The sequence below is a fragment of the Dasypus novemcinctus genome, chromosome 12 (genome assembly GCF_030445035.2).
Source record: "Dasypus novemcinctus isolate mDasNov1 chromosome 12, mDasNov1.1.hap2, whole genome shotgun sequence".
NCBI classification, from domain to species: domain Eukaryota; kingdom Metazoa; phylum Chordata; class Mammalia; order Cingulata; family Dasypodidae; genus Dasypus; species Dasypus novemcinctus.
Window position 1 is genome coordinate 36,989,379 of NC_080684.1, and position 57,726 is coordinate 37,047,104.

Here is a 57,726-nt window from a genome sequence, read left to right on the forward strand (position 1 = left end):
TTAGCAAGGAAGGCTCATTTGCGTGTATATGTATTTGTTATTACACAGTCATTTATTCATTCATTCACAAAGTGTTTACTGAGTGCCAGGCGTAGTTCTAGGCCCTGGGCATAGAGCAATGTCCATTTAAACCATTTGCTTCGCAAAGGCCTCTCAATATACACCAATGTTCGTAGCAACATTATCCACGATAGCCCGAAGGCGGAAACAACCCAATTGTCCATCACCCGAGGAATGGGATGAACAAAATGTGGTATATACATACAATGGAATATTATTCGGCTTAAAAGGCATGAAATTCTGATACCTGCTACTACGTGGAGTCATTATTCCAACCACACCGATGATGTCACCAGGGAAAAGAGGGTCCGTTGGAATGTGATGTCTGACAGTTATGGGAGGAGCTGTGGCTGAGCGGCGGGTGCCCAGGGGCCACCTCGGCGGCTTCAGCAGCCAGCGCCATGCCCAGGCCGGGGTGCCAGAGATCCGGGACATCGCTGCGGCCGGCCGAGTCACCCAGGATGGAGAACCGCCCTCCACAGCTGGTGACCCCCACGGCCGTGAAAGCCATCATCTCGAGGATTGAGGCGGCCCAGCTAACTCGGGCTCAGGAGGTAGCCCCTGAGATGAGGGACACCCCCTTCTACTGGGGTCTGATGTAGAGACTGATCCCAGCTCTGGGCCCCCAGGGGTCCTGGGAGGCTGAGCGGCCTGGGTGGGCAGACAGAGTACCAGGACACATCCACCCCCTAGACTTGGCCGCTCCAGGGCTGAGCTGACTCAAACCCCCCTGAGGTAGGGCTGGGACTAGAAGGGAGCAGACCACAGGGAAGGAGGCAGAACTCCAGGATAGCCCTGAGACACCGAGCAGTGGTTCCTGAGAGAACCCAAGGGAGGAGCCCGAATTTCTGATTTGAGGTCTGCCCTTGGCGACCTGTCTGGAATCCCCAAGCTGAGCCCGAAAGCTCACAGGGCGCAGGGGAATGGCCACAGGCTCCAGACACCCCACACAGAGACACCCCATACTGCATTTGTGTGTGCGCAATAATAGGCCATTTTTTCTTTTATGCTTCTTTTGATTATTTTTTTTTTAAAGAAGCTTTAGATTACCTAAATATTACATAGAAAATAGAGGAGATTCTCATATTTTTTATTTGTGCCTCTGATCCTGAGGGTTTCTTGGGGCCTCGTTTTTCTCGTTCTCTGTTGCCTCTGGATCTCTGTGAGGAGAGATGTCCAGAAGTCCCTAGCAAGTCCTGAAATTCTGAATAAATACTTGCTGTGGATTTTTAGTATCTTCCTCCCTTGCTGACCTGATCGAATAATAAAAATGATAATATTAGCTAACGCTCATGCCTCAGGCACTGTTCTAAGCACTTTACAAGTATTAATTCGTTCAATCCTTATGAAAACCCTGTGACACAGGTACTACAATGATCTCTAATTTACAAGTAAGAAGACTGAGGCCCAAAGAGGTTAGGTGATTGCTAAGGTCACACCACTAGCCCATGGCATCTGGCTCCAGAGTTCATACCCCTAAACGCTATACTCTGCTACCTCCCATATAGGCTATTTCTACCCAGCTCTCAGACATCTTGGACAATGTCAACTGTGTCATCAACCGTTTCCAGGAAGAACTGGGATATGACTTAAAAGAAAGGGCAAAATCTTACCAGACGGAGCAGAAGGGCAAGAACAGGTTCGTCTTGCTGGAAAAAATCGCAACATTCTCCAAAGATGCTAAGACCAAAGAGAAGCAACTGTATGAAATTCTCCGCTGGCTGGGTGACTGGGGTGAGTTTGCAGGGTGGGTGCCTTCCTCCCCAAATGCTGGTCCCAGCTCACTCAGTCTCCTCCTTTTCCTACCCTAGGTCAGCATTGGCTAGGTAGGGGGTTGGGGGAGCAGGGGACACATCATAACGCTCCTCCCCAGTGAAACATCCCACCACACATACCCCAAAACCTCATCCCCACTCCCCAGACAGGCAAACATACAATTGTCCAAAACATAATAGGTTGTGACTCTAGCGGCATATATGATGAAGTCTAAGTTACTGATCTGTTATGACATCTCATTTTTTTTAGCAAGATAGAAATTAAATTAAAACCCACACCAGCTTATCCCAGGAATACAGGGGTGGTTCAGCTTAAAATCAATCAATGTCCTACACTGCAGTAAGAGGACAGCGGAGAACAGACACACACACACACACAGACACAATCATCTCAACTGATGCAGGATGATGTTTGACAAAATCCATCACCTTTCCTTGATAAAAACACTTAGAAATTTAAGACTAGATGGGAACTTCCTCAGCATGTTCAAGGGCATATATGAAAACTCACAGCTAACTTAATACTCAACAGTGAAAGTAAGATCAAGAACAAGACAAGAAGCCCACTTTCACCACTGCCATTCCATATTGTACTGGAAGATCTAGCCAGAGCAACTAGGTAAGAATAAGAAATAAAAGGCATCCAAGTGGGAAAGGAAGAAGTAAAACTATCTCTGTTTGTGGATGGCATGATTCTATATATTTAAAAAATCTCCAAGAATGCACAAGAGAGCTACTAGAGCTAATAAATTCAGAATGTGGCAGGGTACAAGGTCAACATGCAAAATCAGTTATGTTTCTATACACCAGCAATGAACAATATAGAAATTAAAACAAGAAAACAATTCCATTTGCAATAGCATCTAAAATAAATTATCTAGTAATAAGTTTAACCAAGGATATAAAAAACTTGTTACACTGAAAATTACAAAACATTGCTGAAAGAAATCAAAGAAGTCCTAAAAAATGGAAAGACATATTCATGGATTGGAAAACTTAATTTTGTTAAGATGGCCAATTGATTTTCGATAAGGGTACCAAGCCCGTTGATGGGAAAAAAACAGTCTGTTCAACAAATGGTGATGGAAAAATTGGATATCCACAAACAAGAGTGAAATTGGACCCCCACTTCATACCATATGCAAAACTTAACTGAAAATGGATTAATGACTTAAATATAAGAGCTAAAACCATAAAATTCCTAGAAGAAAACATAGGGGAACATCGTCAGGACCATGTATTCGGCAATAGATTCTTAGACTTTACATAAAAAAAAAATAGCAACAAAAGAAAAAAATATATATATTTGATTTCATCAAAGTTAGAAACTTTTGTTCCTCAAAAGACATTATCAAGGGGAGTGAGTATGGCTGTGGTTGAGCACCTGCTTCCCATGTGTGAAGTCCTAGGTTCAATCCCCAGTACCTCCTAAAAAAAAAAAAAAAGACATTATCAAGAAAGTGAAAAGACAGCCTACAGAATGGGAGGCAGTACTTGGAAGCCATATACAGGCACACTTCATTTTATTGCACTTTGTTTATTGTGCTTCACAGATACTGCATTTTTTATGAGTCTGTTGGCATCATTTTTCCAACAACGTGCTCACTTCCTGTCTCTGTGTCACATTTTGGCAATTCTCATAATAATAATGAAAATGTCTAAAATATTGCATCTGTTACTACTGTAATTGTTTTGGGGAGCCATGAACCGTGCCCACATAAGATGGCAAACTTCATCGATAAATGTATGCCATTTCCCCATCTTCCTCCTTTTCCTTGGGGCCTCCCTATTCCCTGAGACACAATAATATTTTTAAATTAGGGCAATTAATAACCCTATAATGGCCTCTAAGTGTTCAAGTGAAAGGAAGAGTCGTACATCTCTTCACTTGAAGTAAAAAACTAGACGATTAAGCTTAGTGAGGAAGGCTCGTTGAAAGCTGAAATAGGCCCAAAGCTAGGCCTCTTGAGCCAGTTAGTCAAATTATGAATGAAAAGAAAAAGTTCTAGCCAGAAATTGAAAGTGCTACTCCACTGAATACATGGATGGTAAGAAAGCGAAACAGCCTTATTGCTGATATGGAGAAAGTTTTAGTGGTCTGGACAGAAGATCATGCCAGCCACAACATTACCTGAAGAAAAAAGCCTAATCCAAAGCAAAGTCCTAACGCTCTTCAATTCAATGAAGGCTGAGAGAGGTGAGGGCACAGAAGAAAAATTTGAGGTTAGCAGAGATTGGTTCATGAAGTTTAAGGGAAGACAACTTCTCCTTAACAGAAAAGTGGAAGGTGAAGCAGCTAGCGCTGATGTAGAAGTTGCAACAAGTTATCCACAAGATCTAGCTGGGGTAATGGATGAAGGTGGCTACACTAAACAAAAGATTTTCAATGCATACTAAACAGCCTTATATTGGAAGAAGATGCCATCTAGAACTTTCATAGCTAGAGAGAGAAAGCCATGCCTGGCTTCAGAGTTTCCAAGGGCAGGCTGACTCTTGTTAGGGGCTAATGCTTCTGGTGACTTAGAGTTGACGCCAGTGCTCATTTGCAATTCCAAAAAACTTAGGCCCCTTAAGAATCATGCCAAATCTACTCTGCCCATGCTCTACAAATGGAATAACAAAGCTCGGATGACAGCACATCAGTTTACAATACGGTTTACTGAATATTTTAAGCCCACTCTTGAGACCTACTGCTCAGAAGAAAACAATTCCTCTTAAAATATGACTGCTCATTGACAATGCACCTGGTAACCCAAGAGATGTACAATGATATGAATGTTGTTTTCATGCCTGCTAAAACAGCATCTAATCTGCAGCCCATGGATCAAGGAGTAATTTAAACTTTCAAGTCTTATTATTTAAGAAATACAATTTGTAAAGCTATAGCTGCCATAAACAGTGATTCCCCTGATGGATCTGGGTAAAGTCAGTTGAAAGCCTTCTGGAAAAGATTCACCATTTTAGATGCCATTAAGAACATTTGTGGTTCATGGGAAGAGGTCAAAATACATATATGAATAGGAGTTTGAAAGAAGCTGATTCCAAGATTCATGGATCATATTGAGGGGTTCAAGACTTCAGTGGAGGAAGTAAGTGCAGATGGACTCAAACTAGCAAGACAACTACAATTAGAAACAGAGCCTGAAGATGAGACTGAATTACCGTAATCTCATGATAAAACTTTAATGGATAAGGAGTTGCTTCTTACAGATGAGCAATGAAGTGGTTTCTTAAGGTGGAAACTACTCCTGGTGAAGATGCTGTTGAAATGACAACAAAAGATTTAGAATATTAGTTGATAAAACAGTGGCAGGGTTTGAGAGGATTGACTCCAATTTTTTTTTTTTAGGTACCAGGGGCTGGAGATTGAACCTGGGACCTCATATGTGGGAAGTCGGCACTCAACCACTGAGCCACATTGGCTTCCCTGAATTAGTTTTATTGTTTGTTTTGTTTTTTCAAGAGGCACCGGGAACCAAACCTGGGACTTCCAATGTGGGAGGCAGGAGCTCAACTGCTTGAGCCACATCTACTCCCTGACTCCAATTTTGAAAGAAGTTCTACTGAGGGTCAAATGCTATCATACAGCATCGCATTCTTTCATGAAAGGAAATCTTTTATGAAAGGAAGAGTCTATTATGCGGTAAACTTCACTGTTGCGTTATTTTAAGAAGTTTCCACAACCACTCCAATCTTCAGCAACCACCACCCTGATCGGTCAGCAGCCATCAGCACTGAGGCAAGACCCTCCACCAGCAAAAAGATCACAACTGCCTGAAGGTGCGGATGATGGTTAGCGTCTTTTAGCAATGCAGTATTTTAAAACTAAGGTATGAACACTGTTTGTTTCATACATAATGCCATTGCACACTTAATATACTAGATTATAGTGTAAACATAACTTTTATATGCACTGGGAAACAAAAAAAAAATTCGTTTTACTCTCTTTATTGTGATATTTGCTTTATGTGGTGATCTGGAACAGAACTCATGATATCTCTGAGGTGTGCCAGTATCTGAAAATGGTTTAATAGCCATAATATTTAAGGGATGCCAACAACTCAACCACAAAGAGACAATTCAATTTAAAAAGTGGATAAAGGTCTTGAATAGACAATTCTCTCAGGAAGATATATAAATGGCCAACAAGGGAAGCAGATGTGGCTCAAGCGTTTAGGCTCCCGTCTACCATGTAGGGTTCAATTCCCAGGGCTTCCTGGTGAAGGCAAGCTGGCCCGAGAGGAGAGCTGGCCCATGCAGAGTGCTTGCTTGAGCCGAGTGCTGGCCCGCACGGAGTGCCAGGCCGCACAAGAGCCGGTCCAGCAAGATGATACAGCAAAAAGAGACACAGAGGAGAGACATATAAGAGACACAGCAGACCAGGGAGCTGAGGTGGCACAGAAGTTTGAGCACCTCTCTTCCACTCTGGAAGGTCCCAGGGTTGGTTCCTGGTGCTGCCAAAAGAGAAGACAAGGAGACACAGAAGAACACACAGTGAATGGACAGAGAGCAGTGAGCACAAAAAAACGAGGGGGGGGAGGGTAAATAAGTAAATAAATCTTTAAAAAAAGAGAAACGCCAACAAGCACATGAAAAGCTGCTCAAAATCATTAGCTATTAGGGAAATCAAACAAAACCGTGAAGAAAGACCACTTCACAACCACTAGAATGAATATTATGAAAAAGAGGGGATAACAAGTGCTGGAAGGCTGCAGAGCACCAGGAACACTTGTACATTGTTGGTAGGAATGTGAAATGGTGCAGCTACCATCGAAGACACTTTGGTAGATCCTCTAGGTTAAAAAGTTAAACAAAGAATTACCATATGACCCAGAAATGCCAATCTAGGTATACATTCAAAAGAATAAAAGCAGGACTATTTATATACTGATGTTCATAACAGCATTGTTCGCAATTGCCAAAAGGTGGAAACAACCCAAGTGTTTATCCACAGATGAATGGATAAACAAAAGTGATAAAAACACTCAATGGCAGATTATTTAGTTACAAAAAGGAATGAAGTGGATGAATCTTGAAGACATCATGATAAGTGAAAGAATCCAGTCACACAACAAAAATTGTATGATTCTACTTTTGAATGAAATTTTTGTATGACTCCACCCATTGTATGAAATATCTAGAACAAACGAATACATAGGGACAGAGAGCAGATTGCCAGGGACCAGGAAGGGTTTGTGGTGAGGTGGGGACTTAGTGGTAATGGGTATGGGGTTTCTCTTTGATGAAAAGTTTTGGTAATGGATGGTGGTGAGGGTAGCACAGCATTGGGAATGTAATTACGACCACTGAATTGCATGCTTGGGAGGAGAAGCTGCAACAATGGGAAATTTTATGCTGCATAAATGTTACTACAATTAAAAAGGAGAAAAAGAGAATTGAGACAATGACAATTCAATGCAATACATGATCCTGGACTGGATCTAATAGTGGAGGAGAAAAATGCCCAAAAGGACATAAGAGCAAATGAAAAAATTGGAATATAGACTGTAAACTTATCAATATAGTTCCTAAACTTGATAGCTTTACTTAATGTATACTTAAAGATACCTAAGTAGCTTTGTTCTTAGGAAATATACATGGACGTATTAAGTGTTAAAGGAAGATGACATAGACAACCTATTCTCAAATGTTTAGAAAAGTTAAATAGCTATGTAGAAAGACAGACAGACAGATATAGAGAGAATGATAAGACAAATGCAGCAAAATGTTAAAAGCTGGTAAACCTGGTATCTTGGTAGGGGGTATACTGGAGTTCTCTTTATTGTCTTTATAGTATTTTTGCAAATTTCCTGTAAGATTGAAATTATCTCAGAAGAAAAAGTTAAAAGTTTTGGTAATGGATGATGGTGACAGTAGTACAATATTGTGAATGTAATACTATTGAATTGTACGCATGAAAGTGGCTAAGATGGAAAATTTTGTTTCGTCTGTTACCAGAAGGAATTTTTTTTTTTTTAAGATTTATTTATTTATTTAATTCCCCCCCCTCCCCTGGTTGTCTGTTCTTGGTGTCTATTTGCTGCGTCTTGTTTCTTTGTCCGCTTCTGTTGTAGTCAGCGGCCCGGGAAGTGTGGGCGGCGCCATTCCTGGGCAGGCTGCTCTTTCCTTTCACGCTGGGCGGCTTTCCTCACGGGCGCACTCCTTGCTTGTGGGGCTCCCCCACGCGGGGGACACCCTTGCGTGGCATGGCACTCCTTGCGCGCATCAGCACTGCGCATGGGCCAGCTCCACACGGGTCAAGGAGGCCCGGGGTTTGAACCGCGGACCTCCCATGTGGTAGACGGACGCCCTAACCACTGGGCCAAAGTCCGTTTCCCAGGAATTTTTTTTTTTTAATGCTAGCTATTTCACAGAGGAATCTACAGTATTCAAAATATTCAAAGCACCATATGTCCATTTCTGCGTGGATCCTGGGCCAAGCAGAACTCATGCCAGCTGTACACAACTGGACAGGCCTGTGGATGTGGGTCAGCCACGTGCAGCCCTGGAGCCAGGCTACCCACCACCTGTTCCTATGCGCCTCCTGCCGTCGCCGGCCCTCAGTCTGCTGGGAGCTGTGGGCGATGCTGCAGTGGTGGAGGAGGCGGTCTAGGGATGTGCTTCGTGCCGCTCCCTGCTCACTGCCCCTGGGGAGCTCAGTGGTCCCTCAGCGCTAATCCGTTCAATTGCCCAGATATTCTTTTAGGCCATGGGGAAAGAGCGATAACAAGACAGATGCACCCCTGCCCTTACGGAACAGCAACACTGCTGAATGTCTATTGCACGTTTTCTACCTGCAGGTATTATCTCAATTCATCCCCACCCAACCCTTTTATAGGCAAGGAAATTGAGCTCAGGGGAATAAGTGACTGGGCCAGCATCACGTGGCGTGTAAGAGGTGGAACCCCTTTGATCTCAAAGCCTGCTGGTGCAACCCGTGCTGCAGGGCCGCGTAGGGCTCCCTAGAGGACAGGTTATTCTGAGCCCGCGCCTCTGCCTCCTTCTCCAGGTGACAGTCTGACCTATGAGATCAGGAACAGGAAGAGTGAGAAGGAAGAGGACGCCTTGGATGAATGGATCGAGGTGATGGAGAAAGTGCTGCCTCTCTCTCTCGTTGCCACCAAGGGAGGCATCGAGTCTCTCATTTCCCTTTGCTCCACTCTCATTGACGAACAAAAGAAAAGGGTACTAAGTAGGTTCCAAGAGCATGTGGGAGCGGGCTGTGTGGGGGTGGGCTGGATGCTCCTCTCGGGGGAAGAAGTTGCCCGCTGGCACTCATGGGGGTCTTTCAGGTCCTCCTCCGTAGGGAAAGCTCTCTCTGCGAAGGCCGAGCAGTGGTGAGGGGGTGGTGGGTGGGTACCGAAGCCAGGCTGAGCACGGAGCAGTTTCATGCTCTCCCGCAGGGCTGGGGGTCGAGGTGATGTGGAGGGCCCCGCAGACCCTCCTGGAGCAGTGGCCATATGCAGGTTCTGGAGACGAGGTGAGCCCATCAGGGACGCTGGGGTTTATAGCTAGAGTCTGAAAAAAAAATCCTTTCTTCACTCCAAACCTGGCTGCAGCACGGAAGAGTCTGGCAAGGCTCAGCTAGATGCCGTTCCAGAACCTTGCAGGTGTGGCTGCTCCAGAACGCGTTAGTCCACAGGACTGAACCTTGGAACTTGACCCCTATGGGCCCTAGGAGGCACCTAGGATTACCAAATTCCTTCATTTTGCTGAGGAGAACGTCGAAGCTCTGAGAGGGGGAGGGACCACGAAGAAGCCAGACCCTGTGGTGTTCTGGCTTCTTACTCTTTTTCATGTTACTCGAGAGCACGCGCTTCAGAATCAGACAGACCTGAGTTTGAATCCCATCTCTGTCAGTGGCTGGCTCGGTGACTTTGGGCACGTTACTTCATCTCTCTGAGCCTCAGTTTCCTCATATGTAAAATGAGGAGAACACTGTCTAACTGCAGTATTCTGGGGAGGCTTTGGCACAGCGTGAAGCATCTGGCACCATGCCTGGAACACGGTCAGGGCTTAGAAAACAGTAGCTGCCATTAGTACTTTATCACTCTGGTTCTCAGTGGCAAGGTCAAGCAAGGTCGACTGGGAGGTAAGGGGAGAGGCAGGGAAAGGTGGCTGAGGAGACAATCTCTCCTACACATCTCTTACCATATTATGCCTTGAAATATAGTTATTTGTTTCCTTGACTTATTTCCTCGCTAGATTATTAACTCCTGTAGGGCAAGGGTTGTGTCCTACTCATTTATTTGAAGGGCTATTTATGGAGCACTTATAGGTACCTGGTGCTGGGCTTGCTCTAATTAAGTCCTATGAAGTAGATGCTAAGATGATCCCCATGCTTCAGATGAGGAAACTGAGACACTGAAAGGTCAGGAAACGTCCTCACGGCAAGTGGGAAGGACGGGACTCAAGCCCAAGTTATCTGATTGCAGAATCCGAGCTTTTAATTAAACACTAGGCCCTGTGACCTCTCTGACAATACTAGCTAGATGCTAGCTTGACTTCAGTGTCACTTAATTCCCTTATTTCGTTTCGCTACTCATCCAAAGTTAGCCCCTGTTTTCTCTGCCAGTGATGGTCACTGAATGGGCAAATGGATGGATGCTTCCAAATAAGCTTACTATCTACACATAGTAGGTCCAAGGGGATACAAATATGACCAAGGCTCCGAGCTAAAGCCTATGAATGGGTTTGAATACAGCATGCACATTTTGCACTTATGTGCATTTTCCTGGTGAAAGAGCCCACTGCTTTCGTCAGATTATGATCTCCCAAAATGGAAAAACAAACACTTGACTAAAAAAAAAACAACCATGAACAGTTACAGGGTTGTGTGATAAATTCTCTACATACACAGTGGAAAGGGAGGGAAACGGAAGCTTCCCAAGTGATTTGGAGTCTGTAGGCTTCTGGAGTTTGGATAGCTGGCAATAGGGAGCCAAACATAGATGTTGAGGTTGGGAGGTGATATGCTCAGAAAAATAATCTACTCTGGGGGAATATAGTGGATCAGGAGTATGCTGAATTGAGTTGAACTGGACTGACTAGTCCCTGGCGCCTCCAGGCCCTGCCGTGCTGTGCAGCTGGCGGAGTCTGAGGGGGATGCTTTGGGCATGCTCTGAGCCTGGCAGAGGTCTCTCCTGACCACCTCCCCTGACCTCACATACAGCCCCTGCCCCTCATTCTTGCCAAGTTCCTAAGAGGGCTAGATGGGAATTTGGGCCAAGCAGGGTCTGGAGAATCGGAATAATCCTTGAGACCCATGAAAGCTCGTTGCCTTTGTTCTTCCCACCTCTCCCAGCATCCAAGCGCACCTTCTGGCAGGGCTGGCAGGAAAAGAGCCCACGAAAGTCTCCACCCCACCCCCAGCCACTGAGCCCAGAGGAGATGCTCCAGGACAAGCACAGCACCTGCACGAGGGTTTCCGAGGTGAAGTCTATGCTGCAGGAGCTCCTGGACTCCACCATGTTCAACAAGGGGGAGGTCAGGGCCATCAGGTACATGTCTACTGTGTTGGAGAACCTCAGCAAGGCCTTCATCCTCCAGCACAAGGAGAACAGGATTCTTGAGACCAAATACAGGTACATGCAAATAGAAATGACCAAAGAGCTCGGCAGCCAGAGATTGTACTTCCAGAAGTCCCTCCAAGTCCTTGAGAGCAAAAGGGATGCCCTACTGAAGCAGGTGGAAATTCAAGGGAGAAAGTACCATGACCTCCTCCTAATAAAGCATGCCTTAGAGTTCCAGCTGAAGAAAGCTCAGAGTCCTAGAGGTCAAGACAAGGCTTCTGTTGACTTCTCAGCCTCCCCTGAGAAAGAGGAGAAAGAGACCCTTCCAAAGAAAGAAACAGTCATGGAGGAAACCCAACAGGAGCCCAAGAAGGAGGAGAAGTTGTTTTCCCCACATTCCCCAAGTCCCATGTCCACAGCCTGGGACAGTAGTGATACACAGTCAGCATATCAGTCACTTTCCACCATGGCCACACATTCAAGGATCGCAGATGTATACAGAAGCAAGGACCTTGAAAGCCTTAAAGCTGAGTCACCATCCTCAGTTGATGATGAGATTCCTAATAAATGGGAAAGACTGGTAGCAGAAAGTCCAGGCCACAAAGATGCAGACCAGGAGGACTTCTTTGAGGAAGAAGCCCGGGAGAAGGAAGGATTCCAAATTATTGTCCATTTAAGGAGGAAACAGTCGACCCCAGAGAGCTCCAGTAAGGAGTCGTTGGAAAGCACAGTGGAGCCCTGGGAGGAAGAGCTCAGCTGGCAAAAGCGGAAGCAACAGTGGTTGGGGGAGGAAGAGATGTGGCTGCAGCGGCAGAAGCAGTGGGTCCTGCTGGAGAAGGAGCACCAAGAGAAACTGCGGCAGTGGGAGATGGAGGAAGAGCTGAGGGGGCAGCAGCAGAGATTTGTCCAGCCAGAAAAGGAGCAAGGGACCCCAAGGAAGGAGCTGGAGCAGCCAAGTGAGGCTGCAGAGAGCATGATCTTCACGACCACCAGTCAACAGAGGGACTTGGAGAAATCAGAGCCACTGCTGGTGCCTCCTCCAACCCGGGTCCAGTCTGCTCGCCAAGTCAGGAGGTCATACTTGCCTAGGGCCTCTAGCACCCAGCAGCCCACCCTGGGACACCAGAGGACCATAAGTTCTCCCGAGTCTACTCTGAAAACCCGGGCCCTCCGGGTTCCCACAAAACCCAGGAAGTCAGCCTCCTTTCCTGCCAATGGAATACCCATCCGAAGGATGACCCGGTCCTCTTTGCAGACGTCCCCAGTAGCTCCTAAGGAGAAGGTATACCATATGGACCTGGAGGCACAGAGGAAGAACGTGCAGCTCCTGAGTGGGGAAGCTGAGTTGGGGCTGCCCCGCTACCTGCGCAGCAAGGCTTTGGAGCTCACCACCACCACCATGGAGCTGAGCATGCTCAGGCTGCAATACCTATGCCATAAGTACATCCTCTACAGACGCTTCCAGAGCCTCCGGTAAGGTTGGTCCTACTTAGCACCCAGCTGGCACTCACCCACACCAACTGCAATGTGTGGACAGACTGAAACCCAAAGGGAGAGGAGGAGCAAAGGGCAAAGGATATGGGGGGGAGGGGTTGGGGAGGAGAATCACCCCAGTCCTGGACAAGGGCTCCCTGAGGGAAGGGGACAGCAAAAGATGCCTGGCCTCAAAGTCTTGGCCAACCCTTGAGGGGTGGGGCACTAACATATTGTTCTTCCTATAGTGGGCTTGTCCTCTAAGCCCACTTCCCCATTTCTTCCCCTCTTCCTATTACCCTGTCCATAACCCACCTAATATGCTCCCCCCACTTGGTTTTACTTTTCTTTCCCTGTTCCCACCCTAGTGCTGAGGCTCCTCCCCTAATTCCACCTCTCACTTCTCTGCTTCCTATTTTCCCCAGCTCTCATCAACCTCCAATTCTCTTATTGCTCCCAGGAATTATTTGAAAACCAAGTCATCCCTGGTTAACTGACCTGGGGAGAGGAGAAGACCACTCCACTCACTAAATCACTTCTCCCTTCCCAGACAAGAAGTGATCCATAACATACAAACCATGCGAGAAACTGGGGCTACCTACAAGACCCAGAACCTCTATGTCTTCCTGGAAAACATCGACAGCCTGCAGAGCCTCAGGCTGCAGGCTTGGACGGGCAAGCAGAAGGACCTGGAGGAGAAGCGCCGAGAGTGTCTGAGCAGCATGGTGACCATGTTCCCCAAGGTGCCTCTCCTGCCCAGCCACCTCCTTGGGGTGTCAGCAAAAGAAGCATGGTCAGTTAGGATGGGGCCAGAAAATTATCCAGTGGGCGTGTGGGGTGTGACTGTGGGCGAGGGGCAGAGGAGAGAGGTTAAAGCCTCTGAACCCCCAGTGAAGGCAGGAGGTGACCTGAGTCTAAAGATGGATAACTCTCTAATCTATCTATATGGGAGAGCCTGATAGAGACACCCCTTAAAAAGGAGCTAAGGAAGGGAGCCTCTCCTGGAGGCATGGGACACGGCTGGCTGCAGCAGCCCTGGCTTTGTCCTGGGATTCCTCCTGCCCTGTACTTAGATTTGCCCTGCTCCTGTCAATTCTGGTTGTTCTCCAGGCTTGGTGGACAGCCATCATCTTGGAATCAACCTTCACCCTCATGCTAGGGACTCGCTTTGCTTCTCTCTTGGGTCAGCTCCCCTGCTTCCTGGATTCTAGGTCTTTCTTGGTTTACTTCCTTGTTTCAGTGGAATACCTCCTCTAGTCACTTTCTCACAAAGGGTGCATGGGAGGTACTGGCTGTCTGAAAATGTCTTTTTCTAATAGCTCCCTTCACTCATATAAAATTTTTTTTATCATGGTGACATATATATAACAAAATATTTCCCATTTTAATCACTTTTAAGTATACAATTCAGTGGTATCAATTACATCCTCAACGTGTGTGCTACCGTCACCTCCATTTGTTACCAAAACATTTTTATCACTCCAAACAGAAACTGTACCCATTAAGCACTAACTCCCCATTCCCTCCCCACACCCCCGGTTACCTGTTATCTACTTCCTCTCTCTATGAAATTGCACATTCTAATTTTTCATTTAAGTTTAAAATCATACCATATTTGCCCTTTTGTGTCTGCCTTATTTCATTCAACGTGATTCAAGGTTCATTCACGTGGTGGCATTGGGCAGTTGAAAGGACCTTAGCCTTGGTGGCTCCTCCTGACTCAGTTTCCCTCTACCTTACACAAGTCCTCATAATCTGCAGGCTTTTCAGATTGGTGTGGAGGTTGTGAATGACACCTTCCCATCCGCCTGACGCCTCTGTTCGTCCCTCTAGCTCCAGCTGGAGTGGAACGTCCACCTGCACACCCCTGTGGTCACCTCCCCAAAGCCAAGGAGAAGCAAGTCCCCCCCAGCCTTACGCCGGCACATCTGCTCCAGAGGTCCCTCTGGCAAGCAACCCCCAGAGCACCTTACATCCAAACGCCGGGAACAGGTGCCCCCGAGGATGGCCCGGTAGGTGCAGGGAAGCCGAGAGGGCAGCCCCTGGATGGGGGGGGATGCCAGAAGGCAGGGAGCAGGGGAGGCCCAACTGGGGAGGCTGGCAGCTCAGGGAGGGCACAGACACACAAAGCCCGCACGGCACCTAGAGGGGACTGTGGGTGCAGTGGGGTGTGGGCTTCAGGGCCCAGCCTGGCCAAGTGGGTTTCAAATGATGCACCTGAAAGACTCTGTGGACCCACAGCGGAGAATTTACAAACATTTCCACCCTGAGCACCCATCTGGCACCTGCCACTGGGCTGTCCATGTAAATCTGCCTGATCCTTCTCATGGCGTGACCCTCACACTAAAAAAGAGGCACGCGAGAGCTCTAGGCAGCCGAGGAGACTCCTATCCAAACGCGCCCTGGTGGGCCTGGTTCAGGGCTCCAGCCCGGGTGTGCCTGCAAGGCCAGCGGCTGGCCCAGGGGCCTCTCCCAGCAGCTCTTTAGCCAGAGGAGCCCTAGGGGAGTGGGTCTCAGAGTTGAGGGCAGGGGCCCGCGAGGAGGGTAGTGAGAACCGGCCTTTGAGTGGAAAAGAAAACAAGGCCCAGTGTCTTGGGCCTTGTGGCCCCGGAGAGCCTATGCTGTTTCTCAGTCTCTTTCTCTCTGAGTCTAACTCTTTTCTGGACTTTCTGGCACTCCCCAACCCCCAGCCAACAGGGAAACCAGATGGAGGCTGTCTGGAAGACCGATGTGGCCTCTTCCAGCCACGCAATAGAAAAGAAGACCCCTGTCAGTCTGTCCTGGGACGAGCAAGGGGGGTACCCAGATATTCCCCGCCTGTTGGTGTTGGATGTGCATTCTTCCTACCACAAAAGCTTGACGTCCCTCAAGGCCCGGTAAGGTACAAGGCTGGGTGGCTGGATGGTTCATCTGGACTTAGGGGACCTGTGCACCAAGGGCAGGGGCCAGAGTGAACGCTGTCCCTGCTCAAGGCCCAAGAGAGCTCTTTCCCAGTGTTAAGGATGACCTCATGTCTTGTGCCCCATCAACAGAGAGACGCTTCCACGCCTCATCCAATCATCAGACATCAGCATGGGCCCCCCGTGCCAGCGCCGTTTTTGTTCCCTCAAAGGACTTTAGAATCCCTGGGGAGTGCTCCAGAAGTTTTCCCTTCACGCTTGTTCCCTGGGCTGCAGGGGAATTGCTCTAAAGAACCGTAATTCACGCTAGGCCTGAGGTTGCTCTTGAGGAGAGCCAGGTGCAGGAATAGAGAAATGGGGACCAGGAAGGGGTGAGAAATTCCAGACCTGGGCCTGGGCTCTCTTGGGAAGCTTCCTTTCCTGATTGCCTTCAAGCTGTCCCTGAGAAGAGCAGCTCAGGAGAGGGAGGCAGGACTTAGTGAGCCAAGTATTTCTGGTTAGAAAAGTCTCCGCTCTCCTTTGTCTTTTTTGGCTTGAAGAGGCCACAATTGAGGACTCCAGGCTCTCTTGGTGAGAGAACCTTTCTAGATCACCGTCCCATCCTCCCACCCCAATAAAATTCTCTGGCAGGGAAAGGGCACTGATGTCTGCCAGGCTAGACCGACCGGAACCAAGAGCTGTAAGATGCTGGCGCTGCCCCCACCCTCCAGGCGGGCCTTCTGTAAGGCGCAGCGTCCAAGAAAGCCAGGCCCCGGCTGGGCCTCTGCTGTGAAGTGGGCTCAGGGCCCCAGCTGGACATTAGCATTAGCACCTAGCTGTGCCTAGATACCTGGTCTTCAGCGCCTGAAGAGCTTCCCAGGTGCGGGGTGTTTGTGTTTCGTTAGCGAGTTTGTTTTTAACTGGGGAATTTGGATATAGCCGATGGAATTGAAAATAACCCACACAACCTAGAAGTCAGCTGGGGCCCTGCCGCCCTGGGATGCGGCTAAAGCTGCCCGAGGCCCTCCCCACAGCCCAAGGCCCTCTCCTCTCTGCGTCCTCGTCAGCGCCGGGCTCGGCCCAGCAACCGACTGAACCTGAGGCCCAGCCCCTTTGTCCTTCTCGTACACAGAAAGTCTTTGCATGGGCCTTTGCACACACTCCTCTTGACCCCAAGTATTTCATGATTTTAGTAGCTTTCTGAAAATTTAAGGGGGTTGTGGAGAACAGGATTCACCTGAAACAGCTCTGAAGAGCAGCTCGCTTTCTTCCCCTCTCTCCCCGCCTCCCTCTCTGGTGTACGATGCAGAAATTCTAAAATTCCCTCCTGTCTCCAGCAGAGCTCTTCCACCCACACCCCGGCCTCCACTGGGATCTCAGCTTTTAGCCTAAGCACTTATCAAAACATTGTTCCTGGCAAAGACAGCTTCCCCTTTCTAAGGGAATTTAGGTGAATACAATTTTCTTCTTCACGTGGCAACTTTATACAAACGGCTCCATTGTTACCACACTAGCAGGGGCAGAGGCAAAGCCTTGCTCCCACCGACTTTCTCTGCGTCCCAGGCTGGCGCTACCTGCCCGGCCTCAAGCGGCCCTCGGTGTCTCTGCCCTGTCCTGTTACAGCACGAGCATTTCCCACGCCGCCCTGGGCCAGTGCTGGGGCTGGGGCGCTTTCTGTGAGCGTTCTGTGCTCGTGCCCTTCCAGAGACACCCCTGATTCCACTCCCCAAGTCACGTCTCTTTGGTCACCCGCCCCCCTCCCCATGAAGCCTCACGTGCACTGGCTCTGTGCCCCCAGCCCGCTCACCTCTCTTGGCCCTGCCAACCTGGCCAGCAGCCCTGGCCCTTCTGCCCAGTTCACAGCATCGTCGAGTTTCACTACGAGGCCTGACATCCCGCCGACTACACCGACGGCTGACCTTGTCAAGAGGCCCGCTGGGGAGACCGCTCAGCCCGTTCGTGACACTAAGAAGACTGTGTCCCTCAAAAACCAGCAGACGCTCTTCTCCAAAATCTTTCGCTGCTTTGTCTTGGAAGCATCTCCGCAGTTTTTATGGAAGACGTTTGTGTGCACACACCAGAAGCTCTCTGCAGCTGAAGGAAGATTTTAAACCCTACTTGCCCGGCCTCCTCGTTCAGGATCTATTCCTGTTCAGGCAGAGCCCCCATGGTACACACGGGTACCCCGAGATCACACAAGCCCAGGCTCACACAGATGCCCAGCACTCTGGAGACAGACAAGACGGCTTGTCCCTTGGTACCTGGGAAAGAGATTAGGTGGGAGCAGGAAGGAAGAAACAGAGGCGCGGGGAAGAATGAGGTAAGGGAAAAAGTACTCTGTGAAGTAAGCCCAGAGGCAGGATACCAGTAGCGAAGCAGGGCCCATGGGCTTTGGCAGAAATGCTGCACGAAGCAGGTCCACGTCCAGGTCGAGTCTGAGCCCAGCTCTGGGCTTGTCTCCCAGAGACAACCAGGGACACTCTGGGACAGGCTGGATGGGCTCGTACATTCCCAGGGCTGTGCCGCAGCTTCTCCTCCATCTGTAACTGTCTTAACTCTTTCAGTGCCTTGGTGACCCAAAGAAAGGGAAGCCAGAAATCCATAGAGGAGTCGGCTGACCTGGTTTGCAAAAAGTCCTGCGAGTCACTTCCCGGAACCCTGAAGAGCCAGGACAGAGACAGTATCAGTCCCTCCTCCATCCCTTAGACAGTGATTCTCAGACTTCAGAGCAACTAGAAACCTCACAAGAACTGGTTATAAATGCAGGTTCCTGTCTGATGCTTTCAAAGCAACACTGTGGGTGCTGTGGAGTGGCCCTAGAACTTTGAGCAACAACTTTCTTCCTTTAGTCCCCAAACTGTACATTTTTAATAAAATAGAGTTTTGCTTATTTTTTAAAAATTTTTGTCACATTTCTGAAACCCACACCCCTTCATCCCATTTTTGGATCCAGGTCCATGACCATCTAGACAGGAGTTCTTAACCAGGGGGCATGCCATGAGCTTGAATTGAAATAAAAAGAACAAAAATATTATTCTTGTGGGGACATGTTGGTGCGGGTGTGATATATTTATTAAATAATATATAGTATAGTGTACATTTAGTAAGAGGTCTGTGGTTTTCACCTGGCTGGCAAAGGGGTCCATGGAATAAAAAAGGTTAAGGACCCGTGTTTTAGACACTAAACTGGGCACCAGAGAGGTTTTCCCAGGTGTTGTCTCTGTCCTTTGGGGGCCAACAAGCTGGGACAGTCATGATTCATGCCTGGCACAAAGTGGATGTCAAGGCGAGCGGATTTGGCTCAACAGATAGAGCATTCGCCGAGTGCTGTGCCATACAGAGTTTTCCCCCGCATAGGGGAGCCCCACATGCAAGGAGTGCACCCCGTAAGGAGAGCCGCCCCACGCAAAAAAGTGCAGCCTGCCCAGGAGTGGCGCCGCACACACGGAGGGTTGATGCAGCAAGATGACACAACAAAAAGAGACACAGATTCCCAGTGCCGCTGACAAGAATACAAGTGGACACAGAAGAACACACAGCGAATGGACACAGAAAGCAGACAACTCGGGTTGGTGGGGGGAAGGGAAGAGAAATAAAAAGATAAAAAATAAAATTAAAAGTAGGTATAAACTCTTCATTTAATCAGAGACACGGACAAATAAGTAACTGACATAGATGATTAGCATGAAAGCTCAAAAGATAAGAACAAAAGGAGGGGAGCAGGGGTAGCCCAAGTGGTTGAGCACCTGCTTCTCATATGTAAGGTCCTAGGTTCAATCGCCGGTACCTCCTAAAAAACAAACAAACAAATGAACAAAAGGAGATCAAATGGGCAGGAGGCAAAGGTGACTGTGTCTCTGAGGAGGGAGGACAAAGGTGGAAGAAATGGACACACAGAGGTTCTAAATCTAGGTGGCACCAGCTCAGGAAGCCATCTCTGGCAATCATCTGATAAATTTGCTCATGACACTAGTTTCATTAGGTCACTCAGCAAACATTTACTGCGCACCTTCCACCTCACCCTTTCTTGCACACAGCTATCTGCCAAGTCTTCCTTCACCACTCGTCTGGCCAGACCTGGACTGGGACCAGGTATAATAAAAAGTCAAATAGGAAATGACCCCTGACCTCAGAGAATTTATAATCCAGTGATTGCTCCTCAGGAATGGCACCCCTCCTTGCTTAAGACTGAGACTCTAGAACAGGGGTTCTCAAGCTTTTTTGTTCCACGGAACCCTTGCCAGTCAGGTGAAAACCACGGACCCCTTACTAAGTCCACACTATGCTGTGTATTATTTAATAAATATATCACACCCGCACCAATACATCCCCGCAAGAATAATGTTTTTTTTAATCTTCAATTCAAGCTCACAGACCCTCTGAAATCTTTCCACACACCCTTGGGGACTCTGTGGACCCCTGGCTAAGAACCCCTGCTCTAGAAGGGTGAGGAGGATGGGGATGTAAGAGCTGGCTTTGTGAATGATGTCAGGAGTAGGGGGTGCTTTCTGGGCCATAGCTTAAGGTATCACAGGATGCCCGGTGGGGAGAGGAAGGTTTGGGGCACAGAGGACAGCTGTGGCAATAACAGGCCATGTCCAGCCACCCAGGCCCCTCTTATTTGGAGGCATCACCCCAATTGTATCCAACACATTAAAATGCCCTCACATTAAATGTATTGCTCTACATGTGAAAGGAGTTTTATAACTTTGCACTGGAAATTACCTGGCTATGGGTAAGTTATTTAATGTGTACTTGGCTGTGTCTTCTCAGCAATCATCATGCATTGAGACAAAACCTAATAAGGTTTATAAGTGTAATGAGGATATTTTGAATATTAAATTTGACAGCAAATTAAAGTGAATATTGACAATATTCTGTTTTGTAAACATTTAAAATTTTTTTTTTGCCTTTTTTTTTGGTATTTTGGCATCAATCGCATTTCTCAAGGTCTTATGCTTTCATAGGCTCCTGGCACTGTGCTTAAGATACCTATGGGCAAACCTGCTCTGGTGACGGAGGACCTTGACGGACATTCTCTATAAGGCCCCGTGGCAAGCGAACAGAGTATCTGACAGAATATCTGACAGGTTCTTTTCTGGCTTTGCCAACAATTTCATCTTCTTGAAGGCAAAGAAAGCCTGGATGGGCCTAGCTGTGAAGCCAAGAGGGTTGGAAACCAAGGCAATAAATACATGTTTTTTCTTATGATGAGGTCCTTTGATACAATACACAACCCCCATTTTCTGTAGAGCAAAGTTGACAGATCTGGTCAAACAAGGTATTGCCTCCTCCCCCCAAAAAGAGTCAGGGAAGCTGAGGCATGGGAAGGAGTATTTTGTGGAGTATTTCTCTAAGCTGGGTTTGTGGGTTGGCCACAGCTCTGCTTCCTTCAGGGGCTCCCAAGATAGAGACCAGCACTAAAGTGGAAGGACTGTGAGGGAAGAGTCCACTTTAGACCTCACTGTGACCTATAAGGAGGTGAGGTGGAAGGGACAGAAACTTTTGAAAATAACCCAGTCAAAGAGCCAGGGAGGGGAAAACCACGCAACGGCTCAGGTGTTCCTGTACTGAGGGAGGCTGACGTAGAAAAAGGCAGGCATAGGACGGCATGACTCTATGACGTGAGAGTCATCTTCTCAAAAAGAAAAGATGGGTATGGCCGAGTTGTAACTATTACCTGGGGACTTTGAAACAGCTATGTTGAACATGTTAAAGGATCTATTTTAATCTAGTGGAAAAGGTGGACAACATACATGAACAGATGGAGAAATTGAACAGAGAAAAATTATCTTTAAAAAAATGGAAATATTAGAAGTAAAAATCTTGATAAGAAAAATGAAGAATTCCTGTTAATGTGGGAAAGTATGTGTGTAGGGGGATGGGTTATATGGGAATCCCCTATATTTTTAATGTAAAATGTATACATTCTAAAGCTTCTTTTAAACCAACATAAATAATTTTTTAATGAAAAATTCCTTCAGGCTTATCAGCAAACTGAATAAAATCAGAGGAAAGAATCAGTGAACTTGAAGATAAGTCAATAGAAATTAGCCAAACTGCAACATAAAGAGAATAAAAACAAACAAACAAGAAAACCCAAAACTGAGCCCCCAAGAGGTATGGAACAGTATCAAATGGTCTAACATACATGTAATTGAAGTCCTAGAAGGAGAAGGGAGACAGAACAGAAGAAATAGTTACAGAGATAGTCACCAAGAATTTTCCAAAATTATTAAAAGACAACAAACCACAGATCCAATAAGCTCAGAGAACCCTAAGAAAGGTAAATACAAAGAAAAACATACCAAAGGCATCATAGTAAAACTGCTGAAACCCAGGGAGAAAATAGTTGAAAGCAGCCAGAAAGGGAAAAAAAATTACAGAGAAAAGGGTAAGAAATAAAGCAGTCTTCTCATCAGACACTTTGCCAGCCAGATGGTTCCTGAGACACAGCAGTATTCCTGCCTCAGGGGTCCACGAAACAACCCAATAGTCTTCTAGTCCATTCCCCCATTTGGGGGCTGATACTAGCTTAGGTGGCTTTCTTTTACCTGCCAGTACAACAATTGGCTGGAATTGAATAGTGGCTCAGCTAAGCAGTGTCCAGCCTTTCGACAGGGCATGGGCTTTAGTTCTCCACGTTCCTACCCCTTCCCTCTTGAGTCCTTGTTGCCTCACTTTCAAGAAGAAAAATCCTTTACTGCAGGATCCACAAGGAGGCAGCAAAGAGCTTGTTTAAGGGCCTCGGCTGGCCTGGACCAGAAGGGAGGCTTCTAGAATTAAAAGTACGGGAACTGCTGGAAAGATGAACACAACTGAAGCTGGGTGGGTTTTGTCTAAGGAGATGCTCAGTCGAGTGTGGAGAGCAAGGATGGCAAAGGGAGGGGAAAGAGATAAGGGATTCCTAATGCATCCTTGGGAAGTCTGGATCCTGCACACAATTGTGGCCGGAGTCTTCTCTCCCTCAGCCTAGGGCCACTTCCCCTTACTTGACCACCCACCCCAGCGGGTCCTCAGCCCTGCAGTCAGGGATCTGCCCCTGTGAATGATTTTTCAGGCAAACAGTTTTTTTTAGGAAATCTTCCAAAAAGCCCTTCCAGAAGAGTTCCCCAAATATATACCATGTCCTCATTCATTCATTCATTCAGGAAATATCTTTTGGGCGCCTAATACTAGACACCCATTCTGGGTGTAAGGAATACAGTAGTGAGTAACATAGATTGTTGTTATTTGTTTTTGTTTTTAAAATGTGCTTTCATGGAGCTTACATTCTATTGGGGTGGAGATACAGACAATAAGGAAGAATTAGTAAAATATACAGTATGTCAGATGGTAAAAGGTCTCATGGAGAAAAACATATTTCAGAAAAGGGAGAAGGTGCCAGAATGTAGGGGTTACAATTTAAAATAGGAAGGGCACAGAAGGCCTCACAGGAAAGTGACATTTGAGTTAAGACTTAAAGGAGGTGAGGAAGTGGGGAGAGCGTGCCAGGCAGAGGAGAGCCTGAGGCAGAGCACAACGGGAAAGCTCAGGGAATAGCAAAGTGGCTGGTGTAGGGTGAGTGAGGGGGGGATAGAAGGAATGATGCAGGGAGGCTGCTGTCTGTCTTAGTTTCCTAAGTGACAGATGACAACTGAAATTATTCCCTCACAGTTCTGGAGGTGAAGAACCCTTCCTGGCTTCTGGTGGACTCAGGCTTGCCTTGGCTGGTGGCAGAGTAACTCTAACCTCTGTCTCTATCTTCCCATAGCTGTCTTCCCTCTCTCTTTTCTTTTTTTTTTTTTTAAACTTTTTACTTTGAAATACTTAACAGGACAGTTACAAAATCAATACTAACCATGTACAGAACTCCAAAATACCCTCTGCCCCCACCCCAGGTACCTAGAACCATCACTTTTAACATTTTACTTTATTTTCCATAACATTCTAATTTTCTATACCTCTCTCTATCAATCCATTGTCTGAACACTTAAATGTAGTTTGTATACATCCTGACCCTTAAACACTAAATACTGTCATGTACATTTCCTACAAACAAAGATATTCACTTATGTAGCTACCTTAAGTGCAGCTACCAAGTTCAAGAAATTTAACCTTGATATAAAGCTCATAGTCTATATTCCAATTTTTTCATATGACCAAATAATGTCCCTTTGTATCTTTTCTCCTCCCTTGCTGGATTCCATCCAGGATCATATATTGCATTTAACTGTCATGTTTCTTTTTTTTAATTTAATATTTATTTATTTCCCCCTTTGCAGCTGGTTTTTGCTTGTCTGTTCTCTGTGTCCACTTGCTGCATGCTTTTCTGCATCTGCTTGTCTCCTTTTTCGTTGTCATCTTGCTGTGTCAGCTCTCCGCGGCACATGGGCCAGCTTTGCCTTCACAAGGAGGCCCCAGGACGCGAACCCAGGGCCTCCCATACGGTAGACGGGAGCCCAGCTGATTGAGCCACAGCTGCTTCCCTGTTGCTTTTTTTTAAATTACCACATAAACGTTCCCATCATAACCACTCCCAAGCATAGCATTTAATGAGATTAACCACATTTACAAGATTGCAGTACCCTCGCCACCTTCCATTTCTAAAACTCACCCATTTCTCCAGACAGAAACCCTACACCCATTATGCATTAACTGCACATTCCCCCTGCCCCCCACCCCTTATGAGAACACCAGTCATGGGGAACAGATGCGGCTCAAGCTGTTGAGTGCCCGCCTCCCACATGGGAGGTCCTGGGTTTGGTTCCTGGTGCCTCCTGAAAAAACAAGCAACTAGCAAAACAAATATTAAAACCAACTCAGGGAAGCTGATGTGGCTCACTGGTTCAGCGCTGCTTTCCCACATATGAGGTCCCGGGTTCAATCCCCGGTCCCAGTACCTCAAAAAAAGAAAAAAAGAAAAAGAACACCTCCCATATTGGCTTAAGGGCCCACTCTACTCCAGGATCTTTACCTAATTGCATCCCTAGGACCCTATTTCCAAATAAGGCCTGATTCTGAGGTACTGGGGATTAGGATTTCAAACTATCTTTTTGGGGGACACAATTCAGTTCAGAACCACTGAAAGGACTTTTATTCTGATTGAAATGGGGAACCATAGCAAAACTGTAAGCAGAGCAGTGGCATAATCTGATACTTCAAGCGCATCACTCTGGCCACAGTGATGAGAACAGGTGGAAGGCTGGGAGGGGGAAGCAGGGAGCCTGGAATAGTTGGGAACCATTGCAGCGTGTTCCATCCCACTCAGGAAAGCTTAGGAAATGAGCTGCCCTCCCCATCAAGCCTTGACCAATCTCCCCAAGGCCTGCAGGCCTCTCCTCCAGCACTGGTCAGTCACGCCTTGGTTCTGGGACTACAGGTGGGCTTGTTCTCCTCCCAACACACCCTAAGCTCTTTAAGAGCAGGTGCTCCGTTGTTTTCACAGCTGTAGCTGCCCCGGCACAGAGAGCTGTGCACAAGACAATCTTTTCGCTCTTATACGTAAGCCATCTTATGTATAAGTAATCCCATCCCGCCTTAGTTGAGGTACCTTGCTTTTGCCTCTGAGGCTTCTTTCAAGCTGTGTTTCTGCCTGGGAGCCACATTTCATTGTGTTCAATGCTTAACCACCATGACGGCCATAATGTGGCCTGGTGGCCACACTTCACGGTCCCTTGTATAGGCACGTGTGGCAGTTTGATATTATTTATGAATCCCCCAAAAACAGAAAAATTATGTTTGCAAGTTAGTCTCCTCCTCTGGGTGTGATACCCTTCTACTGTATTAAATTCAAAGGTTTCAAGTTTACTTGATAAAAGCTTAGGGCTTGATTCGACCCTGTCAGTAGAGTGTGACTCAGGGTTGAGTCCCTACTCCCTTGATGGGCTGACATAAGCAGACACACTCAAAACACACAGAGAAGAGGACACGGGAGAGAGCTCCATAGACACAGAAGAGGAGAGAACTTTGATCCTGCGGCCCCAGGAAGAGTGACGAGCCATTGACCTGATAGTTTGCAGCTGAGCAGCTGAGAAAGCCCGGAAAGAAATGAGCCCTCTGCCAGAGGCTGGCTAACGGAAGCCCTGAGAGACGAGCTCTGTGCCAGCTTACAGCCGAGGTCGGGAAGGAGCTGGGCCCCTGTAGCCTCAAGAGGAAGAGGAAGCCCTAGGAGAGACCTGGCAGAGATTAGAAATCATCTTGTTTCAACACATGAACTGACTTTAGGGGGAGAGCAACCTTGAGTTGGACTCTTTAGGGCCTTGAAACTGTAAGCTTTTACCCCAAATAAATACTTATTTTTAAAAAAGATTTATTTCTCTCCGCCCCCCTTGCTGTCTGCTCTGTGTCTTTTCACTGTGTGTTCTTCTGTGTCTGCTTGTATTCTCTTTAGGCAGCACCAGGAACCGATCCTGGGACCTTCCGGAGTGGGAGAATGGTGCTCAATCTGTTGTGCCACCTCAGCTTCCTGGTCTGCTGCGTCTCTTGTCTCTTTTTGTTGCATCATCTTGTCATCTTGCCATGCCAGCTCTCCGCTCTGGACAGCTTGCCTTGTGGGCCAGCACTCCTGTGCCAGTCAGCACTCTGTTTGGGTCAGCCTGCCCCATGGGTCAGCCTGCCTTCTCCAGGAGGACCCAGGAATCAAACCCTGGACCTCCCACATGGTAGACGGGATCCCAATCACTTGAGCCCTATCCACGTCCCTAAATATTCTTTTTATTTTTATTTTTATTTTTTTTAAAGATTTATTTTTATTTATTTAATTCCCCTCCCTCCCCTGGTTGTCTGTTTTCTGTGTCTTTTTGCTGCGTCTTGTTTCTTTGTTCGCCTCTGTTGTCGTCAACGGCACGGGAAGTGTGGGCGGCACCATTCCTGGGCAGGCTGCTCCCTCCTTCGCGCTGGGTGGCTCTCCTTATGGGTGCACTCCTTGCGCATGGGGCTCCCCTACGCGGGGGACACCCCTGTGTAGCACGGCACTCCTTGCGCGTATCAGCGCTGCGCATGGGCCAGCTGCACACGGGTCAAGGAGGCCCGGGGCTTGAACCGCGGACCTCCCATGTGGTAGACGGACACTCTAACCACTGAGCCAAAGTCCGTTTCCCTAAATATTCTTTTTAAAGGCCAATAGATTTCTAGTACTTTGCATCAGCGCCCCTCTTGCAGACTAATACACAGCTTGTCGCTGGCCAGCAGACAGCCTGTCAGAACTGGCAGGAAGCACACACAAAACACTGTTTGCTGACACTATTGGCTTCCCTGGAGGCTCCTAAGAGCAAATTAAATGGGTAATTAGGGAAGCGGACTTTGGCCCAGTGGTTAGGGCATCCGTCTACCACATGGGAGGTCCGTGGTTTAGACCCCGGGCCTCCTTGACCCGTGTGGAGCTGGCCCACGCTCAGTGCTGATGCGTGCAGGGAGTGCCCTGCCACACAGGGGTGTCCCCCGCATAGGGGAGCCCCATGCACAAGGAGTGCACCCCATAAGGAGAGCTGCCCAGGGCGAAAGAAAGTGCAGCCTGCCCAGGAATGATGCTGCACACACGGAGAGCTGACACACAAGATGATGCAACAAAAAAACATGTGAACACAGATTCCCGAGCCGCTGACAACAACAGAAGCGGACAAAGAAGAACACGCAGCAAACAGACACAGAGAGCAGATAACTGGGGCGGGGGCCAGGGGGTAGAAATAAAATAAAATAAATAAATCTTTAAAAAAAAATCCACAAGAGGTTTTAAAAATAAATAAATGAGGAATTATTTATTTATTCACTTATTTATTGAGGACCTACTGTGGTGCCGTGCTCTGTAGTAGGCAGTGGGGGTATAAAAGCAAATAAAACAAACCTTAAAGGAGCTCACTACAGCTCTTATTGGGGTACTCATTCATGCCCTTATTTGCTTTCAAACATACCTATTAGGTGCAAAACCTTGCGCTATAAAAGGTAGGGGTGGGGCAGACAGGGAAAAAAAATAAAGAGAAGGAAAATCCAGTTTATGACAGTAAACCCTACCACATACTTCCCTTGAGTTCTGTGAAGTGCTACTCTTGGTTGTTTCCCTCCTACTTTCCCTACACTCCTCTGTCTCCTGTAAGAACTTGTCATCTTCTGCCTGTGTTCCTAAGGTTGCTCCACTGCCTAGAATTTCTCCTCTTCTCTCACACCACGGGCTATCCCAAGCTGATTGCTTAAGCATCAGTTATGTGATTCCCAAATCTGTCTCCAATTCCAATCTCTCTCCTGAGTCATGAAGCTGTATATCCAAACACCCAACGGAACATCTCAATTGATTGCCCCCGGGCACGTCCAACTCAATTCATCCAAACTGAAACTTCCCGACTTTCTCACTCCCCAAACCTGTCCACTTGTACTCTCTACCTCAAGGCATAATCATCAGTCTCCATCCACTGCCCAAAACAGAAACCAGGGTATCATCACCTGTGCCTCCTCTCTTGCACCCCTACACCCAATCTATCACCAAGCCCTAGCCAGTCTGCATCTCATCTGTCTTGACCTCCTTGGTGGCATCCAAGGTGACTAGGTATTGGCCTACCCTAAGTTAGGCCAGCAACTAGTTATACTCTCTCAAGCTCCAAGACAGTCCAGAGAGAACGTTCTAAAATGCAGATCTCATGACACACCCCTCCTTTAATTAATCCTTCATTCCTCTTAAGATAATGTTTAATCACGGGCTATAAAGCTTTTCATGACAGCTTGTCAGCTCATATTCTATTGTATGGAAGCATTGTAATTTATTTAACTAGTCCTCTAATGATAGATGTCTGAGTTGTTTTCAAACTTTTGCTACTATAAACAATGCTGTAGTTGATAACCATGCTTACATTTTGCCTGTGTGCAAGTATATTTGGTCAAAAAGTATATGCAGGGTAGCAGATATGGCTCAAGCGATCGAGCTCCCACCTACCACATGCGAGGTCCAGGTTTGGTTCCCAGTGCCTCCTGGAGAAGATGAGCAAGAAAGCAAACTGGTATGGCAAGCTGATTCAACAAAGAGACACGAAGAGGGAATAAATGAGAAAGACAACAAAGCAGGGAGAGGAGGTGGCTTAAGCAACTGAGCACCGCTCCCCCACAAGGGAGGTCTCAGGTTCGGTTCCCAGTGCCTCCTCAAGAGTAGGCAAGCAGACACAGAGAGCACACAGTGAATCAACACAGAGAGCAGACAGCAAGCACAAACAATGAGGGGGGAGGAGAAATAAATCTTTTTAAAAAAGTATGTGTGTTTCTATTTTAACCAGTATTGACAATTTACAGTACTACTAGCAATGCATACGAGTATCCATTTCTCCACAACCATACCAAGGGTTTATTGTCAAATATTTGGATTTTTTGCAAAAATACAGGTGAAAAATGATATCTAAATGTAGTTTTAATTTTCAATTTTCTTGTGAGGTTGAGCATTTTTTTTTTCATATGTTTAAGAGCCATTTATATTTTCCTTTCTGTTAACTATCCCATTTTCTTATTGGATTTTCATTCTTATTCATATTGATTTGCAGGGATTTTATATATATTAAGCAAAGTAGTCCCTTCGTCTATGATATGAGTTGCAAATTTTCCCTGTTTATCATTTATCTTTGTTTATAGTGTTTTCTACTCTGCAGAAATTACAGGCTTTTATGTTGGCAGAATTTCAGCCTTTTTTTTGTATCATTTTTGAAAAACATGTTCTTTACTATGACATTATAAATTTATAATTTTACTCTTTCATATTTATTTAAACACAGTTGATTCCTATGGATTTATTTTAGTGTAGGACTGAAGTAGAGATGTCACATTTTTTTTTCCAACTGGCTACATAATTGTCTTGATACCATTCATCTTTTCCTTATTTATTTTTTTTTTTAAAGATTTATTTATTTATTTAATTTCCCCCCCTCCCCTGGTTGTCTGTTCTTGGTGTCTATTCGCTGCGTCTTGTTTCTTTGTCCGCTTCTGTTGTCGTCAGCGGCACGGGAAGTGTGGGCGGCGCCATTCCTGGGCAGGCTGCTCTTTCTTTTCACGCTGGGCGGCTTTTCCTCACGGGCGCACTCCTTGCGCGTGGGGCTCCTCCACGCAGGGGACACCCTTGCGTGGCACGGCACTCCTTGCGCGCATCAGCACTGCGCATGGCCAGCTCCACACGGGTCAAGGAGGCCCGGGGTTTGAACCGCAGACCTCCCATATGGTAGACGGACGCCCTAACCACTGGGCCAAAGTCCGTTTCCCTCCTCATCACCTTTTGTTACTAAAATTTTCCCATCTCCCCAACCAGAACCACACACCCTTTATGCATTAACTCTCCATTTCCCCTGCCCCCTCCTCCCCAGCAACCTGTATTCTAATTTCTGTTTCTAAGAGCTTGCATATTCTCTGGTATTTTCTTTGTAGTTTACCATGGGGCTTAAATTTAACCTCTTAAATCTATAAAACAATCTCATTTGCTTCAGTAGCAACTTAGCTTCAATAGCATACACAAACTACATTCCTATACCCCTCCTTCCACCCTTATGTAATTATCATAAATTACGTTTATACATTATGGGTCCCAAACCACTGATTGATCACGACCTGTTTTTCATTTGCCTCTTAGATCCTGTGCGAGCTACAGCATTCTGTAGGAGAGTTCAGTGAGAGGTCTTCCACATGCAGGGCAAGGGCAAGGGCAAGGGCAAGGGCAAGGGCAAGGGCAAGGGCAAGTTCTGGGATGGTGAGTCCCTCAGGCCAACACCAAACAGCAGCATGTGCACAAGTGTTGTTCTACTCCCTCCTGAACCCTCACTGGGAGCACCCAGCCAGTGAGGGGTGGGGCCAGCTAGGGCCCATGCAGCCCTACTGCTTTTAAGCACACTTTTTCTTGATTTAGTGCTCAGCCTGTTATTGTAGTCCTTAACTGTTTTCTGGAGCTTTGAGAAAGAAGTCCCTGCCATTTCTTGCTGGTTGTTCAAAGCTGGGGTGGTGGTGGGGGGGTGCAGAGGCCTGAAGTGTCCCTCTCTACAATCTTGATCAGGGTCTAGTCCCCCTATAAGCAATTCTCCACAAACAGCCAGAGGGATCAATTTAAAAATTAAGTCATACCATAGCATGCTGCCCGTGCCTGGATTCCTTCCAGAGTTTTCTAATGCACTAAGAATAAAGATCAAAATTCATACCATTAACTCTAACGGTTGCCGTGATCTGCCCCGATGACCTCTTGATTCTCATCTCCTTCTTCTAAGGTCACCCTGTCCCAGCCACGCTGGGCTCCTTTCTGTTCCATAGAATAGAGTTCTGTTGCTTGAACTCCCCAAACTCTCTCCTGCCTCAGAGCCATGCTGTCTCCTCTACCTGGGTCATCTTAACACATCTCTTTACATGGCCCTTATTAACTGTCAAATCTCAGCTCAATCATCACCTTCTCAGGAAAGCTCTCCCTGATAACTCTTATCTAGTAAATAACCCACCCAGTCCACCACACTGTGTCTCAGAAAGCTCATGGCATGGTCTTTCATGGGAGATAAAATAGGTTATGTATATGTTAAACAAGAGCACAGGACAAGAAATGCAGTGGGGACTCTTGAAGTAGAGAGTTATCATAGAACGTTAGGTCCAGAAGAAACAGACTCCCAGGCGACACTCGAATCCCCGGGCAACGCCCAGGTGACATGTGATTGATACGTCTACTGAAGGGGCCCATCCTAGATGCTGGACAGCTTTGGAACTGAATCTTCCTTATTCTGAGCTATGTTTCTCTGAAACTGCTACATTTTTGTGCCCCTCCGGCGCAACATAAAACAAACAAAACCCCTCTTTCCCAGTCTTTCAGGTTTCCCAGGGCTGCTCTCAACCCAGTCTCCCAACATTTCCTGCAGGCACCTTCTCCCATCCCAGGGCACTCTCCTCTGAAGGCGCTTCCATCGGTCCTCCCTCTGATCTTCCCGCGCACAGAACTGCCCCTCAGCAGTCCAGGCGGGCACCGGCTCCTTCCTCTTCCCAGGGCATCCCTGTGCTCCTTGAACAGCAACCTGCCTGCCCCCTTGGCACGCCGCATCTTCCCGCCGAGAGCAAGCTCAACATCATCTCCCCATCTGGTGCTTAGCACAGGGCCTGACAGAGAATAGTTTCTCTAAAACGTCTTGAAGAATCCAATCAACGCATAACTGGTATAGGAAACGGAGAAACGACCGTCGGTACTGGGAATTCAGAATCCGAAATCAAGCCCGAAGCCCCGCCCCGCGCCGTCAGCCCCGCCCCCTGCCTCGCCTCCGCTCGCCCCGCCCTCCCACCGCTCTCTCGCTGGGTCCAGCCTCTCGGCCCATTCTGCCCTCATCTTCGCCTTGCCCTCTAGTTGTCCCCGGCAGGTAGCCTCTCTGGGGCTTATAATCCCACACGTTCCCCTATAAGCCTTTACTTTGGACTAGTAGCAAGATGGAGAACCTCCTCGCCACCACGGCCACGCCCCCTCCGCTCACGTTCCCTGTGCGAACCGGAAGAGATTGGACAGCCCCTAGGTCGTAGACCTGGAAGTAGACGTATCTCGCAGGAGGTTGGCTTTGGCCCTGAGGCTGCTGCCGTCGCCTCGGAGAGATTGTTGGAGCTGGCAGCCTAGGAATGGTGAGATCTCGCGGCTTCTCACGGAGGGTTCTGAATGGAGTTGGGGTGAAAGGGAGTTTCCCAGAGTGTCGCCGAGGACGATTCCCCCCCCACACACCCGAAGGTTTGAGGGCCCCGCCCCGGTGGGGGGGGGGGGGGCCGGAAAGCTGCGCATGCGTGGGTCGAACCTGGCTAGGCGCTGGGCCGAGATGGTACGCATGCGCAAAGTGGCGCGCGGAGGTGGGGTGAAAGTCGTTGGGGAGTCTCGGTCCTCACCCGTCCACCAGTTGGTGGAGCTTAAGCTGAGCCTGCGAGGACAGCAGGGTCCACTCGGTGTGCGGCTTCTGAGGTGCAGCGCTAACTTTATCATCACTGCATTCCCTGAGACACACCTGGACTAAACGTCCCCTCTCCCCCTTGGGTGTGCACTCTGGGAGAAAGGCGCTGGGGAATGGGGACGGGGCGTAGACTCACACTCAGGCTGCTCGCAGGATCGGGTCCCTTCACGCTCTCCGAGGAGTGGGGATTCCCAGCCGTATGCGAGGGAGCGGCCTGACCAGCGCACCCGGGGGCAGGGCCGGAACGTTGCACTAAGAGTCTCCCTAATCATATCAGACGGGGTGGACCCGGCTGGCGGAGTGTCCCAGAGGGTCCTGAAACTGAGCTCTCCGAGGAGGGGGGGACCCCCAGGACAGTTGATTAGCAGTTCCAAAACCGTGTTTTTTAGCTTCCATGAGGTCCCACCCACTAAATCTTTAGCCAAAGCTACTACAAATGAAAAAGAAACGAAAGGACTAGTTGAAGTCCCGTCTCCCTTTATTTTTCCCTACTTTGGCCTAGGATGGGAAGGCGGGAGGGGTGCTGCTGACCTTAGTGAGCCGCCGAAGAAAAGAAAGAGAACCAAATATCCCTTGTTTCTTGCTAGCTTACGGTCAAGACCCTTAATCAAAAAGCTATGGGTACCTCCAGAAAAAAAAAAGGCTATAGGAAGTGCTGTGTTAGCTGGGCTCCCGTCTACCATATGGGAGACCCTGGGTTCACGTCCTGGGGCCTTGTGAGGGCAGGCTCACCTGCACGCCGTGGAGTACCGCCCGGCCTGCAAGTGGTGACCCAACAAAAAAGGAGACAAGTAAAAACACAGAGGAGTGCACAGCTAGTGGGCCCAGAGAGCAAACAATAAGCAAGCCACAAGGGGGAGGGGAATAAATAAAAATAAATATACAGACTCACAGAAGAACGCACAGTGAATGGACACAGAGAGCAGACAGCAAGCAAGCCGCAAGGGGGCGGGGTGGATTAAAAAAAAAGGCTATAGGTAGCATAGAGGGGTCAGTGATTCCCCTGAAATAGTATTTCTTTTATCATGTTCTCATGTAAATCAAAAAGCTACAGGTATATAAGGACTACATAGGCAGAGTAGAACCTTGTGCCGCCTCTTCTTCCTGTATCTTCTCTAGCTTATGAGGTACTGGGGGACCTCTGCCAGTGTGAGGCAGTTAGGCTGGCCAGTGGAAACCTAAGCCTCAGGGAGACACATTTCTCCTTTGCAGAATCTCCTCTCGGCCTCAAAGCTCACCTGGCCAGAATCCTTGGATGAGCCCGTGGGACGTTTCCTTCTAGCCCTGTGGTTTGGAACCAGTGGCTTTGGGACTGTAAGAGGATGGACAAAGGTAGTATGAGGCCGGGCCAGCTCCCCAAATGCTCGGGCGCCAACCATCTGCTGATTCCACCCTGTGCCTGACACATGTCTTTTGGTCCTGGCTGGGCATTGCCATCTCCCCCTGGGCCAGCACCACCCATGTACCTCTCAGCAGAGGCCACAGTTGACTGACTCGCTGTTGAGCTGCCGCTCTTTGGCATGGCTGCATTTTGATGGCAGAGGGAGCAGTTATGCCCAGAGCCCGGTGTGTCGGCATCACCAGTCTGACCTGAGCACCATGTGCTGCACGACATGACACGCGGCACCGGGAGAACTGCCCAGCGTGGAAGGTCTGGGCCAGGTCTGAGCCCAGATGGGATCTGGATGGCCAAGGAACCCCCAGCTTAAAACCTGAAGTGTCAAGGAGGCAGGGGAGGGCCAGGAGGGCTGGCAGGGGAAGGGGACTGAGAAGGGGTCCTATGTGCAGAAGCTCAAGGTCTATTAGGCTATCTCGGAGGCCTGAGTTCACCACTTCTCTTGTTCTAGATTCTCAGGGGCTGCTAGATTCATCCCTGATGGCATCGGGCACTGCCAGCCGCTCAGAGGATGAGGAGTCACTGGCAGGACAGAAGCGGGCCTCCTCCCAGGCCTTGGGCACCATCCCTAAACGCAGAAGCTCGTCCAGGTAGTAAGGGTTTGGAGGGCTGGGCACTGGGAAGGAAAAGGAGATCTGTGGCTTTAAGGTGCTGCATGCATTTGCCCTGTTCGGCATGGCTACCTGAACCCCTCCGGGGCCTAAACATTGGCAGAGCTTCATGCTTTTCCCGTCCTTACCAAGTCCCTCCATGTGGGATCAAGGTCAAGGGAGGGAGACTTTAGGCCTTTGACTTGAAATCCTGGTGCAATACATTTTATCTCAGAGGGATGGGACCTAGCAGCTCCATGTCCCACCCACTGGGCCTGGCTCTGCTACTAAGTAAAAGTGGGCCCAGAGCCAGGAACCTCCTCTGATTAGGCAGCATTTGGGGGAATGGGTGCTGGGGAGTGGGTAAAGAATACTTACTGGGTCCTTCTTCAGGTTCATAAAGAGGAAGAAGTTTGATGATGAGCTGGTGGAGAGCAGCCTGGCCAAGTCCTCAACCCGGGCAAAGGGGGTCAGCGGGGTGGAACCCGGCCGCTGTTCAGGGAGCGAGCCCTCTTCCAGTGAGAAGAAGAAGGTGAGGGGTTGGGAACGTGTGGGATCGTGTGTCTCCCCAGAACCTTTGCCAGCTGGCAAGAGCCCTGCTGAGGAGGCTTGTGAGCAGACCCAGCTGCCCCAGCTCCAACCTCAGAAGCCTTTCTCATGGGAGCCTATTTCTCCCTAGCCCTGCCCTGCTTGCCGCACCCCCACTCTGCCAGTGTATCCTGTATCACATTCCGTGTGGGAGGCACGGAGCGTGCATCTATTCTGGGAGCAGGCAGCCTGTTCCCAGCATTGCTGGGTGTAAAAATAGCCCCCAGGTGGCATTGCTCTGGTCCCACACTCTATACCAGCAAGTGTTTTCCTGATATCTATTCCCAGCCCGACTCTGAGGTCGGGGTGCCTTCAGGAGAGGAGACCCCCTGTAATCAAGAGCTATGTGGAAGTAACTTCAGGGAGTAGTAAAAGGGGAAAGGCTGAGCCTCTTGCCTGTGCTTCCGGTTGCCAGGTGGGCTGGGACTGCCGCAGAGTACACGAGGCTCAAGGCCCAAAGCCCCTGCCACCCTGCTGCCGGCTCTGAGCTCACTCTCTTCCAATCTCTGCCAGGTATCCAAGGCCCCCAGCACTCCTGTGCCTCCCAGCCCAGCACCTGCTCCTGGACTCACCAAGCGGGTAAAGAAGAGCAAACAGCCCCTGCAGGTGACCAAGGATCTGGGCCGCTGGAAGCCTGCAGATGACCTCCTGCTCATCAATGCTGTGTTGCAGGTAGGGCTTCCCACCCCCTCCCCGGCCCCCAGACCAGAACAGCAGCGACCCCATGGGTGGCAAGGGAAGGGTTCTTCCCAGCTCCAGAGCTCGAACCGTCCTCTCTGGGGCCTTGCAGACCAACGACCTAACGTCTGTCCACCTGGGCGTGAAGTTCAGCTGCCGCTTCACCCTTCGGGAAGTCCAAGAGCGCTGGTACGCCCTGCTCTACGATCCAGTCATTTCCAAGTGAGTGGGGCTGGCCCCGGCACTGGAGAGGTACTGGGGACACCGGAATTCGCCTCCTGCAGCGGAGAGAGTTAAATGAGGGTTCCAGGGTGGGATCTGGGAGCCAGGGGTCTTAGGGCCTTGCATGGTCCTGAAAGGTACTGAGACTTCCAAAGGAAACGTCGTCATGCCTCCAGCCCTGCTGGTCCTCGTGGTGCCACGATCCAGGTGGAAAAGAGGAAGTCGCTAGGGAGAAAACTTCCTTTCAGCCAGGAATTTATGTGGTGTGGCTTTGGGCAGGTCACCTCCCAGCCTTTCCACACTGACTTTCCGCGGTTTCTTCCTCCATAAGATGGGGGAGTGGGACCTGGACAACGCCAAACAATTCAGCTCCAGAAGCCAGGGTGCCCACACGCACACACTTCTCCCCCTCACTTTCCCGGTTTAATATCTTCAGAGTTTGGCTGGATGCTTAACACCCATCTCCTCCACCTCCTCCGTCTCCACAGACCCTGGCACCACACCTCCTTTTACCCCTGGGGAACAGGAGGTGATAAGCAGTGGGGGTGGGGGTGGGTGGGGAGCAGGTTTGACCAAGTAAGGAGGATGCTCTCGGGAAGGGAGCAGCAGCTGGCCTCTGGATCTGCCCCAGGACTGGACCTCCAGGGGGTGGTGCCTCTGGGTCCCCTTTACTGGGTTGAACACAGGAGACTCAGTTTCCCCGAGTCGCCTGCTTGTTTGTTTGAGAAATCTGCAAGGCCAAGGGCTGTGCGAAGCCTTAGGCTCTTCTTGAGGGCCTGGCATCTGGGTTGTGGATCTCAGGCCTGCAGGTCCTGAGGAAGTAAGGAAGCCTGGATTGCTTGACACCGTCCCTTTAGGCCTGCCCTGACCTCTGCCTCTCTCCCTGCCCAGGCTGGCCTGCCAGGCCATGAGGCAGCTGCACCCAGAAGCCATTGCAGCCATCCAGAGCAAGGCCCTGTTTAGCAAGACTGAGGAGCAGCTGCTGAGCAAAGTGGGATCGGTAAGACAAGGGCTAATACGGTTGAGGATCAGGGCAGGTTGGGGAGTCGGACCACCTGGAAAACTGCTCTTGTTGGGGAGGTCCCACTGGATAGACCAGGGTGTGGTATTGAGGGTTCTCAGGAGGGGCCAAGCCTGGCCCCCTGAGCAACTGTCCACCCCCTCTTCCAGCTCCTGGTAAGGACTGGTTCCAGGAAAGGTAGGGTCAGAGGCAGAAGTAAGAAAACTCAGGTGCCTAGAGCACGTTTCCTTGCCCTGCAGACCAGCCAGCCCACCTTGGAGACCTTCCAGGACCTGCTGCACAGACACCCGGATGCCTTCTACCTGGCGCGCACCGCCAAGGCCCTGCAGGCCCACTGGCAGCTCATGAAGCAGTACTACCTGCTGGAGGACCAGACAGGTACCGGCCCAGGAGCTGGCAGCAGAGCATGCCATGCATCTAGGCGAAGTGCTGAGGGCACGGCTGCCCTCACAGGCTCTGTCACCCCTCACGGGCCCGGCGTCTTGTTCCCTCATTCCCCAGCAACACTGCGTCCTTCGAGAGGGAGGGAACCAGGCTGGAATGGTCTTCAGCATCATGGTATGAGTAGCCAAAATTGCCCAGAATCCTGGTGGGCAAAAAGTCTAAATTAAATAGAGTTGTCTACCACTTCATTTTTTTATTTTTTTCTTTTTTGGTTGTTTTTCCCTGACATTTTACCATTATATGAATAACATGCTAATATATTCTCTGTGGATCACATTCAAATGTGAGGATATGAGAAAGTCCCATTTACTGGATGCCCTCTCCTTTGCTTCCCTCTCTGAGATAATAATCACGTTTTCTAAGCCTCTTGCCCCTTCCTGTCTCTCAACATTACTTCTCGCTGCCTCTCTCCTCCCACCAGGCAGCCAGTTCTGTCAGGCTGCCTGCTGGCCATTGAGAAATCCCCATTGGGACTCCAAACCCCGTCCATCTGTCTCTCCTCTTCCCCTGGGCCAGCATGCTCTCTGCTTCCTCTCTTCCCCGACCAGCAAAACTCTTGCTGTCTGGTGGCCAGTGTTGGGAAGGCAATCTGATTAAACCGCAGGCACCTCTTCAGTGGAATTCGTGGTTCAGGCTCAGCTCTCAGCAGTGCAAGCCTGCTCTGCCTTTACTTTCTAAACACTATTGCACTTGGCCTGCTATGTCGTTCGTCACTCTGCTCTGCAAACGAAGCTTTCTACCCTGCCCCTTGAGCCTCGTGCCCTCTACCTTACTACCAGGGGTCTATTGCTACTGGTCACGAAAAGACATTCTTGCAGGAGTAGTTTTAAAAATCTGTTTTTCCTTCCTAAGGACTCCCAAATTCAGTGCCCAGGAAGTAGCCGTCTTTATTCCTGCAGCTTCCAGGCCTTTGATTCTTCCTCGGGGCTCTGATATCACTGAATTCTGAGTACGTAGGCTGGATAAAGTTTATTTTCACTGCTTTAGGACATATCAACTAGCCCTTCTGTCACTATTTAAGACACTTATTCCCAATTTGAATGTTATTTCGTGTAAACTGAAAAGTCTTGATTTAAAGGTTTAATTTTTCCCTTCAAGAGTCATCTTACATGGGGATTTGATTTTTCCTGTACTCTCTGGAGCTAGAAATCTCCAGGAACAAGGAGTATACATGCGTAGCTTCCAAGTCGGTTGAGTGTTTGGTGAAATTTCAGGCAGCTCTGGGGGCCTGGTGAGGCGACCCCACAATCTCCTGTCGCTTGGTTCAGTCCCGCCCAAGGAGTGGGGGAGGAGGAGCGGCTGTGGCTCCTACGCAGGTCCCTCCTCTTTTCCCTGGAGGCGGGTGCTAACGCCCAGGGGTGTGGCTTCTGTAGCTGGTGGGCGGTGGGCGCTGCTGCAGGCCTGGAAGCAGCTGGCCTTCAGGCAGAGGTTCTACACGTTGACCAGGAGAAAACCGGAAAACTCACTTGAAACAGCATTTACCCTGAAGGAGTCTGATATTACCTATCCTATCCCTTTCCATTTCGTTTTTTCCTAAAGGAATTTCATGACTCATTAAGAGGTCATGATTCACAGTTTGGAAAACACTGGCTTCAGGCAGGGCAGCTCCCCACAGGTCCCTGCCTGCCGAGTGGGGCTAGAAGGGCGTGTTTCTCGGAGCCCCTCGTTGAGTGTGGCCAGAGATGGTGGGGAGCACGGGCTGTGGTGGAAGGAGCATTTTGGATTTGGAACCAGGAAAGCAGGATTTGAATCCTGGCTCTGTCACAAGCTAGGGTCAAATTGTTTCACCCTCTTGAATCTCTTTCTTCATCTGTAAAATGGAGCTAATAGTACCTTCCCCACTCAGTTTAAAGGTATGTAAATGAGACCCCTTCACACGCTGAAAGACACAGAAGGTCAGTTTTCCTCTCTTTTCCTTCCTCAAACCACCTCTGCCCTCAGCTCACCCTGGGACTGCTTTATGCCCAGTTAGCGTGCAGGCTGGTGTGAATGACTCCATGGCCTCAGCCAGGTGTGCCCGTGGTGTCAGCACTGCTCACATGCCCACTCTCCACACTTGTGTCCACTTAATTCATCACCTCAGTGCTGACCCTTCCCCTGTTCTTTGTTCAGTGCAGCCGCTGCCCAAGGGGGACCAGGTGCTGAACTTCTCTGATGCAGAGGACCTGATTGATGACAGTAAGCTCAAGTGAGTGGCCGGAGGAGAGCGTTGCCTCTCCTCCCTTTGGGTGAAGCTTCCTGGGCCACCCAGCCCTCGGCGCTGCTGGGAACTGAGCAGGGTCCAGTTGTAGCTGTCCTGATGCAGCGCTCCCCTCCCACTGGGGCCCTCTCGACTCGTTTTTCTTACCTGTATCCCCATCCCAAGTTCCAGGAAGGAGACTAGGCTGAGGCTGGAGGAATAGCCTCTCGGTCCACAGGGCTCAGGGCTTTCCTTGTAAGCTGAGGAGTGTCCAAATGGTGATGGCAGGTGAGCCGGAGGCCGAGCCTAACTGACTGCCTTCTCGCCCTCAGGGACATGCGAGATGAGGTCCTGGAACACGGTGAGTGGGCCCTGGGAGCGGCCGGGAGGGGGCGGAGGCTCTTGCTCCAGAGCAGGAGACCAGGGCAAGGTACTGGTGACCTCAGGATGCCCCTCCTTACCACTCCCCTCACCCCAGAGCTGACAGTCGCCGACCGGCGCCAAAAGCGCGAGATCCGGCAGCTGGAACAGGAGCTGCATAAGTGGCAGGTGCTAGTAGACAGCATCACAGGTGAGAGAGGGAGACGGGACAGGCCGCTCCTAACTCCCAGGCCCCACCCTGAGCCCCACCCATGGTTGCCGGCTGGGTGCACCCCTCCCCACGTCCCCAACTCCTTTTCCTTAGTAGACCTTGCCCTGTCCTGCCTCCCAGCCCGCCCCTGTGGCCCAAAGATGAGCTGGTCCCTAACCTGCTCCCCCCAGGCATGAGCTCCCCCGACTTCGACAACCAGACCCTGGCAGTGCTGCGCGGCCGCATGGTGCGCTACCTGATGCGCTCCCGGGAGGTGAGCAGCCCTGCCGCGCCCCTGCCGGCGCTTCTCCTTCCCCCCGTCTCTGTCTTGTCCTTGTTCTCGTCTGTCCCTGGCCTGCGTGAACCCCCTCACCCCACTCCCTGGGTCCCAGCCTTCATCTGCCCCGTTGCCCCAGATCACACTGGGCAGAGCAACCAAGGACAACCAGATCGACGTGGACCTGTCTCTGGAGGGCCCGGCCTGGAAGATCTCCCGGAAGCAAGGTACCCCCCCACACCCTGCCCCAGGAGGCAAGTGGGAGGCCTCCCTCCCAGCCTCTCCTGCCTTTCCAGCCTGGGGGCTTGGTCTCTGGCAACCTCCTGGACCAGCCGAGATGGCATTTCAGGGTCTCTCCAGCTTGGGAGGCCAAGGTGCCTTCTAGCCCCCATCCCCAGGAAGCTGCCCAGAGGCAGAGGTGGGCCTGGGGCCTCTGGCTCTTCCAGCCTCCGCCATCCCCCCACACTCCACAGGTGTCATCAAGCTGAAGAACAATGGAGACTTCTTCATAGCCAATGAGGGCCGGCGGCCCATCTACATCGATGGGCGGCCTGTGCTGTGTGGCTCCAAGTGGCGCCTCAGCAACAACTCTGTGGTGGAGGTGAGCTGGGAGGGGGTGGAAAGGCCGGGTGAGACGTGGCGTGCGGTGAGCCACCCGCGAGGCCCCTGCCCTGCCTGAGCCCCCTCCTGACCCCGCAGATTGCCAGCCTGCGCTTCGTCTTCCTCATCAACCAGGACCTCATCGCCCTGATCCGGGCTGAGGCTGCCAAGATCACGCCACAGTGAGGAGTGGTGGCAGGGCCGTCTGTTCTCTCTGGCCTCGGTGTCCCTGCGGTTCCAACCCCCTTGAGCTCCTGGAAAACCTGCCAGGGAGGACGGCAGGAGGCCCCGGGACTGGAGCCTTTGGGCAGGGTGGGGCTGGCCTTTGGGACGCCAGGGAGAGACTGGGACCCTCCCGCTTCCTGGAGCCAGCCCTCTCCCCCGCTCCCCTCCTGATTTCCACCTTCACTCCTGTGTCCAGTTGAGTAGCTTAGACTTTTCCTTTACTGTTTTTTTCTTTTGTAAATAAAAAGCACTGAGTTCCAAAGGTAGTTTCTTTTATTATTGTTTAATATAAAAAATGTGGGGCCAGGTGGAGGTAGGGGCGCATGCGGGGAGGGCAGAAGCCCCTTGGCCTCCGGCCCTGCCCCTCAGCCTGCAGAGGGGAGGGAGGCCCCGCACAGGCCGAGGAGGCCGTGGCTTCCCAGCCCGGGGCCTGCCCTGAGCTCCAGCGCCCCCGCCAGGGGTGCGGGGCCTTCGCGCTCAGGCTCCCTGCCCTGAGCCAGCGGGCAGCAGAGTCCCGGGGTGGCTGTCCCTTCCTCCACCCTGAGGGTGGACGGAGCAGCCGATGGCAGCATGTCTGGCAACACTGACTTCTAGGGCTGGCAGTCAGACCCCTGTGCCTTCTTCCTGCGTCCACTGGACTGTGCCAGAGCCGTGGCAGCCGATAAGCACCATCTCCAGGCTGTGGGGGTCCCAGGGCAAGGCCAGGCCCCCTGGCCCTGGGGGGGGCTCTCCAGTGCTGGTCGCCTCCGCCTGGCTCCCGGGCTCCGAGGGCCCAGTCCTGGCGCCTTCCTCAGAAGGGGCGGGCGAGGCAGGGCTGCTGGGCTCAGGGTCGCGTTCTCCTGAGCCGGGGGGCTCCGAGTCTGAGGTGGAGGTCCAGAATGCCGTGGCTCGAGGCCAGGGGGAGCTCTGAGAGGCGGGGGGGCCCCAGGGCCAGGGTCCCGTGAGGGGGGAGGGCCCTGGGCGAGGGTGAGGCCAGGTCCCACTCAAGACGGAGGCAGCTGGGGGCTGCAGGCAGTAGGAGGCCGCCCCGGTGTCCACACACAGGGGCTGCAGGAGCCCAGAGGCGCTGCCCGGGTACCGGCCCTCTCCCGAGGCCCGAGGGCGCGGGCCCTCGCCGTGGGGCGCCAGGACCAGCTGCACCGCCTGCCGCAGCGACTGCAGGCCCTCCCGCATCTGCAGCACCTGCTCCGACAGCTCCGTCACCTGTGCGGAGGGAGGGGCGCGGCAGTGGAGCAGGGGCCTCCCGCGGCAGCACCTGCCCCCTCCCCACCTCCACCCTGCCCCTCACCCACCGCCTGCCGAAGCTTGTCCAGTGTGTCTGTGTTCCTCGCCTCACCGGGCCCCAGGGGGACAGACAGCAGGCCGTTCTCTGTGGAGAGCGGGAGTGGGGTTCAGGGGATGGGAGTTCAGGAGGGGCCCCAGGCCTCTGCCCAGCTAGGACAGGTGGCCTTGGCCCGGCGGGGCTGCCTCCAGGCATAACACTTCTACTCCCGCCTCAAGAGCTGATTTTTGCCCAAACTGCCAGGGGTAGGGCAAACCCCACGCTCAGCCCTCCACGCCTCAGGAAGTTGCTCTTGTACCTGTCTCTTCTCCTCCCACCAGAGACACGGGCGTTCCGAGGAGCGCATCACCTTGTCCACTTCCCAGGGCCTCCTGGCTTGGGGCCAGTTTCTTTTCTGGTCCCCAGGCCCTCTGCCCGCCTCAGGGAGCCAGATATTGTGCTGTTTTCACTACCTTCCTGCATCATCGTATCTCCCACGTTCACCCCGTCCTACAGACAGGGAGCTGGGCACGCTGCTAGAAATCCGGGTTGAAACCCGGCCCAGGCAGGTCTAACACCTGGGTGCTGTCTTCACTGCCAGAGCAGAGGCTCGCAGGGACCTGCGTACCCTGCCGGCGTCTCCGACACGCCCGGCTGAGGCCAACTTGAGGCTCCCGGGGCCCAGGGACTTCCTCCCGGACCGGCCCCCCCAGGCCCCGTACCTGGTCCAGGAGAGGGGCTGCTGCTACATTCCGGGGCAGACTGCCCCACACGGAAAGAGAACTTGGGCTGGTCGGAGCCACCGCCATCTTCGATGCCATCCACTACCCTGCGGACCCAGGCGCCAGGACAGCAAATCAACAGACAGGCAGCCACTGCGGTGTCACAGGGGACAGGAGGCCCCTGGGCCTACACAGAGGCTGCAGGGGCCCAGAGCTGCGCCAGGAGGCCTTGGGGCCCCAAAAGGAAGGGGGCGAGTGGTCCCCTTCCCCAGGAGATGGCCGCTTAGCTGGGGAGCCAAGCCTGAGTGATGCGAAGCAGCCAGACTTCAGAGCAATATATGACCGTGCACGGGACAGGCGAGCTCGTGGCAGCAGGGAGGGTGGAAGCGTCTAGGAAGGCTTCCTGGAGGAGGCAGGCTTGGCCTGGTCAGGCTGGGAGGGTTTAGACGGGAAGGATGGGCCTCCAGGGTGGGGGGTGCCTGGTGGGAACCCCCGCCTTATCGCCACCATCTCTGCCCTGGGGGCTTAGGGCCCGCTCACCTGGGGCTCAGATCCGGGGGCACGTTCCACAGCATGGGGGGCAGCCGCAGCCCCTCCAGGCTCCGGGGGTGAGCGGAGGGGCCTGCCTCGGCCTGCGGCGTCCTGGCCCTGCCCGGCCGCCCCCTGCCGCCCAGACGTGGCCGGGGTGCGGCTTGGCACGGGGACAGCAGCTTGGCGGCCGAGGACGAGGAGGTGCAGCCGGGGGACAGCAGGGGGCTGGAGGGCTCGTCGGCGGGGGCTGGCGAGGCCCCGGGGCCCGGCTCCCCGTCCGTCTCCTTCTCCTCCAGCGTGGACATGAGGGTGTTGTCCCCGCTCAGGGAGCTGGTGTCCGCCTGGGGACAGCGGGCGACAGGGAATCGGCACGGGCGGCCACCTCTCCCCAGACACCCGGGACCTGTCCCCTGCCGAACGGCCTGCCTGGCGGGGAGGGGTGGCCTGCTTCTCTGTCACCACCACCAGACTGCCAAGCCCTGGCGCCCTGGCCGCCCCTCGAGACTCCAGCCAAGCGGGGCAAACCTCCCCTGCCCCTGCCCCTCCAGCTTACAGAATTTCCCCAGAGAAAACGGGACCAAACACTGGCCTGCAGTGAGTGACACAATGCAGGAAAAATCAAGAGCGCCTCAGAAGAGGCCCTGGCCGGCGGGCAAGCCCCGGGCTCTCCTCAGGGGTCTGCGGGGCTGGCGCGGGGCCCCCTCCGCCTCGGCCCGGGAGGCTCCGCTCCCCTCCCTTAGCTCCAAATGGGGCCAGGCTGGTCCAGATGAGCCCAGGAGAGCAGGGGTGAGGGTGGGGGGTCGGGGCTGGGCCCTAAGAGCCCAGTGCAGGGGCGGGAGGGGCCGGGAGGGTGCAGGCCCTTTCTGGGGGGGCCCACGCAGCCCCTCCACAGACGCTGTCCTCTGCCCCTCGCCAGGGTGCCGGGCGCCCCCCCACCTCCTCCAGCCATGCACCCGGCGCCCTCACCTCCGCAGGGCCTCCCCCAGCACCCAGGTTGTAGCTGAGCTCGCCTCGGAGGCCGCGGCTGAAGCGCGGGGCGAACTCGGGGTACAGCGCGAGGCTCTCGTGCAGGCCGGCCAGCTGCAGGCACTGCAGGGCGCAGTACGTCAGCCCTTTCACGTCGGCGTTGGCCTTCACTACCTGCTCCCGCCGGGGCAGCTCGCAGCCTATCAGGTCGCCCTTCCCTGGGGGGTGGGAGCAGACGTCAGCCCGCCTGGGCCCTCGGCAGCTGGGGGGGGGGACGAGGCCGGGCGAGCAGGGCGCTGGGAGCTTGGACCCCCCCGCGCGGCCTTGGGGGCCAAGACAAAGAGGTGCGGAGAGGCCCCGGCCTGCCCCCTGCCCCGCTGGGTCCCCACCCAGTGTTGGGGTGAAGAGCACTGAGCCTCAGACTCCCAAACAGATGTGGGGTCAAAACCACTGTGCTGAAACACATCCGGATTGTAGCTCTGCCAGACTGAGCGGTTCCCACATTGGCCATAGGTTGGCATCCTCTGGAAAGTCCAAACAAACTCCCGGGCCCTAGCTGTGCCCCCAGAACCATATCCGTGGAGGACCTCATCATCTCCTTCGCTTGGAGCCCCACGACGGTGTGGCAGGAGCTGGTCCAGCGAGCGGCACGTGGAGCCAGCCACACTTCCAAGCCTCACGGCCGCCACCACCTTACTACAGCTTCCAGATCCCGGGCTGCCTCGTCGATAAAATACATCCTGCATTTAATTGAGACTATGATGCTTTCTTGATTTTACCAGAAGGTGTCAACAGAGGGTTTTCCCACAACCAGGCTGAGACTGCCCCCTGGCTGACGGTGAGTGTAAAACGGCATTGGTGATCATCTGCCTCTTAGTCGCAGAGATGTTAAATCGTGGGGGAGAAAAGGTGTGTCTTCGAATCGATGAGAGTCTCTCTCGTCCAGCAGACTATGGGCACGCCATCCGGCCGTGGATGGAGCACTCACTGTCCTCACAAGTGCCAGACAGTGCTCACAACCAGAAAGTATTTCCTTCAACGTAAGAAAAAGGTGGTGCTCCGTGCCCTGTGCCCTGCATCGCACACTGAGTCTGGAGGGCTTTTGCTAAGGGTAGAACCCACCGCTGCTAAGTTTTATTTTCGTGGTCCCCGGCCATGCTTCTGGCTCCTTCTGAGAGCTGTGTGGATCTCGCTGTGATCATGTGCTAAATGAGCTCTTTCTCTTTATTCGTGTCACTACAACTAGGATAAGCATGTGCTTCTTGTCTTTGTCCAAGAGGTGAGATAAAAATGAGAAACAGGACAGAGTCCCAGGCCACTGTGGTCTCTGGGGCAGAGGCTCCCCCTTGGCATCTGAGCCAGAGCCTCCGGGCTTGGCTGGTCAAACTTGCGCGGGTCCCCGTGGCGCCACCTCCCGTTGTCCTCTCTCCATCTTGCCTCCTTCCTCCCTCTCCACTGGCATTGCAGATGCTGAGCCGACGTTGGTTCATAGAGAGGTACCACTGGCGTGTGGGACGTGAGCTCTGGCTGTCAGGAGCGGGGCAGGACGTGCCCAGATGCTGCAGCTGAGGGGATGGATGTGGGGGCAGGGAGAAGCAGAAAGCCAGGTCACGGCTGGGGTGGGGGAACCAGGCACTCATCGGGGGTATCCAGAGCCTCCACGTCAAGAGGAGAAATAATTCATCCAGAACATGTGGGCAGAGGCAGGATGCTCCAAAGTGTCATAAGCCACAGGGCTGGGAACGTTCTGGAAGCAAAGGCCCAGGACACGGGCGGTGGCCTTTCTTGCAGCTCTGTCTTAATACTGAGCAGTGAACACAGCTCTTCCGAGACTTGGTGTCTGGCATCAGAGAAGAGGCTCTTGGAGAACCCACGCCAGCTTCTCGCCGCCTGCTTCCTCCGCGCCGAGGCTGAACGCCATCTGCTTAATAACCCGCTTCGCAATCTCGCTTTGGAATGACCAGTCTGCAATTGCCAAAACCCCGTCTCTGCCCTCCCGAACCCCTCCCGTTCTCGGTTTCCCCGGGCCCGTCAGCCCGGCTCTCCCCAGGTGGCCTGGTGTGTCCCCTCTGGTCCATGGTCCTGCCTCTGCCCCCTGTCCTCCCCCCCTTCCCCCTCACACACCTAGGATGGCGAGCACAGTGCCCCCCTTGAGCACCTCCATGGAGCCGGAGCAGACGAAGTAGAGGGCCTGGAGCGCGTCGCCCTGGTGGATGAGGTACTCGCCCGGCGTGCAGAAGGCGGGCCGCAGGGCCAGGGACAGCGCGCGCAGGCAGCCGCGGCTGGCCGCCTCGAACAGCGGCAGCTGCAGCACCTCCTTGTGCAGGTGCATGGCGATGTCTGCGCGCAGCTCGTCGGGGAGGCTCTGCAGCAGCTGCGGGCGAGCAGGCGGGTGGGGCTGCGCGCCGGGCCCTCCGCACCTGCCCGCCTCCCGCGCAAGGGGCTTCGCGGGGGGGGTCCCGCCGCCTCCCCTCGCCGCGCCCCGCTCCACACAGGCTGCCATCAGCCAGGGGGCTGTCTCCGTCTCCCCCAATCACTTTAGCACCCCCCCACACCCCGCGAGCACCCCAGCCTTGGGATGTCAGGGAGCACAGAGCCCCCCAGACCTAAGAAGGGTGGGGAGGGGCCCGGAGCCTTCTGGGTTGCCCCCTGTCCCGTGTCCCCCCCACCCCCCCAGGGAGAGAGCTGAAGCAGGGAGGCCAAAGCTCCGCCTGCCGCACCCCACCCGCACCCCTGGTCCTTTCGGGGCCCAGGCCCACGCCCTGAGGGCGGCACCTCGGTGGTGTCGATGCCGTTGTTGACGGCCCAGGTGGCCTGGAAGTACTCGAGCATGCGCTGCTTGAGGGGCTTGGGGATGCGGTGGATGCGGATGTAGTCGCGCAGGTCGCGCGTGCGGCTGTGGTACAGGAAGCGGCGCGCGTACATGCGCTGGATGATGGCCGTCACGTTGCCGAACACCACGGCGTGCATCAGGGCTGCGGAGGCGGAGGCGTCACCTGCGGGCCCGCGCGCCGCCCCCGGCCCGCTGCCGCCCCCCGAGGGCGGGCCCCGGCGGGAGGGGGGGGCCGGGGCCTCACCGCCGATGAGCATGGTGCAGATGGAGAAGATCTTCTCCGTGTCCGTGTTGGCAGACACGTTGCCGAAGCCCACGCTGGTGAGGCTGCTGAGCGCGAAGTAGAGGGAGGTGATGTAGGCGCTGCGGAGGGACGGGCCGCCCAGGAGCTCCGGCCCCGTGCCGTTGGCCTGGTCGCTGCCGCTGCTGCAGTTGTCCCTCCGGCCAGAGCTGTTCCCAGCGTCGGGGCTCTGGCCCACCAGGTAGTAGGGGGTCTCGAGGCGGCGGGCCAGCTCCTGCAGCCAGCCTGGGGGGGCAGCGGGGGAGGGCCTGAGCGGCAGGCGCGGCTGGGCCCCGGGCACCCGGTGCCCGCTGGGGCAGAGGGGACCCAGCTCCCCCGGCTCCCCGGCGCGTCCCCCCTCTCCTCTGCCAGCCCAGCGCGCCCCATCTACCCCTCCACCCACGTCCCCATGCTCCAGCATGGAGGCTGCCATTTCCCCAACGCCTCCTACTGGGGCCACGGATGGAGCCAGGAGTCCAGTGCCCATTTCCCAGGCTGGCACTGATCCTGGGTAATGGGGCGGATGGGGGGCAGCTGGAGGGGACAGAGGGTCTGGTGGAGGCTCACTGCTCTCAGCCACAGGCTCGTTTCCCACGCCCGGATGGGTGAGACAGCCCCTCTGCCCCTTCCGCCCCGACCCCTCCCCTTCCTCTGAGCCCACCTGCTCAGGGAAGGCCTCCCTCCACTCAGCCTCACCCCCCCCCCCACAACCATGCAGAACCCAATTCCCACACGTCCTCCAGCACCCCGACAGGGACTTGTGCAGCCACGCCGTCGAGGCTGTGTACGTGACCTCCTCCTCGAGACGGCAAGGACCCAGGAACGCAGGCACAAGCACCTTCACAGGCGCCCGGCCATGGCCATCCCACGGAAAGGCCTGTGCACACCTGGGAGGGACGAGGGTGCACCCTGCACGCTGGCGCGGGAAGGGAGGGACACACCACGCACGAGGGTCAAGGCACACACGCTCAGAGGCCATGGCCAGGCGGGCACCTGCGCACACACATGGCGAGGCGGGCACCTGCACACACACGGCGAGGGGGGCACCTGCGCACGCACGGCCAGGCGGGCACCTGCACACACACACAGCCAGGCGGGCACCTGCGCACACACACGGCCAGGCGGGCACCTGCGCACACACACGGCCAGGCGGGCACCTGCGCACGCACGGCGAGGCGGGCACATGCGCACGCACGGCCAGGCGGGCACCTGCGCACGCACGGCCAGGCGGGCACCTGCGCACACACACAGCCAGGCGGGCACCTGCGCACACACACGGCCAGGCGGGCACCTGAGCACGCACGGCGAGGCAGGCACCTGCGCACACACGGCCAGGCGGGCACCTGCACACACACATGGCCAGGCGGGCACCTGCGCACACACGGCCAGGCGGGCACCTGCGCAGGCACGGCCAGGCGGGCACCTGCACACACACACAGCCAGGCAGGCACCTGCGCACACACACGGCCAGGCGGGCACCTGCGCACACACATGGCCAGGGGGGCACCTGCGCACACACGGCCAGGCGGGCACCTGCGCACACACGGCCAGGCACCCAGAGGCCCTGAGGATGGCCTGGCAGCCGGGCGGAGGCCAAGGCTGCGCCCACCTCCCCCTGTGGCGCCCTCGCCTCTGCCCCACGTTCTCTGGCTGGGCTTTGGCAGGGGCAGCGCTGCGTACAGGGGTCTCTCCAGAGCTCACGGTGGCCAGCGGTCACTTGCCAAAGCGGTCACTCGCCTGGGGGGTAGGGTGGGGGTTCCCAGGGCCCCGGAAACCCCAGGGGTCCTGGCAGAGCTGGGGGCCATGGCGAGCAAGGGAGAGGGGGCAGACCAGCCAATCTGGAGTGGAGAGGCAGGGGCGGCACGGGGTGAGTGGCTTTGGACCCCAGGCTGCAGTGCCCCCCACCTCAACACACCCGAGACCCCCTCCTTTGTATTCTCTCCAACACCCGATGTACAGCAGACCCTGTGCTCCCCACACCCTCTCACCCCCCTGACCACCCGTGCAGCAACCTCATGCACTGTGTGCCAGGGCTGAGGGGACCCCCAGGAAGTCAGGGTAGGCTCAAGGTCAGAAGGAGCAGATAACGAAGAGTAGCAGCTGTGTCCCAGAGGGGCAGAGTGCCCAGTGCCACACGACGGGGCGCAAACCAGCGCAAGGAGCTAAGGCTAGAAGGCTTCCTGAAAGTGGTGCCATTTGTGCACGGCCTTAAAAGATGGGTGCGATTTTGCTACATAGAAACCCAGAGAGGAGTGGAGGCGCTCAGTGGTTGAGTGCCTGCTTCCCAAGTACGAGGCCCTGGGTTCAAGCCCTGGTGCCTTCTAAAAAAAGCTCAGAGCAGGTCATTTCTGATGGAGGGAGAGGCAGAAGCCAAATGTGGAGGTGTACAGGCTAGTGGCTGAGTCTGGGAGAATGTGGGGTTCACACTGGGGGCATCAAATTCCAACCTAGGGGAGCGGGTGTAGCTCAGTGGTTGACTGCCTGCTTCCCTTGTACAAGATCCTAGGTTCAATCCCCAGTACCTCCTGGGAACAAACAAACAAAAGGGCCAACTCTCATTGGTGAGCGGATGTAGCTCAGTGGTTGAGCACCTGCTTTGCATGTATGAGGTCCTGGGTTCAAGCCCTGGTACCTCCTAAATAAAGGAATAAATAAAAAGAAAAAAAAAATTCCAGCCTAAGGAATTCTGGGCAATGTGTGAAGGCCTGAACTGTTTGAGGGCTTACTTAAGGTGCCAAGCTTTTCAGTCATTATTTAGTTGGGCCTCTGAGGGCGACTCCAGAGGCTGGGGGGGTGGGGAGAAGAGTGAGGCGGGGGCGGCAGAAGGGCCCACCGCGGGCAGCAGCAGGGCCCAGGCTGGTGCAGGGAACGTGCCCCCGGGGGGCTGCTTGCGGGGGGGGGCTGGGGGCTTCCACGCTTAGAAATGTCCGCAGTTTACCTGCCTCGGTGTTTCGCCAGATCTGGGCTAATGGGTGTCTGCAGATGGAGTTTGGGGTCCCGGCCGTGGCCGGGGGGCAGGGGGAGCAAGCAGCTTCTCAGGAGAGGGAACGGGGAGGGGATGTCGTGAAGGGCTTGGGTGCGCCCAGAGGCAGCCGCACAGAACGGAGCCACCACCAGGACAAAGGACACCCCTGGGTGTCTACCTGCAGGGGTCGGCCGGCCGCCACGCCCCCGGGCCCAGAACCCCCTCAAAGGTGCATTTAACGTCAGCTCAGACTCTGCCGTGGGGTGGTCCTAACTCAAGGCCAAGGGGGTCTGAGTCCCCGTGGGGGGCGGGGGCTGGTCTGGGGACGTGAGGGCCTCAGCCCACTTGGGGTGGGCAGGGGAGGCAGGGTCAGGCCTCGGCCCCCGTTACCCACCTGGCGCCCTGGCCTCGGCGTTGGCTGGGTGCCCGTCTGACGCCGGCAGCCTCACCACAGACTCCCCACGGGCCGGGCAGGCGCCGAGGAGTCCCGGCTGCAGGTGCTCGGCAACTAGAGCGCAGGGCCCGGCTCTGCGGGGGGCCCCCACGGGGACGCACCCGCCCCGGGGGAGGTGGTGAGGGAGAAGGGAGTCCCAGGAGCCTCGCAGTCCCAGGGACTGATGGGCTCGGGTTTCCGAGGCTGCCCCCCGACACCTGGTGAACCCCCGTGGGCGCCGAGGGCCACGAGGACCAGCCTCGGCCCCTGGGACGGGAGGCGGGCGCTGGAAGCCTGGCCGGGAAGCCAACCCCGGGCGGGCGGATCTGGGAGGGAGAAAGTAAGGCCTTCGGTGCTGGGGAGGGAGGAAGAGCTGGAAGTGCGATGTGGAGTTGGGAGGCGGATGGGGGGGGAGATGTTTGTGTGGCGGTGCCTGTGGCGTCACGGAGGGAGACGTGGTGAGGGGGTGGAGAGAGCTGAGGACAGGCCCCTGGAGCTGCAGGACGCAGGGACTCGAGCCCTGGAGGAGGGGCCCCGCTCCCGAGGGCCCAGTGCTGGGACGTGTCGGAAGAGGGAAGTTAGCAGAGCTGGATGCTACAGGGACTCCAAGGGAGACGAGGGTTTGGCCCCAGAAGGTCACCGCGACCTTCTGGGTGACATGCTTGGTGGCAAGGTGGGGGTGGAAGCCCTCCTGGCAGGAGCTCAGACGCGAGTGGGAGGCAAGCGGGAGGAGGCAGCTGGGAAGGTGGAGGAGAAATGAAGGAGCGCGAAGACGCTGGTGGGAAGCACAACAGGCTGGTTTTCCAGGGAGAGAGACTGGACTGGAGGTGAGAGAAGGGACCTGGCCGAGGCAACCTCCAGAGAGGGTGGTGGGAAGTGCCAGGGGCCAGAGGACCCCTGCAGGGCCATCTGCTGAGGGTGGGCGAGGGCTGAAGGGATGTGATGAAGGTGCGGCCCTCGGGGGAGCTGGGGAGCAGCGGGGCTCAGGGCACTACCTGCAGGGGGTGTGGGACTCCTCCAGGCAGCTCGCCTGGCTTTCTCCACAAGCCCGGCTGCTGGGGAGCAGGCGGCCGCGTGGTGGCGGCTCTGTCACACTCACCTACTCACACTTCTCTGACACACACACACCAGCCCCACGCGCTTCTCACAGGCTCACGGCTACTCGCACACAACGTTCCTCTGACACATGCATTCTACGGCGCCCTCGTGCGCACCGACCCGCGCTCGTGCTCCTGACCCCTCCTGCCAGCGCACACGTAGCCCTGACACACACGCTCCGACACACGCACCCTGAGCGGACGCAGGCCTCTGACACGTCGGTCCCCCCCCCCCCACCGGCCCCCCAGCACCCCGCGCAGGGAGCGTCCAGTACCAATCTCGGGCAGCTCGGACCCGCTGCTCTCGATCTCGCGCTGGCCGATGTAGAACCAGGCGCAGGCCACCCAGTGGGCGAGCAGGGCGAAGACGGCCATGAGCAGCGTCAGCACCACGGCGCTGTACTGCGAGTACCGGTCCAGCCGCGGCAGCAGGCGCAGCAGGCGCAGCAGCCGCACTGTCTTCAGCAGGTGCGCCCCGAAGTACTGAGGTGGGGGGCGGGGCGGGTCACGGTTGTGCCCGCCGGCCCCAGCCCACGGCCCCCCCACCCCCCGCCGGCCCAGCCTACTGACCACGTTGACCTTGAAGGCGTGGAGCAGGTCGAAGGGCAGCGCCGCGATGACGTCCAGCAGGAACCAGGTGGTGACGTAGTGGAGGCAGATGGACTTTGGGGCAAACACGACCTGGCCCGACTTGGACACGAACGTGGTGCGGAAATTCAGCACGATGTCTGCGGGGCACGCGGGGGGCCGGTCAGCACGGGCGGGGGCCAGGAGTCCCTCTTTATGGGGGCCCCGCTCGGGGCCTTTTACCCCCATCGTCTTATCCTCGCGGTAGCTCTAAAGGCAGACCTTGCCGTGCCCCTTTTAGGGGGGGAGGCCTGGGGAGGCCCTGGGCCATCGGTGGTCAAGACACATTTGCAGCCCGGGTCTGACTTCCAGGCACACAGTCGCGGGCAGGTGGGGAGGGTGCCCGGGCAGGGGACCTGTGCGCCACTGGAGGCCGCACAGGCTATGGCGGTCAAAGCCGGAGGCGCGGCCTGCCCTGCGGGGCGCTGGGCCCGTACCGAGGATGAAGAGGACTTCCACGGCCAGGTCGCAGACGCTGGGGGGCCCGCGGGCGGCGCTGGGCTCCCGGGCCGTGCTCACGCACACGCTGTAGGGCACGGTGACGGCCACGTAGAGGGTGGCGAGCAGGATGAAGCCATCCCAGGTGGCCCGCAGCGCCCCGCAGTGCAGCAGGATGAAGGGCGACTTCCGGATGGCGGCTACTTTGTACTCCGGCAGGTTTGGCTTCTCCCCAAATACGCCCTGGTGAGGCAGGGCAGGTCAGACAGGGAGGGAGGGAGGGCGGTGAGTCCAGGCTCAGATTGGACAGGGTCCGCAGTGGGCGCTCGCCTCCTTCCACCCCCTGCATTCCCACAGCAACTGCCGGCGGGGGAATCGGAGTACCCCCTTTATCAATCAGAAAACGGAGGAACAGGGAGGTCAAGTGACATAGCTGAGGCCACACAGCAGCTTAGGGGAGGAGCCTGATTGCACTGAGGCCAAGACCTATGAGCTGCAGGGCCTGCCTGGCCCCAGTGGGGCCCTGGACACTTCCCTCCAGCCCAATTACCCTCCCCTAGCGCCTCAGTCCTGCGCACGCGCGCACACCCCAGGGCTCAATCACCTTGTTGAGTTTGTGCTTGCCCTTGGGCTGCTTCTGCAGGTGCCCAGACAGGTGATAGAGCACAGCCCGGCTCCGCCGCCGGTTGGCATTGAAGCCTTTGGCTCCTGCCCGGCCATACCGGCGCCGGCCACCACCTGCAAAAAGAGGGTCCCGCGCGGGTGAGGGGGGAGCCCTCTCCCACTCTGCACAGGGACTTGCTGTGGGATACCAGTGGCAGGCCCGCAGACCGGCCCGCCAGAGCTGGAGGCTCCTCTTTCCTGGTCACTTGCCAAGCCTCGCAGTGGGCAGGCCCTTGGGGGCTCAGCTGCTGCTCCCAGGGGCCGCGTCCAGGAGGAGGGCTGGACCAGGGTGGGCAGGAGAGGCTCTGCACAGCGAAAGGCCTGGGGGGGGATGTGGTCACGGGGGAAGGGGGGACAGCAGAGCTGGCTGAAGGCCCCCAGGCAAAGGTGCAGTGGCTCAGAGAAGGAGCCCAGGGGCCAGGCGCAGGGGCCGGAGGCGGACGCTGAAGACTTACACAGAGCCCGGGCAGACCCAGGGCTGGGGCTGAGGGAGCAGGAATGGACAGCGCCCCCAGCACGCCAGGCGGCAGAGAAGCCTTGGAGCAGCTGCTGATGACAGCTTTGTGACCCACCCAAAGTCCGGCCCCAGCCCTTGGACCATACGAGAGGGGAAAAAGCCCAGGAACTTAGAAGCAGGCTTTGCCCAGGCTTCCCCACCGGGCTTGCTGGGAGGGAAAGGGCCAGAACCAGAAAGTGTTTGCACTGAACTGCTTAGGAAAGTTGGCTTTTAAAAACTCCAGCTTTGGGGAGTAGATGTAGCTCAAGCGGTTGAGCGCCGGCTTCCCACATACGAGGTCCCTGTTTCCCCAGCCCCTGCACCTCAAAAACAACAACAGCAACAAAACCACTCCAGCTTCGTAGTGAGTGTACCGGAAAAAACATTCCCCCACGGGGCCTGTGGAGACAGCGTGGTACAGGCCTCTCAGCTGGCCCGAGTGGGAGTCAGTGAACCCACAAGGGGTGGGAGGGCCCAGGAAAGCCTGGTTCCGGGTGCCAAGGCCCCTCGCACACCCGAGGCACCCAACACTCCAGCCACAGCAGCCACACCGACGGGCCCACAGGCACCCACCTGTCTCCTTCCAGCTGTCAGGGCCCCCTCGGTTCTTGGTGTCGCTGATGTCCTTGTGAGAAACCAGGAAGAGGGCCACCTCCCCTTTCTCATTCTTTATGGGGATCACATCCAGGAGACACCAGAAAGGGAGCCCTGGGCACAAAGACAGACTCAGCCCTCCCCCCCCCCCCCACCGCCCCCGAGGCCCCGACTCTGTGGGTAGCCCCGGTCAGGCCGTGAACGGGCCGAGGCCCTTCCTGGGAAAGGAGTGGCAGCTTGAGGCCACTGTGGACAGGACTGGGTGGAATGGGGTGGAGGGAAGGCCAGGGAGAGCAGGAAAGACTGTCAGGCATGTGCGCTTCACATCTGTCCTGTGGGGACACGGCGGAATTGTTCTGCCTGGGATGGGAAATCCAAGACTGGAAATGGAGGAGAGGCTGCGGCTGGGGTGAGGGTGGAAGAGAAGAAGGAGCAGGGACAGGGGACGGGGTGGAAGAGACGGAGGAACGGAGAAGAAGGCAGGAATGGAAAGGAGGAAGGGGCAGCGGAGGGCACGGTGCCAAGCCGGGGGAGGTGGGCGGCCGGGGGCTCCTCACCGCTCTTCCTGTACAGGATCAGCTCAGCCTTGAATTCCTTGTGCTCGTCCAGGGCCTTGCGGATTTGCTGGCGGACCAGCTCGCTGGTGTCCGGCCCGTAGAGGAAGGAGCAGGCGCAGCCGCGCTGCATGACCTCAGCCCGGGAGAACCCCGTGAGGTCGCAGAAGCCATCAGAGCAGTAGACCACGGGGAAGACCCCCGCCACCTGGGCATTGCCCAGCACGAAGTTACTGTCTGCAAGAGAGCACCTCTTAGAGGGGGCGAGGGGGTGGGGGGCCCGGCCACCCTCCTTTCCTGAGGGCCTGCGATCAGGCGACCGGCCCCACGAACCCCCGGGGATCCTGGGCATGTGCGGGGTTAGGGTTAGGTCAGGGCAAGTTCAAGAGCAGGAATGGGCGTCACCTGCGCATCGGTGCCCCCCCCACCCTGCACAGGCCTGCCCAGTGGAGTGTGATGTGCCTCCAGGCTGTGTCCTGAGCCGCTAGGCATAGGGCGTGGGTGGGGCTGCCTGAGGGAGGACTGCTCTAGGCGGGCCTCAGCCCCACCCCTACCTCTGCCAAGCAAGCCCACCTGCCAGGTAACCCGGGTGGGCTGGCTCCTCCCACTGGGACCCACCCGGACAGGGAGGCAGCCCAAGCCACCCACTCTCGGTCTTGTCTGTTTGAGCCCCCGCTGCCTGACCTGGTTGAGGAATTAGAAAGGCAATCAAGAATGGGGGTGTAACACCCGAGGCTGGAGCCAGGAATGCCTTGAGGAGTGGGGTGTGCTGAATCAGCACCCCGCAGGCACCCAGCAGAGCAGATGGGAGAGCCTGGGGGAAAGGAGCGGCTCAGCGAGGAGCCCAGAGAGGCGACGGTGGAGGAGCCAGGCAGGGAGCTGGGAGACCCACTGGGGATGAGTGCCAGGGGGGAGGAGGAGGAGGAGGAGGAGGGGGCTTTTACGCTTTCCCTGTGCTTAGAGCCCCGACCGGATGTCAGATCCAGGCGCTCAGGTCGACTTCTCCAAAGTCCCCCAGTCCCGGGGGGAGTTCCCTTCCCCTTCTTCTTTGGGGCTAAACGAGCACCCCAATGCTGGTGGGTTCAGGGGGTGAGATGGACTTGGACAGGGCTGGCCTCTCTGGGTCCCGCCTACTCTAGCTCCCTTTGCAAATCTTTCCTAAATCTGATTTTCAAGGGCTCCCAGAGGGCTGTCTCCCCTTCCCCCGCCAGTCCCAGGGTAGTGGCTGGGATCGACCCGCGCCCCCGCCGCCGCCGACTGGGTGTCCCGGGCCCCAGAGCCGGGGGGTTTCTCCTTCTGATCGTTTCGTCTGGAGCAGTGTTGACCCTTAACCCTTCGCCGGGAAGGAGGTGGCGGTCCCGGCCTCGGGCGGGCCAGGGGGTTGGTGAGAACGAGCGGGGCGCCAAGGCGACACCGCGGTGAGGACGTGCGGGAGCCCCGGCCGGGCACAGCTCGTCGGGGAGGGCGGGGGGGCGAGGGTCGGACTCACGCGTGCCGTCGAAGCGCGTGGCGATGGTGTCCAGGAAGGTGTTCTGCGGCGCCAGGAGCCCCCGCATGGCCGGCATCTTAGGCGGCCGCGGCCGCGCGCCCCATCCCTCCGGGGCGCGGGGGCTCAGCGCCGGGGGAGGGTGCCCGGCTCGGCCGCCCGCCGCCGCGCCCCGCGCCCCCTAGCGCAGCCGTCGGGGGGCAAGGCCGGGTGCGCACCCGCACGCCCCGCCGGCCGCCCGCGCGCGAGGGGGCGTCCGCGCCGTCGGGGCCCCGGGCATGGCGCGCGGCCCCTCGCGCCCCCCGCCGCCCCCGGCGCTCCGCCAGCAGAGGCCGCGGCGCTCGCGGCACCCCCGGCCCGCGGCGGCGGCTCCCGTCTCGCCTGCGGGTCGGCTCCCGCTC

At 54.4% G+C, this 57,726-nt stretch overlaps 3 protein-coding genes across 8 annotated transcripts; 2 read left to right on the forward strand and 1 right to left on the reverse strand.

Moving 5' to 3' along the window:
- Positions 1-391: 391 nt before the first annotated feature.
- FAM186B (family with sequence similarity 186 member B) lies at positions 392-18,594 on the forward strand. The gene is made up of 8 exons (XM_058308276.2): positions 392-614; positions 1,569-1,794; positions 8,845-9,027; positions 11,140-12,820; positions 13,371-13,563; positions 14,654-14,832; positions 15,511-15,696; positions 18,264-18,594. The coding sequence occupies exons 1-8, from the start codon at positions 462-464 to the stop codon at positions 18,403-18,405; spliced, it is 2,943 nt and encodes a 980-aa protein (XP_058164259.1). The 5' UTR covers positions 392-461; the 3' UTR covers positions 18,406-18,594.
- A 13,544-nt stretch (positions 18,595-32,138) lies between these two features.
- Positions 32,139-41,641, forward strand: MCRS1 (microspherule protein 1). Of its 5 annotated transcripts, none has more exons than XM_058308279.2 (15): positions 32,139-32,271; positions 33,801-34,250; positions 34,436-34,574; positions 34,968-35,106; positions 35,676-35,834; positions 35,953-36,062; positions 36,954-37,062; positions 37,323-37,461; positions 39,640-39,715; positions 40,039-40,067; positions 40,185-40,277; positions 40,469-40,551; positions 40,670-40,781; positions 41,028-41,155; positions 41,254-41,641. In XM_058308279.2, the coding sequence occupies exons 2-15, from the start codon at positions 34,202-34,204 to the stop codon at positions 41,338-41,340; spliced, it is 1,452 nt and encodes a 483-aa protein (XP_058164262.1). In that variant the 5' UTR covers positions 32,139-32,271; positions 33,801-34,201; the 3' UTR covers positions 41,341-41,641. The 5 variants fall into 5 exon arrangements, with proteins under 5 accessions (XP_058164262.1, XP_058164263.1, XP_058164264.1 ...); XM_058308280.2 differs by having other exon boundaries at positions 40,694-40,781; XM_058308281.2 differs by having other exon boundaries at positions 33,801-33,920.
- On the reverse strand, positions 41,635-57,453 carry KCNH3 (potassium voltage-gated channel subfamily H member 3). 2 transcript variants are annotated; one of them, XM_058308278.1, is made up of 15 exons: positions 57,329-57,453; positions 55,843-56,076; positions 55,265-55,399; positions 54,137-54,270; positions 53,532-53,775; positions 53,038-53,195; positions 52,743-52,950; positions 47,937-48,218; positions 47,635-47,834; positions 46,984-47,233; positions 44,860-45,077; positions 43,903-44,234; positions 43,363-43,469; positions 42,672-42,748; positions 41,635-42,582 (listed from the first exon to the last, which is right to left on the reverse strand). In XM_058308278.1, exons 1-15 carry the CDS (start codon positions 57,402-57,404, stop codon positions 41,983-41,985), a joined length of 3,255 nt encoding a protein of 1,084 aa, XP_058164261.1. In that variant the 5' UTR covers positions 57,405-57,453; the 3' UTR covers positions 41,635-41,982. The 2 variants fall into 2 exon arrangements, with proteins under 2 accessions (XP_058164261.1, XP_058164260.1); XM_058308277.1 differs by lacking the exon at positions 57,329-57,453 and having other exon boundaries at positions 55,843-57,031.
- Between the last annotated feature and the right edge of the window lie 273 nt (positions 57,454-57,726).

Coding starts and splice junctions, on each gene's coding strand:
- FAM186B (XM_058308276.2), top strand. CDS start 462: ATGCCCAGGCCGGGGTGCCAGAGATCCGGGACATCGCTGCGGCCGGCC. Junction 12,821..13,370: donor AGACGCTTCCAGAGCCTCCG/GTAAGGTTGGTC, acceptor CTCCCTTCCCAG/ACAAGAAGTGATCCATAACA. Junction 14,833..15,510: donor GTGCCCCCGAGGATGGCCCG/GTAGGTGCAGGG, acceptor CCCAACCCCCAG/CCAACAGGGAAACCAGATGG.
- MCRS1 (XM_058308279.2), top strand. CDS start 34,202: ATGACACGCGGCACCGGGAGAACTGCCCAGCGTGGAAGGTCTGGGCCA. Junction 34,575..34,967: donor AAACGCAGAAGCTCGTCCAG/GTAGTAAGGGTT, acceptor GTCCTTCTTCAG/GTTCATAAAGAGGAAGAAGT. Junction 37,063..37,322: donor TGCTGAGCAAAGTGGGATCG/GTAAGACAAGGG, acceptor CTTGCCCTGCAG/ACCAGCCAGCCCACCTTGGA.
- KCNH3 (XM_058308277.1), bottom strand. CDS start 56,191: ATGCCCAGGATCCCCGGGGGTTCGTGGGGCCGGTCGCCTGATCGCAGG. Junction 52,951..53,037: donor ACGCCTTCAAGGTCAACGTG/GTCAGTAGGCTG, acceptor CCCCCACCTCAG/TACTTCGGGGCGCACCTGCT. Junction 48,219..52,742: donor GTCCGAGCTGCCCGAGATTG/GTACTGGACGCT, acceptor CTGCCCCCCCAG/GCTGGCTGCAGGAGCTGGCC.